We start from the raw sequence: 72,089 nt of genomic DNA, 5'->3' as shown, positions 1-72,089 counted from the left end.
GATGTACATGTTTGTACTGATGCATTTTAAAACTAAATACTGACCTCTGCTGGTGTAACCTGTTTAATGTTTCTCTCTGTTCTTGCACATATAGATCTCCCAGGCACAGTGTAATGGTAATGGTAAGTCACCGCTTATTGCTAAAAGTCACTGTTATTCATTTAGAAAATTCTCCCTTAATATCTGTCCTCTTTCGGAGTTACAGGGTCGTCATGCAATAGCAATGTGCTACTCAACACAACAACTACAACAATAAGTGCAGAAAACTGTAACCTGTCAGCCCCAGGGTTCGCCAATGTCAGCAGCTCGATATCCGGCCTGCAGCCAGGCACAGTCTACATTGTTAACGTCCACTGCTTTAACTGTTGTCTTCAAGCTACAACAAGTAAGTTCAATATATTCATTTGGCTTTAAGTCAGAGATGAGCTTGATTCAAAGGTGCATTATGCAGTACTGGGCTAACGTATTACTAAAGTAACGAGTTACAGAAATATATATAATTTTTTTCAGTTTCTGAGGAATTTCACATATTACTGAAAACAAAATACAGTAATATACTAGTTGTTACTATTAAAGTAACCGGAGTTACAAGTGCATTAAATGGTTTGCATCGAAATGCTAAACTCCGAAAAATAAAATGCAGCACAAATGAAGTTGGACGCTGGTGTGTAAGATCTGCAGCTGCGTGTTGCAAATGTCGACAAAACAAAACACCAGAGAATGGGGATAACAAAGAAAAAGGAAATCTTTGACTGTACTTTTGCTCAGCATTATTACTGTTTTGTTTATGTTTTGCCAAAACAATAGTATATAATACAAACATATTACCTTTTTAAAGCTGTAACTTCTAATATAGAATATTTTATAATTTTTAAAGTAACTTGTCCAACACTGGCATTATTGAACTTTTTATGTGAAAAAACAAAACTTTTTATTATTGCTTATTGACCTTTTCGGGACCCAGCTGTTACTTGAGTGGTGAGCCTGGTGCCTTTTCTTCCCATCACAGTGGCTCTTGGATAAATTGTTTTCAGTAGGTGCTGCTGACAGACCCTCTCTCAGAAAACCTACGAAACAATTAATCATGGAGCGTTGCAGAAGCCACAGTGATCGAGAGTAAAGGTGTCATGCAAAATTCCCATTCAGCCATTGGGTCACAAAAAGGTTGATTACGCATAAAGATCTGCATATAGAGTTCCATAATGCACCTTTAATTACACGTTGCTTTTGCTATGAACATGTTGTACACAATTTGCAAACATTTCAATGAATATAGTTATGTATATGAAATGATCTTGACTTCCTAACACAAGTGTCTTCAAGACATAAGTAGCTCTCTTCTGTTTTTGTTATGTTAATTAGTTCTAAACAATTGGAGGGCCCTGGTGCATGTCTTATGAGAAATTCGAATGAGAATTTCTAGAATAGAAAGATAATGAAAATTGAAAAAAATCTTAAAATGTCGCTTGTGTTCTTAACAGAGCCGGAAAATGTAGCCAACCTCACAGCTCAGAGCACAACAACATCTCTAGGCCTAAAGTGGACAAAACCACATGGAAATGTGCACAGCTACAATGTAAAGTGGACTGGAGGTGGACGGAGTGGCAACATGACAACTTTGCAACAATCAGCAGACGTCCATAACCTGACCTCTGGGGTGGAGTATACGGTATCTGTCGCAGCAGTGGCAGGGGATGGAAAGACTGAAGGAGCGGAAGTCACAATATCTCAGTTTACAAGTAAGTATGAAAAGTCGTATTGCATAACTCTTGGAATCTGTGAGTTCAACCTTGCACATTTGAAAAAAAGGCAACACATTTTGTGTCTAGCTGGGGTTTCATGCAGCCGTCTATTTCCATATTTAATTTGTTCTACTGCTATTATAAACAGAAAACAACATTTCACATTGGTTTAAGTATTCAGACAAGGCCACTGGTTATAATTGTGCTGCATTTTGACCTAATACATAACAGACCATGAATAAATGTACAGTAGGTGTACATATTAATTTGTAATTAACCGCATATTAAAATCAGTTGTAATTTATTTAAGATTTCTCAATATAAGACTCATCTAATGTGTTTGAACTGTAGTGAGACGGAATGACCACATGATGACAGTGACTTCATAAGTGATCATGGACTTTACAATAGTGTTTAACTGCTTTAATCAACAGAGCCTCAAGTCATTCAGAATCTCACTGTTGCTGATGTCACAACATCATCCATGAATGTGACCTGGACTGAGCCAGAGGGGCACAGCTCCTTCTACATTGTGCAGTGGATTGATAAAGGCACATCCAAGAACATGAACAGTACAGTGACTGACAAAGTCATTACTGACCTGACCGCTGGTGTGGAGTATACGGTCACTGTCACTGCAGTGGCAGGAGATGGTAAAACTACAGGAAGTGGCACCAGTAAATCATGGTACACAAGTAAGCATAAATGTTATGTTTCATAATTTCCACAAGCCCATAAAAGTCGGATGACACTAAAGTTGCTATACCTACTACAAAGGGTAGAGGTGTATTTCTGTACTGACATGCAGGCAGAAAAGATCTGCAGTGGACCAGTGTTGTCCTTTTGTGGATGTTGTTTTATTTGAGTCCAATGAATTGGGCTGATCTGATCTGTTTGAACTGTGGTGAGATGGAATGACCACATGGCACAGTGACACCACAAAAACTTGTGTAATGTGGTCTTTTAAACCTGATCACTTTGAATCATAGATTTTCAATGAGCATATTACTGCTTTAATCAACAGAGCCTCAAACCATCCAGAATCTCACTGTTGTTAATGTCACAACATCGTCCATGACTGTGACCTGGACTGAGCCAGAGGGGCACAGCTCCTCCTACATAGTGCAGTGGATTGATAAAAGCACCTCCATGAACACGAGCAGGACAGTGACTGAGACATCCACAGTCATTACTGACCTGACTGCTGGTGTGGAGTATAGTGTCACTGTCACTGCAGTGGCAGGAGATAACAAGACTATTGGAGCTGGCACTAATGTGACTCGTTACACACGTAAGTAACTCTGTAGTTTGTCATTTGACTTGAATGAAGATCCTTCTGCTTCAGCTTTTTTCATACACAGTTGTGCCATGGTATGTCTGGACTGCTTCAAGAATGATTAAAATAATTTGTTGGGTGTGTGGATTGTGACATGGAAAAAGTTGTTGTTTTGTTTTAATCCAGAGCCTCAAGTGGTAAAAAACCCCAATGTGGTTAATGTCACAACATCGTCCATGACTGTGACCTGGACTGAGCCAGAGGGGCACAGCTCCTCCTACATAGTGCAGTGGATTGATAAAAGCACCTCCATGAACACGAGCAGGACAGTGACTGAGACATCCACAGTCATTACTGACCTGACTGCTGGTGTGGAGTATAGTGTCACTGTCACTGCAGTGGCAGGAGATAACAAGACTATTGGAGCTGGCACTAATGTGACTCGTTACACACGTAAGTTACAATGGTAGTTCAAGGTTTAGGTATATTTATATAACAGAGTACTGCCCCAAAGGGCTTTCCATATTCAGTACAAAAATACTGAATATGTGCCTTTTCTTCCCACTGTGATGGGAAGAAAAGGCATCAAGCTTGTCTCGTCTCTTCGACCATGATCCTCTGGTTTAGTTTTTTGTTTTTCAATGACTGTTTCAGGTGATACTCAGCCTTTGAGACAGTTTATTTTAATTTATTTATCTTTTTTGTCATGTTTTGGGGATTGGTCCTTGTGAGATACTTCAATTCTGATATAGACCAGTGGTTCTCAACATGTGGCACATGCTTCTTCAGGCTCTTCTCACTTCTTCCTGGTTTAGACATGGTTTACACCCAGTTTAAGCATAGCCTGTGTGTAAACCAGTGTATGGTTTTACACCAGAGGTGGGCAAACTGTGGCCTTGGGCCAGATCCGGCTCCCCAAGCAATTTTGTCCATAATATAGTTATACATTTTTTTGTATCTCCCAAGCCGAATTGTGTAGCGGTGTTTTCGAACTATAGTGAGATGGAATGACCACATGATGACAGTGACTTCATAAGTGATCATGGACTTTACAATAGTGTTTAACTGCTTTAATCAACAGAGCCTCAAGTCATTCAAAATCTCACTGTTGTTGATGTCACAACATCATCCATGAATGTGACCTGGACTGAGCCAGAGGGGCACAGCTCCTCCTACATAGTGCAGTGGATTGATAAAAGCACCTACATGAACACGAGCAGGACAGTGACTGAGACATCCACAGTCATTACTGACCTGACTGCTGGTGTGGAGTATAGTGTCACTGTCACTGCAGTGGCAGGAGATAACAAGACTATTGGAGCTGGCACTAATGTGACTCGTTACACACGTAAGTTACAATGGTAGTTCAATGTTTAGGTTTATTTATATAACACATTTTAAAAACAGAGTACTGCCCTAAAGTGCTTTCCATATTCAGTACAAAAATACAGTTCGTCTCGTCTCTTCGACCATGATCCTCTGGTTTGGCGTTTGTTTTCCACTGACTGTTTCTTTGAGACAGTTGTATTTGTATTTATCTTTTTTGTCATCGTTTGGGGGTTGGTCCTTGTGAGATACTTCAGTTATGATTTAGACCAGTGGTTCTCAACATGTGGTACATGCTTCTTCAGGTTCTTCTCAGGGTCATCAGCAGTTTCAGACTTTATTAATCCTCATTCATGCAAGTCAAGTACTTTTCTTCCTGGTTTAGACATGGATCCGGCTCCCCAAGCAATTTTGTCCATAATTTCGTTATATGTTTTTTTGTATCTCCCAAGCCGAATTGTGTAGCGGTGTGTTCAAACTGTCGTGAGACGGAATGACCACATGATGACAGTGACTTCATATGTGATCATGGACTTTACAATAGTGTTTAACTGCTTTAATCAACAGAGCCTCAAGTCATTCAGAATCTCACTGTTGTTGATGTCACAACATCATCCATGAATGTGACCTGGACTGAGCCAGAGGGGCACAGCTCCTTCTATATAGTGCAGTGGATTGATAAAAGCACATCCAAGAACATCACATTTAACGTGACTGACAAATCCACAGTTATTACTAACCTGACTGCTGGTGTGGAGTATAGTGCCACTGTCACTGCAGTGGCAGGAGATGGTAAAACTACAGGAAGTGGCACCAGTAAATCATGGTACACAAGTAAGCATAAATGTTACGTTTCATAATTTCCACCAGCCCATAAAAGTCGGATGACACTTAAAGTTGCTATACCTACTACAAAGGGTAGAGGTGTATTTCTGTACTGACATGCAGGCAGAAAAGATCTGCAGTGGACCAGTGTTGTCCTTTAGTGGATGTTGTTTTATTTGATTCCAATGAATTGGGCTGATCTGATCTGTTTTAACTGTGGTGAGATTGAATGACCACATGACACAGTGACACCACTTAAACTTGTGTAATATGGTCTTTTAAACCTGATCACTTTGAATCATAGATTTTCAATTAGCGTATTACTGCTTTAATCAACAGAGCCTCAAACCATCCAGAATCTCACTGTTGTTAATGTCACAACATCGTCCATGACTGTGACCTGGACTGAGCCAGAGGGGCACAGCTCCTCCTACATAGTGCAGTGGATTGATAAAAGCACCTCCATGAACACGAGCAGGACAGTGACTGAGACATCCACAGTCATTACTGACCTGACTGCTGGTGTGGAGTATAGTGTCACTGTCACTGCAGTAGCAGGAGATAACAAGACTATTGGAGCTGGCACTAATGTGACTCGTTACACACGTAAGTTACAATGGTAGTTCAATGTTTAGGTTTATTTATATAACACATTTTAAAAACAGAGTACTGCCCTAAAGTGCTTTCCATATTCAGTACAAAAATACAGTTCGTCTCGTCTCTTCGCCATGATCCTCTGGTTTGGCGTTTGTTTTCCACTGACTGTTTCTTTGAGACAGTTGTATTTGTATTTATCTTTTTTGTCATCTTTTGGGGGTTGGTCCTTGTGAGATACTTCAGTTATGATTTAGACCAGTGGTTCTCAACATGTGGTACATGCTTCTTCAGGTTCTTCTCAGGGTCATCAGCAGTTTCAGACTTTATTAATCCTCATTCATGCAAGTCAAGTACTTTTCTTCCTGGTTTAGACATGGATCCGGCTCCCCAAGCAATTTTGTCCATAATATAGTTATACATTTTTTTGTATTTCCCAAGCCGAATTGTGTAGCGGTGTTTTTGAACTATAGTGAGACGGAATGACCACATGATGACAGTGACTTCATAAGTGATCATGGACTTTACAATAGTGTTTAACTGCTTTAATCAACAGAGCCTCAAGTCATTCAAAATCTCACTGTTGTTAATGTCACAACATCGTCCATGACTGTGACCTGGACTGAGCCAGAGGGGCACAGCTCCTCCTACATAGTGCAGTGGATTGATAAAAGCACATCCATGAACACGAGCAGGACAGTGACTGAGACATCCACAGTCATTACTGACCTGACTGCTGGTGTGGAGTATAGTGCCACTGTCACTGCAGTGGCAGGAGATAACAAGACTATTGGAGCTGTCACTAATGTGACTCGTTACACACGTAAGTTACAATGGTAGTTCAAGGGTTAGGTATATTTATATAACAGAGTACTGCCCCAAAGTGCTTTCCATATTCAGTACAAAAATACTGAATATGTGCCTTTTCTTCCCACTGTGATGGGAAGAAAAGGCATCAAGCTTGTCTCGTCTCTTCGACCATGATCCTCTGGTTTAGTTTTTTGTTTTTCAATGACTGTTTCAGGTGATACTCAGCCTTTGAGACAGTTTATTTTAATTTATTTATCTTTTTTGTCATGTTTTGGGGATTGGTCCTTGTGAGATACTTCAATTCTGATATAGACCAGTGGTTCTCAACATGTGGCACATGCTTCTTCAGGCTCTTCTCACTTCTTCCTGGTTTAGACATGGTTTACACCCAGTTTAAGCATAGCCTGTGTGTAAACCAGTGTATGGTTTTACACCAGAGGTGGGCAAACTGTGGCCTTGGGCCAGATCCGGCTCCCCAAGCAATTTTGTCCATAATATAGTTATACTTTTTTTTTAATCTCCCAAGCCGAATTGTGTAGCGGTGTTTTCGAACTATAGTGAGATGGAATGACCACATGATGACAGTGACTTCATAAGTGATCATGGACTTTACAATAGTGTTTAACTGCTTTACTCAACAGAGCCTCAAGTCATTCAGAATCTCACTGTTGTTGATGTCACAACATCATCCATGAATGTGACCTGGACTGAGCCAGAGGGGCACAGCTCCTCCTACATAGTGCAGTGGATTGATAAAAGAACCTCCATGAACACGAGCAGGACAGTGACTGAGACATCCACAGTCATTACTGACCTGACTGCTGGTGTGGAGTATAGTGTCACTGTCACTGCAGTGGCAGGAGATAACAAGACTATTGGAGCTGGCACTAATGTGACTCGTTACACACGTAAGTTACAATGGTAGTTCAATGTTTAGGTTTATTTATATAACACATTTTAAAAACAGAGTACTGCCCTAAAGTGCTTTCCATATTCAGTACAAAAATACAGTTCGTCTCGTCTCTTCGACCATGATCCTCTGGTTTGGCGTTTGTTTTCCACTGACTGTTTCTTTGAGACAGTTGTATTTGTATTTATCTTTTTTGTCATCGTTTGGGGGTTGGTCCTTGTGAGATACTTCAGTTATGATTTAGACCAGTGGTTCTCAACATGTGGTACATGCTTCTTCAGGTTCTTCTCTGGGTCATCAGCAGTTTCAGACTTTATTAATCCTCATTCATGCAAGTCAAGTACTTTTCTTCCTGGTTTAGACATGGATCCGGCTCCCCAAGCAATTTTGTCCATAATTTCGTTATATGTTTTTTTGTATCTCCCAAGCCGAATTGTGTAGCGGTGTGTTCAAACTGTCGTGAGACGGAATGACCACATGATGACAGTGACTTCATATGTGATCATGGACTTTACAATAGTGTTTAACTGCTTTAATCAACAGAGCCTCAAGTCATTCAGAATCTCACTGTTGTTGATGTCACAACATCATCCATGAATGTGACCTGGACTGAGCCAGAGGGGCACAGCTCCTTCTACATAGTGCAGTGGATTGATAAAAGCACATCCAAGAACATCACATTTAACGTGACTGACAAATCCACAGTTATTACTAACCTGACTGCTGGTGTGGAGTATAGTGCCACTGTCACTGCAGTGGCAGGAGATGGTAAAACTACAGGAAGTGGCACCAGTAAATCATGGTACACAAGTAAGCATAAATGTTACGTTTCATAATTTCCACCAGCCCATAAAAGTCGGATGACACTTAAAGTTGCTATACCTACTACAAAGGGTAGAGGTGTATTTCTGTACTGACATGCTGGCAGAAAAGATCTGCAGTGGACCAGTGTTGTCCTTTAGTGGATGTTGTTTTATTTGATTCCAATGAATTGGGCTGATCTGATCTGTTTTAACTGTGGTGAGATTGAATGACCACATGGCACAGTGACACCACAAAAACTTGTGTAATGTGGTCTTTTAAACCTGATCACTTTGAATCATAGATTTTCAATTAGCGTATTACTGCTTTAATCAACAGAGCCTCAAACCATCCAGAATCTCACTGTTGTTAATGTCACAACATCGTCCATGACTGTGACCTGGACTGAGCCAGAGGGGCACAGCTCCTCCTACATAGTGCAGTGGATTGATAAAAGCACCTCCATGAACACGAGCAGGACAGTGACTGAGACATCCACAGTCATTACTGACCTGACTGCTGGTGTGGAGTATAGTGTCACTGTCACTGCAGTAGCAGGAGATAACAAGACTATTGGAGCTGGCACTAATGTGACTCGTTACACACGTAAGTTACAATGGTAGTTCAATGTTTAGGTTTATTTATATAACACATTTTAAAAACAGAGTACTGCCCTAAAGTGCTTTCCATATTCAGTACAAAAATACAGTTCGTCTCGTCTCTTCGCCATGATCCTCTGGTTTGGCGTTTGTTTTCCACTGACTGTTTCTTTGAGACAGTTGTATTTGTATTTATCTTTTTTGTCATCTTTTGGGGGTTGGTCCTTGTGAGATACTTCAGTTATGATTTAGACCAGTGGTTCTCAACATGTGGTACATGCTTCTTCAGGTTCTTCTCAGGGTCATCAGCAGTTTCAGACTTTATTAATCCTCATTCATGCAAGTCAAGTACTTTTCTTCCTGGTTTAGACATGGATCCGGCTCCCCAAGCAATTTTGTCCATAATATAGTTATACATTTTTTTGTATTTCCCAAGCCGAATTGTGTAGCGGTGTTTTCGAACTATAGTGAGACGGAATGACCACATGATGACAGTGACTTCATAAGTGATCATGGACTTTACAATAGTGTTTAACTGCTTTAATCAACAGAGCCTCAAGTCATTCAAAATCTCACTGTTGTTAATGTCACAACATCGTCCATGACTGTGACCTGGACTGAGCCAGAGGGGCACAGCTCCTCCTACATAGTGCAGTGGATTGATAAAAGCACATCCATGAACACGAGCAGGACAGTGACTGAGACATCCACAGTCATTACTGACCTGACTGCTGGTGTGGAGTATAGTGTCACTGTCACTGCAGTAGCAGGAGATAACAAGACTATTGGAGCTGTCACTAATGTGACTCGTTACACACGTAAGTTACAATGGTAGTTCAAGGGTTAGGTATATTTATATAACAGAGTACTGCCCCAAAGTGCTTTCCATATTCAGTACAAAAATACTGAATATGTGCCTTTTCTTCCCACTGTGATGGGAAGAAAAGGCATCAAGCTTGTCTCGTCTCTTCGACCATGATCCTCTGGTTTAGTTTTTTGTTTTTCAATGACTGTTTCAGGTGATACTCAGCCTTTGAGACAGTTTATTTTAATTTATTTATCTTTTTTGTCATGTTTTGGGGATTGGTCCTTGTGAGATACTTCAATTCTGATATAGACCAGTGGTTCTCAACATGTGGCACATGCTTCTTCAGGCTCTTCTCACTTCTTCCTGGTTTAGACATGGTTTACACCCAGTTTAAGCATAGCCTGTGTGTAAACCAGTGTATGGTTTTACACCAGAGGTGGGCAAACTGTGGCCTTGGGCCAGATCCGGCTCCCCAAGCAATTTTGTCCATAATATAGTTATACATTTTTTTGTATCTCCCAAGCCGAATTGTGTAGTGGTGTTTTCGAACTATAGTGAGATGGAATGACCACATGATGACAGTGACTTCATAAGTGATCATGGACTTTACAATAGTGTTTAACTGCTTTAATCAACAGAGCCTCAAGTCATTCAGAATCTCACTGTTGTTGATGTCACAACATCATCCATGAATGTGACCTGGACTGAGCCAGAGGGGCACAGCTCCTCCTACATAGTGCAGTGGATTGATAAAAGAACCTCCATGAACACGAGCAGGACAGTGACTGAGACATCCACAGTCATTACTGACCTGACTGCTGGTGTGGAGTATAGTGTCACTGTCACTGCAGTGGCAGGAGATAACAAGACTATTGGAGCTGGCACTAATGTGACTCGTTACACACGTAAGTTACAATGGTAGTTCAATGTTTAGGTTTATTTATATAACACATTTTAAAAACAGAGTACTGCCCTAAAGTGCTTTCCATATTCAGTACAAAAATACAGTTCGTCTCGTCTCTTCGACCATGATCCTCTGGTTTGGCGTTTGTTTTCCACTGACTGTTTCTTTGAGACAGTTGTATTTGTATTTATCTTTTTTGTCATCTTTTGGGGGTTGGTCCTTGTGAGATACTTCAGTTATGATTTAGACCAGTGGTTCTCAACATGTGGTACATGCTTCTTCAGGTTCTTCTCAGGGTCATCAGCAGTTTCAGACTTTATTAATCCTCATTCATGCAAGTCAAGTACTTTTCTTCCTGGTTTAGACATGGATCCGGCTCCCCAAGCAATTTTGTCCATAATATAGTTATACATTTTTTTGTATTTCCCAAGCCGAATTGTGTAGCGGTGTTTTCGAACGATAGTGAGATGGAATGACCACATGATGACAGTGACTTCATAAGTGATCATGGACTTTACAATAGTGTTTAACTGCTTTAATCAACAGAGCCTCAAGTCATTCAAAATCTCACTGTTGTTGATGTCACAACATCATCCATGAATGTGACCTGGACTGAGCCAGAGGGGCACAGCTCCTCCTACATAGTGCAGTGGATTGATAAAAGCACATCCATGAAAACGAGCAGGACAGTGACTGAGACATCCACAGTCATTACTGAACTGACTGCTGGTGTGGAGTATAGTGCCACTGTCATTGCAGTGGCAGGAGATGGTAAAACTACAGGAAGTGGCACCAGTAAATCATGGTACACAAGTAAGCATAAATGTTACGTTTCATAATTTCCACAAGCCCATAAAAGTCGGATGACACTTAAAGTTGCTATACCTACTACAAAGGGTAGAGGTGTATTTCTGTACTGACATGCAGGCAGAAAAGATCTGCAGTGGACCAGTGTTGTCCTTTAGTGGATGTTGTTTTATTTGATTCCAATGAATTGGGCTGATCTGATCTGTTTTAACTGTGGTGAGATTGAATGACCACATGGCACAGTGACACCACAAAAACTTGTGTAATGTGGTCTTTTAAACCTGATCACTTTGAATCATAGATTTTCAATTAGCGTATTACTGCTTTAATCAACAGAGCCTCAAACCATCCAGAATCTCACTGTTGTTAATGTCACAACATCGTCCATGAATGTGACCTGGACTGAGCCAGAGGGGCACAGCTCCTCCTACATAGTGCAGTGGATTGATAAAAGCACCTCCATGAACACGAGCAGGACAGTGACTGAGACATCCACAGTCATTACTGACCTGACTGCTGGTGTGGAGTATAGTGTCACTGTCACTGCAGTGGCAGGAGATAACAAGACTATTGGAGCTGGCACTAATGTGACTCGTTACACACGTAAGTTACAATGGTAGTTCAAGGTTTAGGTATATTTATATAACAGAGTACTGCCCCAAAGTGCTTTCCATATTCAGTACAAAAATACTGAATATGTGCCTTTTCTTCCCACTGTGATGGGAAGAAAAGGCATCAAGCTTGTCTCTTCTCTTCGACCATGATCCTCTGGTTTAGTTTTTTGTTTTTCAATGACTGTTTCAGGTGATACTCAGCCTTTGAGACAGTTTATTTTAATTTGTTTATCTTTTTTGTCATGTTTTGGGGATTGGTCCTTGTGAGATACTTCAATTCTGATATAGACCAGTGGTTCTCAACATGTGGCACATGCTTCTTCAGGCTCTTCTCACTTCTTCCTGGTTTAGACATGGTTTACACCCAGTTTAAGCATAGCCTGTGTGTAAACCAGTGTATGGTTTTACACCAGAGGTGGGCAAACTGTGGTCTTGGGCCAGATCCGGCTCCCCAAGCAATTTTGTCCATAATATAGTTATACATTTTTTTGTATCTCCCAAGCTGAATTGTGTAGCGGTGTTTTCGAACTATAGTGAGATGGAATGACCACATGATGACAGTGACTTCATATGTGATCGTGGACTTTACAATAGTGTTTAACTGCTTTAATCAACAGAGCCTCAAGTCATTCAAAATCTCACTGTTGTTGATGTCACAACATCATCCATGAATGTGACCTGGACTGAGCCAGAGGGGCACAGCTCCTCCTACATAGTGCAGTGGATTGATAAAAGAACCTCCATGAACACGAGCAGGACAGTGACTGAGACATCCACAGTCATTACTGACCTGACTGCTGGTGTGGAGTATAGTGTCACTGTCACTGCAGTGGCAGGAGATAACAAGACTATTGGAGCTGGCACTAATGTGACTCGTTACACACGTAAGTTACAATGGTAGTTCAATGTTTTTGTTTATTTATATAACACATTTTAAAAACAGAGTACTGCCCTAAAGTGCTTTCCATATTCAGTACAAAAATACAGTTCGTCTCGTCTCTTAGACCATGATCCTCTGGTTTGGCGTTTGTTTTCCACTGACTGTTTCTTTGAGACAGTTGTATTTGTATTTATCTTTTTTGTCATCTTTTGGGGGTTGGTCCTTGTGAGATACTTCAGTTATGATTTAGACCAGTGGTTCTCAACATGTGGTACATGCTTCTTCAGGTTCTTCTCAGGGTCATCAGCAGTTTCAGACTTTATTAATCCTCATTCATGCAAGTCAAGTACTTTTCTTCCTGGTTTAGACATGGATCCGTCTCCCCAAGCAATTTTGTCAATAATTTCGTTATATGTTTTTTTGTATCTCCCAAGCCGAATTGTGTAGCGGTGTGTTCAAACTGTCGTGAGACGGAATGACCACATGATGACAGTGACTTCATATGTGATCATGGACTTTACAATAGTGTTTAACTGCTTTAATCAACAGAGCCTCAAGTCATTCAGAATCTCACTGTTGTTGATGTCACAACATCATCCATGAATGTGACCTGGACTGAGCCAGAGGGGCACAGCTCCTCCTACATAGTGCAGTGGATTGATAAAAGCACATCCAAGAACATCACATTTAACGTGACTGACAAATCCACAGTTATTACTAACCTGACTGCTGGTGTGGAGTATAGTGTCTCTGTCACTGCAGTGGCAGGAGATGGTAAAACTACAGGAAGTGGCACCAGTAAATCATGGTACACAAGTAAGCATAAATGTTACGTTTCATAATTTCCACAAGCCCATAAAAGTCGGATGACACTTAAAGTTGCTATACCTACTACAAAGGGTAGAGGTGTATTTCTGTACTGACATGCAGGCAGAAAAGATCTGCAGTGGACCAGTGTTGTCCTTTTGTGGATGTTGTTTTATTTGAGTCCAATGAATTGGGCTGATCTGATCTGTTTGAACTGTGGTGAGATGGAATGACCACATGGCACAGTGACACCACAAAAACTTGTGTAATGTGATCTTTTAAACCTGATCACTTTGAATCATAGATTTTCAATTAGCGTATTACTGCTTTAATCAACAGAGCCTCAAACCATCCAGAATCTCACTGTTGTTAATGTCACAACATCGTCCATGACTGTGACCTGGACTGAGCCAGAGGGGCACAGCTCCTCCTACATAGTGCAGTGGATTGATAAAAGCACCTCCAAGAACACGAGCAGGACAGTGACTGAGACATCCACAGTCATTACTGACCTGACTGCTGGTGTGGAGTATAGTGTCACTGTCACTGCAGTGGCAGGAGATAACAAGACTATTGGAACTGGCACTAATGTGACTCTTTACACACGTAAGTAACTCTGTAGTTTGTCATTTGACTTGAATGAAGATCCTTCTGCTTCAGCTTTTTTCATACACAGTTGTGCCATGGTATGTCTGGACTGCTTCAAGACAGATTAAAATAATTTGTTGGGTGTGTGGATTGTGACATGGAAAAAGTTGTTGTTTTGTTTTAATCCAGAGCCTCAAGTGGTAAAAAACCCCAATGTGGTTAATGTCACAACATCGTCCATGACTGTGACCTGGACTGAGCCAGAGGGGCACAGCTCCTCCTACATAGTGCAGTGGATTGATAAAAGCACCTCCATGAACACGAGCAGGACAGTGACTGAGACATCCACAGTCATTACTGACCTGACTGCTGGTGTGGAGTATAGTGTCACTGTCACTGCAGTGGCAGGAGATAACAAGACTATTGGAGCTGGCACTAATGTGACTCGTTACACACGTAAGTTACAATGGTAGTTCAAGGTTTAGGTATATTTATATAACAGAGTACTTCCCCAAAGTGCTTTCCATATTCAGTACAAAAATACTGAATATGTTCCTTTTCTTCCCACTGTGATGGGAAGAAAAGGCATCAAGCTTGTCTCATCTCTTCGACCATGATCTTCTGGTTTAGTTTTTTGTTTTTCAATGACTTTTTCAGGTGATACTCAGCCTTTGAGACAGTTTATTTTAATTTATTTATCTTTTTTTGTCATGTTTTGGGGGTTGGTCCTTGTGAGATACTTCAATTCTGATATAGACTAGTGGTTCTCAACATGTGGCACATGCTTCTTCAGGCTCTTCTCACTTCTTCCTGGTTTAGACATGGTTTACACCCAGTTTAAGCATAGCCTGTGTGTAAACCAGTGTATGGTTTTACACCAGAGGTGGGCAAACTGTGGCCTTGGGCCAGATCCGGCTCCCCAAGCAATTTTGTCCATAATATAGTTATACATTTTTTTGTATCTCCCAAGCTGAATTGTGTAGCGGTGTTTTCGAACTATAGTGAGATGGAATGACCACATGATGACAGTGACTTCATAAGTGATCATGGACTTTACAATAGTGTTTAACTGCTTTACTCAACAGAGCCTCAAGTCATTCAGAATCTCACTGTTGTTGATGTCACAACATCATCCATGAATGTGACCTGGACTGAGCCAGAGGGGCACAGCTCCTCCTACATAGTGCAGTGGATTGATAAAAGCACCTCCATGAACACGAGCAGGACAGTGACTGAGACATCCACAGTCATTACTGACCTGACTGCTGGTGTGGAGTATAGTGTCACTGTCACTGCAGTGGCAGGAGATAACAAGACTATTGGAGCTGGCACTAATGTGACTCGTTACACACGTAAGTTACAATGGTAGTTCAATGTTTAGGTTTATTTATATAACACATTTTAAAAACAGAGTACTGCCCTAAAGTGCTTTCCATATTCAGTACAAAAATACAGTTCGTCTCGTCTCTTCGACCATGATCCTCTGGTTTGGCGTTTGTTTTCCACTGACTGTTTCTTTGAGACAGTTGTATTTGTATTTATCTTTTTTGTCATCTTTTGGGGGTTGGTCCTTGTGAGATACTTCAGTTATGATTTAGACCAGTGGTTCTCAACATGTGGTACATGCTTCTTCAGGTTCTTCTCAGGGTCATCAGCAGTTTCAGACTTTATTAATCCTCATTCATGCAAGTCAAGTACTTTTCTTCCTGGTTTAGACATGGATCCGGCTCCCCAAGCAATTTTGTCCATAATTTCGTTATATATTTTTTTGTATCTCCCAAGCCGAATTGTGTAGCGGTGTGTTCAAACTGTCGTGAGACGGAATGACCACATGATGACAGTGACTTCATATGTGATCATGGACTTTACAATAGTGTTTAACTGCTTTAATCAACAGAGCCTCAAGTCATTCAGAATCTCACTGTTGCTGATGTCACAACATCATCCATGAATGTGACCTGGACTGAGCCAGAGGGGCACAGCTCCTCCTACATAGTGCAGTGGATTGATAAAAGCACATCCAAGAACATCACATTTAATGTGACTGATAAATACACAGTCATTACTGACCTGACTGCTGGTGTGGAGTATAGTGTCTCTGTCACTGCAGTGGCAGGAGATGGTAAAACTACAGGAAGTGACATCAGTAAATCATGGTACACAAGTAAGTAAGGGAAGAGAACACACAGTGACATTATAATGAATATGTTCACACTATTAGCTGCTTTTTCTCCTCCATGTGACACTCTTTAATAGGACCTGGTAAAATTGAGAAGCTGAGTGTATCTCCAGCTCTTAATGAGCTTAGTTTTCACTGGGATAAACCTGATGGACATGTGTTCATATTTAAGTCACTGCTTAATCACAGTGATGGAAATTCCAAAACATTATATTCTGAGGCTGCCAATATTTCATTTGACCAACTTACCCCTGGCACACGTTACACAATAGCACTGACTGCTGTAGCTGGGGATAATAAAACTGAGGGAGAGAGTTACATGTTAACCACAGTCACACGTAAGACAATCTAACAATCTTTATATGTACAATGAACTTTACACATTACAAGATGAAATGATCTATCTCTGTTTTAGTACCTGCTAAGCCTGTGAACATCACTCTCAACCAAAGAGAGTCCCATAGCCTGAACATTAGCTGGACTTTGCCGGAAGGGAATGCGGATCACTATGTTGTGCAGCTTGACCAGAAGGAAAACCAAACACATGCTTCGTCACTGCGCTTCACTGGCTTATCCCCTGGACAACTGCATACAGTCTCTGTAACCGCTGTGGCTGGACATTTAAACAACACTTCTGAACCCTCCACATTTGCCACTTGTAAGCTTTGTTTTAACTTTTCTATTTTATAAATCACTCACACAGCTGCACTTACTCCTCTTTATCATTTAGATCCGCTGCCTCCTGGATCAATCAGCGTTATTCAAAGAACCAACTCTTCACTTAATCTGACTTGGGACGTTGATCCAGAAATGTTGGGCGCTCCTAACATCAACTATAGTGTTGCCTATGAGGGAGGAGAGTCAGATCTGAAGGCCGTCATGGTCAGTCATGTAGTTCTGACTGAACTTAACTCTGGAACAGAGTATGCAATAACAGTCACAACAATAGGACCTGAGAATCTTCGCCGCAGTGGTGTCAAGTTTGTTGCCTGTACCAGTAAGTATGATATGAACATAAATGTGAGGTCTACTGTGTAGTATCATTCTTAATATCCATATATTTCAGAGAAAGACTTAAAAAACATTTTAAATGTTATTTTTCCTTTAGACCCTAATGCAGTTTTAGACCTAACAGCCTACCCTGAATCCAACACATCAGTCAAAGTGAAGTGGTCCTACCCTCAAGATTATGAGACAAAAAATTACTCATACTCAATTTTAACGTACGATGCCAAGGGAAACAACAACAGCCAGTCCGTTGAAAGAAACTACACCTTTGTAACTGGCCTTGTCCCAGGCACCAGATACAATATAACAGTCACCACACTTTTAACAACAGAATGCAAATCTACAGAAGAAGAGGTCTCCAGCTACACAAGTAAGATGTCAAACCAGACTTTTCAAAGGTTATTGATAATCTTGAAGATAATTTGTCTTCTTTTTTTTTGCAGAGCCCAATCCTGTATCAAACCTCCAAGTCCAGTTTGTGAACACTTCCACCATTACATTGACCTGGGTCAGCTCTATTGACTATGAGCCAACGAGCAGTTACTTTGTGCAAGCGCATCAGGGCCCTAATGTGGTTCGCACTGAGTCGACAGCCACACAGAGCTACACCTTCAAGGGGCTGACACCCGGAGAGCTGTATACCTTCACTGTCTCTACAGAGGTAGCAGGAGTCCGTTCTGACGATGAAACAATTACAGAACAAATGAGTAAGTGTGTTCTAAATGTGTGTGTCAGAAATAGCTACAAGGCTTATGCACACACTCAATATGCAGAGACATGCACTGAGTCGACCTCTTTTGCACAGTTTTTTTGCTGCACACATGATTATCACTGTATAAAACTATTTCTGTAACCATGTAACAATGATTTTGTTATATTTTCAGGGCCTGCAGTTGTCACTATCTCAGAAGTCACTGGGAGTACAACCCGTTTAACAGTGAGCTGGAGTGAGGCAGAAGGAAAAGTGGATACCTACACAGTGCTCCTTTACAATGACACTCACCTCGTTCAATCAAAGGAAGGTCTTAGCAACAGCACACTGGACACATCTTTCTCTGATCTAACACCAGGAGTCCAGTACTGTGCTGAGATCGTCACCAAAAGTGGAGATCTGATGAATAACAGTTCAAGAGTTTGCAACTCAACTTGTACGTAACAACCAACACAATGTACTCAACGTTAAAATAAAAAAAATGTTTAATTCTTTAAAATACTGTTGCTTTTGTCTTCAGGGCCTGCAGTTGTGACTATCACAGAAATCATCCCTGGGAGTACAACTCATTTAACAGTGAGCTGGAGTGAGGCAGAAGGAAAAGTGGACACCTACACAGTGCTCCTTTACAATGACACTCACCTAGTTCAATCAAAGCAAGGTCTTAGCAACAGCACATTGGACACATCTTTCTCTGATCTAACACCAGGAGTCCAGTACTGTGCTGAGGTCGTCACCAAAAGTGGAAATCTGATGAATAACAGTTCAAGAGTTTGCAACTCAACTTGTAAGTAACAACCAACACAATGTACTCAACAACAAAAAAATGCAATGAGTAATCTCTTTAAATCAATACCACTGCCTGTGTGTAGTGTAGATTTTCTTCAAAACTAATGTTCTTTGTGAATCGCTTTTGCCTTCAGGGCCTGCAGTTGTGACTATCACAGACCTCACTGGGAGCACAACCTATTTAACAGTGAGCTGGAGTGAGGCAGAAGGGAAAGTGGACACCTACACAGTGTTTCTTTACATTGACTCTCAACTGGTTAATAAATCGAAAGATCTCAGCAGCGACACATTTGCCACGTCTTTCACTGATCTGAAACCAGGGGTGCTGTACTGTGCTGCGGTTGTCACCAAAAGCGGACCATTGGAAAACAAAAGCTCTGACTTATGCAATGCAACTTGTAAGCAAACAATTCCCCATCATAACAAGCAAGTCCTGTTTTCTATTACTTGTATTACTATTTTCACTTTACAGTTCCAAATCCACCAAGAAACATCCGTGTGACGTCTCGGACTGAGCAATCTCTAACTTTTATGTGGGACACTCCCGAGGACATGCAGCCCGATCAGTACAACTTCAGTGTCACCACTTACACCGGACCTAAAGAGACCGAAAACTCTTCCCTAACACTGAATCAGCTTGAGTCTGGAAGCCCCTATAATATCACCATTGTTACCGTCGGAGTCAATAACTACGAGAGCCAGGAGGTTAGAGAACAGGCCTACACAAGTAAGTTCTGTTTTGCTGCATTGACAAATGTTATATTATATTTAACTAGTTTTCCCTGGTTTAACATCTTTTGTTTGTTAATACTGGTGTAAAACTATGATTAATACTTACCACAGGAATTATCTCTTCAAACTAAGCAATAATAAAAAGGAAAAAGCGTTGAAATGCACTTTAACTTTATCTACTGTCTCTTCTATCCACAGAGCCATATTCTGTCACTGACCTGCGACAGACTGAGATCACCCCATATTCTGTCAAGCTGGTGTGGAATCAGACTGCACACAAATCAGATTATACATATTTCATTGAAGTGTCTGGGGGTGTGAATTCAACAACTTTTACCAACTTCACACATGAAGTGGTAGGACTGATTTCTGGCACCAACTACAGCTTCACCGTCACTACACGAGCAGCAGATGGCACTCCAGCCACTCCGGAGACTGTGTCCTACTTCACAAGTGAGTGCTCGAATCTTTTACCTGATTACATTTCATTGGCGACTGTAACTATTGATGATACACAGGGAAAAAGAAGGAAATGGTTATTTGATTTTTATTAATTTGTGTTTAAATTTCTGGACTATATTCGAGACTATAGCATAGAAAGCAAATAGCAGGGAGAGGCATGTAGCCAATTGTCGGAAATAAATCTCACAACACAGTGTGTAGTATGTGCTGCAGGATAAACCCCTAAACCAGCCATCCATCATAGAACCTCTGGCCCTAAAGATGATTTTTAGGAATATTATTTGAAAAATACTGTCAAATCCTGTAAAGTTTCTTAGCAGAACACCCATTTAGACCATATAAGATGTACAACTGGCATTTGTAGAAAGTGATGCTTTACTTCGGTTTAAAAGTGGAGGGCCCTTGGTCTCTTGATGATGAAGAAAATCGGCTCTCCACCAAGAAAACTTTGTACTCACCCAACTGAGGATGTGTGTTTTTACCAGAGTCATGAAAGTTATAGCCATTTTTGCACACTTAAGATGGAATTTATGGGTAATAAGATTTTAGACAACATCTTTTATGCATCTGGTATTCCTCACCTTATACAACAAAAGTTATACAACAAAAGAGTTAGTTAAGTACATAATTATTATTTACAGATTTACATAAAGAACCAAAATCGGTCCATTTGTACTAAAATTCTACATTCTAGGGCAGGGGTCTCCAACAGATGATTCAATCCGGTCCCACTAGTGCACAAATTCCTTAGTATGTCAAAAAAAAGAGAGCAAGTCTCTAGCCCATTCCTTTGCAGAGCTATGGTTATTTAAAGAAATAGCCAGAATGCTCACTCCAGCCACTAGGGGGCAGCTTAAATAAAGAAAGGAAAAAATTCCACACGTGTCCAGCAGAGGGCACTGACATAATTAGAGATGACGATACAAACAACACATTATAGCCACGTGGTAAATGGACAGTCTGCCCTAGGGATACAGTCTGGCACATTATTATTCCTTTATTAAAATTTTTTTTCCTCAATAGCATTTTCCCAATCAAAACATGATTTACTGGAGCTTTTGTTCATGAACCCCGGCAATACATTCCTGATATATTTTGGCGCCCAGGAAAATTTACTTGGAGACCCCTGTTCTAGGGCATAGCATGAGAATTTGTAATGTGTGAGCAAAAGGTTACCCAAAACCTACCTCTCAAACTGGCTTTTCCTTAAATTTCTTCTGTTATTTTTATGTATTATTGTCAAAACTGCAAGAATTCTCCTACTACTGTGTAAAGTAACATGAACCTGACATTTTTGCAGGGCCTTACGGTATTAACGACTTGGTAGCTGACACCATAAATACCACCTCAATTAATGTCACGTGGGAACAACCAGTCGAGTACAAGGCAGAGTATGAATATTTGGTGGAGACATCTGGTTGCAGCGATCCTGAAAACCTTACAACATCAAATGAATCCGTGGAAATTCCAGGTCTCACCCCAGGGACAAACTGCAGCTTCTGTGTTACTGTCAGGGCAGCAAATGGGATTAAAGGAGAATCTAACTGCACTTATCAGTATACCAGTAAGAATTTTAGTGTCATTTATTGGAAATATGGGAGACTTTGAATAAGTGAAGCAATAATAATTTCTTTTTTATTTCTACAGAGCCTGAAAAAGCACAACCTCGCGTCTCCAACCAGGGCTCCAACAGTTCCCTGCTCGTGTCATGGGCAAAACCTCCGGGGAATGTTGAGCTATATACCGTTTATCTAAATGGCACAGAAACAAACTTGACAACGGCGACGCTTAACTCCAGTGGTCGATTTCACACCTTTGAGGGCTTATCGGCTGGGAGACTGTACACAGTCGTAGTGGAGACACAAAGTGGGAACTTTGCGTCTCCCTCGGAGTCCATCACTAATGCCACATGTAAGTACTGAAAGGGATTTCATTGTTATTTTATGCACTATTGGGACAGCTGTAGCTCCGGTGGACTGTGTACGAATGTGAGTGTGAATGGGTGAGTGAACCATGTTGGTGGAAAAGTGCTATTTAAATTGAGACTCTACTAAAATCATTCTCTTTGAAGCACTCTAAGCAGCATGCCACTAGTATAATCCTGGGGTACCCAAAATGTGGACCAATTTTTGGTGGCCCTCAGGGCTTCTTGCTGAATCGGCACACATCACATTGGTCCTTTTTCCCCCCAAGTTTACTCATTCTACACAAGTCTAACCTCAAAAACTAATATTTTTCTGTGAGATAAAACCGACATTAAAGCATAAAGTGGAGCACAGTTTAAACCTCTGCTAAATACACCCAGTCGAAGGTTTCACAGCACTGACAACCGATCAGTGATTCTTCATCCCATGTACGCTTCAATATGCAGCCCCTCCATAGAAAAAGTCTGGAAACCCCCTGCTAAATACCAGATCTGTTAGTGATAGGATTTTTACGAGTTAAACGTTGGTGAGATTAGTATTTGAATGTTTGAAGGTCTTTGAAGGTTTGATAAGTTATACAAGTACATTTTACCCTGTACGCTGTTAGTATGTTTAATCATTCCAATGCTCGTGTTTCACTCTCATTTGCATTTTCCATGGGGTAGACATTTGCATAATTTCACATCAGACAGAGCGCCTAATTTAGATAAACAAATCATCCATGTGGATCATGTGCATGTTGAATAAACACATACAGGCACAATTTAAACCGGGACCAACAGGGGAATAAATGCACAGATTACGTGCTCATAACATGCCCTTGTAATGGGGGAAGATGTCTGTAATGTTATGCTTGATCTGATTTGTCATGTTTTATAGGTTTATTACCACAATACCCTTATACAATCCTGCTACACAAAAATATATAATCATATTTTTTCTTAGATCCCAACCCTCCTGGAGCCATTACCATTCTAAATAAGACAACAAACTCAATCCACATTAGCTGGGAGGAAGCCCCTCTGATGACTGGTGTGCAGTTCTATTATCGCTTGGAAATCCCATCTGAACAAGTAAAAAACACCACTGCCACAAATGACACATTTGCTCAACTGAAGTCTGGAACTCCCTACAATGTCTCGGTAGCGACTGTCGCTGCCATGGGATTTGAAAGTGAGGCCACGCGGCACAACATGGTCACCACAAGTAAGGACACTACTGCTGCACATGTGACTCGCTGAATTATGTGTTACTAATCTGATGCTTGTTTTTAATAGGACCGTTCAGTGTCAAAAATCTACAGGCAGATCCAAGCGAGGAGAGTGTCACGTTGCAGTGGCGCAAACCTGAGGATTATAAGGGCACTTACAGATTCAGGGTGACCTTGGGGAATTCCAGTGAAAATTTTAACACCACGTTAACACCACATTTCAAACAGCCTTTCGATCAACTAGATCCGGGCAGTTCCTATAGGTTCACTGTCACAACAGAGACCTCAGATGGTACCCCGGGGGCGCCAGAGGAGATTTCCGAATGCACAAGTATGAAATGTTTTAGGTTCTAAAACACTTTTTTGTGTGTGTGGGGGGGGGGGCATAGCTACTGTTTACTGCAAAATGTATCGCTCCTGATAATCCCTAGTTACCAACTTTGGCACTGGTGGAGTGATTTGCTTAAAGGTGCATTATTAGGTGTTTTATGTGGGGGAAAAAAGTTGATATTTGTGCGTATTTGACCTTGTAGTGATCCAGCGGCTGTGTGAGTGGTCAGCATGGCGCCTTTACTTTTGATCACAGTGGTCGCTACAACGCTCCAGGATCAATTGTTTTGTTAGTTTTCTGGTAAGAGTCAGCAGTGAAAACCCTCCAAACAATTGTTCCTGGAGCGTCCTAGAGACCACTGTGATGGAAAGTAAAGGCGCCCTGCTGACCATGCAGCAGCTGAGTCACTACAAGGTCAAATATGCAAAAAAAAAACAAAAAAAAAAAACAATCCTCATATAAAATTGCATAATGCACCTTTAACCATGAAACATTAGTCATTTGTGTCAAGAATTGTCCAGCTGTCTCACTTTAATGGGACTTTGTTCATTTACCTGCCTGGATGCCTGAGAGCATGCCTGCGTAATTAACAATGTGTTTGTCAATGTTTGCAGATGCCAGTGCAGTGGAATTCTTGGAATGCTCAGCCCCAAACGTGCGAAATGCAACTATCACATGGTCTTGGGAAAAACCGAGAGGTCTTTTCTCCAATTTCACTGTGAAATTTGAAAATTTGTCAGAAGTTCACAAAGGTTTTAAATTTGAAAAATCAAAACTTCATCATCATACCAATTACACAGTGGGAGTGACAACCCAGAGCTGCGGAAACGCCAGCATCACCGTGACAAAGACCTGCCAGAGTGGGATCACAAGTAAGACAAATGACTTTATTAATACAGTGCTTTAATGTGTAAATCCACATACATTTGAATGTGTTATACCTGCAGTGATAAAAGATGACTGTCATATCAAGCGGTTTAGCGGTTCAGTGAAACACGCACACAACTTCAACTGAAATGTTGCGTGCAAAATAAAATAAAGAAGGGTTTTTTGAGGTCAATATGGCCAAAATATTCTCCACTTTGTAACAAAATTTTGTTTGGATCCCCTGTACTGAGTCTCTGTCTTATTTGCCCAGATCCTCCGATACAAAAGAACTACATCATCCCGTCATCAAACATTGACACGAAACCCAAAATGTTCACAATAAAGGTGGATCGTAGTCTGCTGGACCAAATCAATGGGCCAATTAAATATGCGGGAGTGTTAGTGACACAAAATACAGACGGTAAGTTCTTGGATTTTTATATTATACTTAATGATAATAGCAATTCTTAATTGAGACACACTGTTAAGCGTTTGTTAAGTATTTCCACATGTACTACATTTGTCATTCATAAAACATTTACAAATCATTCTTCATAATTTCTTCATCACTGATTTTGCCTAAATAGACACACGCATCTATTTAGGTGTTTGTGAATGATTTCCTAATGCTTTACAAATGCTAAATACTAGTGTAATTATCATCAAACTGCCTGTTTTTGTACATCCAGTTGTCGAACCCTTACCACAATACTTGGAGACTACCTATGATCAGTGGAAAAAGGAAAAGAACGGGGCATATTTGGCAACAGTCATCGACATAACAGACTCAGATGTAAAGGTCAAGACGCGCAGCACTCCAGACCCTCTTACAATACACATTGGAGATGAAAACCCATGGCATGGTTATGAGAATGGTATACTGAACCCCACTGAAAAATACATGTAAGAAAATGTTCACTTAGATAGAATAAGTTCAAACTATTTCAGATTGATATAAATACGTTAATTAACTTTTGTCTGTTTATAATCACACAGAATTGCTATTGTGCTGTTCACCGATCTCAAAATCAAGAAAGGACTCATAAATGGCTCAGAGTCTCTGTATTCAGTCACAGATTTCAACACTTCTGTAAAACTTCCACAAAGCGAACGTAGTGCATTTATATATCATGCAAAATGTACCTTATAAATGTACATGTGTGTTTACCTTTTTTTTTTTTTTTACCATGTCTCCACTGTAGTTGTCATTGGCCTGGCAGTGGGATTGACACTATCTATTTTCTTTATACTTTTGATTCTTCTTATTGGATTCATCATATACTGGAAAAGGTTGGAATCAGACAGCCCAGCATAAAATAAACGTTGACACTTTGAAAAGAGTAAATATCTGATTTCTTTTCTGGTAGGTTGGCAAACAAAAAATCATCTGATGTCCAAATAAAATCCAAGAGGTGGGTTATAATTTTACTTTAGGTAAAAAACATAATGAAAAAATACATTTAAATGCAGTGATTGTCTTCATTATTTCTTGTTTTAGAGCCTCGGTGCGAGTACAATTCCTTAATGCTATTGGAAAACAAACATTTCTGTTTAGTTTGCCTACCCTTTTGTGCTCTATTCCATAGGAGTGCCCCTGTGAGAGTTGAAGACTACGAGGTGTACTACAAAAAGCAAAAAGCAGACTCCAACTGTGGCTTTGCTGCCGAGTATGAGGTAAATGACAGTAAACAGAGTATTGTGTGAATATTATTTCTAAATACACTTGTAAATCCTATGATATACAGTAGGTGTGTGTTTTCAATAGTTTCATTCTGTGCTCACAAGATTACGTTAAATTTGTACGTTTCAACAAAACAATGTTTGACCTAATTTCTGATGTCTATAGGACCTCAAAGTTGTTGGTAATGGTCTGGCCAAAACAAATGCGACAAATCCAGAGATCAAGTCTAAGAATCGCTACAACAATGTGCTTCCTTGTGAGTGACCTCTTCATTCTGGAACTAGTTCACAATCATAACTAATCAAACTCAAGCCATGGTTTTAACATTTACTTCACCGCTGTCACTAATCTTCTAGATGACTCATCTAGAGTAAAGCTTTCCATTATCAATGGGAATCCTCTTGATGACTACATCAATGCTAACTACATACCGGTGCGTACTGACAGAAAAACAGCTTTTGTCACTTCATTTCTCAAAAACAAACATTGTTCCTTTATATTTTATATTTATAGTTTTGTTTCATTTATCGCAAAGTCACTAAGTCATCAGAACTTTTACTTTTGTCATATTGCAGGGGTACAACTCCAGGAAGGAGTTTATTGCAGCTCAGGGCCCGTTGCCGACAACAGTCAATGACTTCTGGAGGATGATCTGGGAGAAGAACGTGCACGCCATTGTTATGCTGACCCGCTGCAATGAGCAGGGACGAGTGAGTACAGAAAAATACATATTACTGACTGATTTATATGGCCACTCTGAGGATCATAGTTTTAAATGAGTTACAACAGAGGGTTAGTGCTCACCTTTTGTCTTTGGCCTAGAAAAGCTGTGCCCACATCTGGAATAGAGGTCAACACATACATAATAGATTATTTTGGATTTGTTATTCAGTGACAGTGCATTTTTCACACCAACTAAATGTCTAAGACTCGATGTTCTACAGCTCACACGTCAGCTCTGACCTAATGACGATTCTTTTACTTTATGTACATATAGGGGGAAAGACATGCATTATTTTGTGAAAAGGGTGAACTCATTAGTGTTCTGAACTTATCTGTTTCAGGTAAAATGTGAGCAGTACTGGACTCCTGGCACCAAGCACTTTGGGAACATCACTGTGACCACAACATCTGAAATACCACTGGACGACTGGACCATCAGGGACTTTGACGTCAAAAATGTAAAGTTTAAATGAAAAACTGAACTTTGCCCACCTGAAACAGATTTGCCTAGCATTTGATGTGCTTATTAGGTTAAAACGGCAGAGACCCGCTCAGTGCGGCAATTCCACTTCACAGCCTGGCCAGATCACGGTGTACCCGAGACCACCGAGCTCCTGATCAGCTTCAGACACCTGGTTCGCGAGCACATGGACCAGTACAGGCACTCTCCCACTGTGGTGCACTGCAGGTTTGGCACATACACAGCATTCATCACCTCCACTCCAGCCTCCCCCAGTTTCTTACCTGCCTGCCCTTTGTTCTCAGCGCTGGCGTGGGACGCACAGGAACCTTCATAGCCATCGATCGCCTCATTTTCCAGATTGAAAGGGAAAACGTGGTGGATATCTATAGTATTGTTTATGATATGCGCCTGCACCGAGTGCTGATGGTGCAAACAGAGGTAAATGTGGTACTTACAGTAGGTTAGACAGCATACCAATATCTTTGAATCCTATTTGAAGTATGTCCCATTAGGCATTCTATATTTCTACATAAGATTGATGAGGCATATTTCATAATAGATGTATTGTCTTTTGTATGGTAATTCATGTATTTAAATATGATAGAATATGATATGAAAGTAATAAAAGGTTTGAGGTCCAGCATGTCTCTGATACCATTAACTTACCATTCCTTTTACCCACAGGACCAGTATGTCTTCCTCAACCAGTGTGCTCTGGACATTATCAGGTCAAGAACGGGAACCAACGTGGATCTCATTTACCAAAACATAACTGCTGTCTCCATTTATGAGAACATAGAACTCCAAAAAAGAGAATCTTAAAAAAGTCAAACAAACTTGAAAAATCATTTGGGAACAGATTTGGATATTTTATTTTTCAAGCGCAGTCCTGCTCTGGGTCATTCTTAAGTTTTTATAATATTTTGAATAAATAGGTGTGAAATTTACTGGACCAAAACATGTTTATATATTATATTTTTGTTGCTTATTTTTTCTCAGGTATCATATGCTGTGTGGACATTGGCAAAAATAAAGGACAAATGTAAAATTGTAAAAAGATGAAATCTTACTCAGCTTTATTGTTTAAAGCTTAACTTAAGTTGTGTTTTATATTTTATCTATTATGCTTTACATCTATTTTTACTGTGCAATTGCTAACTGAATTCTCTTGTCTGTATGCACTGTAATGCACTGGCTGCATTTATGTTTATTGTATGTTATAATAATGTGATAAAAATATGTCCTTAGGTAAAGGATGCTTAGATAAACTGGAATGTTTTTATTGTAAGTAAGGCATGACTCTCTCACATCTGCTCAGGAATTTGTGATGTCCTGTGTACATTCCCTTTTGAGCTAATGGTGTGTCACTTCCTGCAGCCTATCTAGTCTATCTATGGACATTTCCGGTAGATATGGTCACAAAGAGCATGATTTTTGGCTTTAAAAGGGCAAAATGTTCCATGAGGAAGGTACTATTTCTGTTATTTCCTTTCACAAACAATGTTTGGCAGTTACATTTGAAGTCACTGTTTTGTGTCATTTTTACTTCAGAAAAGCACTTATGATTCACAGTCACAATGTGTAGAGTGTAATGACACAAATACAGTTGTACATTGCTTTGCTGGTACAATGCAAATAAATAAAGATGTGTTATTAGTAACAATTAGTTTGTATTTTAATAGCACAATGATACCTGTGAGGCTTTCATTTCTTTTACAAAATCTATTTCAACCAAATTATGCTATTGTATAACCAAGAGTTTAAATTAAAACTCAATAGTGACACTTTAACTTCAGCTGTTTATAAAACACATCATGTTTTATTACATAAAAAGTTAGGAAAAAGACAGCTGTGTGCGTCGGATGTAGAAAAGCAAGTTGTCTCACGCCTGCATTATTAAAGCATCTTTGACTTTGCCGGTTGCATGCTTCCGAAAGAAAGAAATTAATTATAGCAATTCTGTTTTTGTCTCATGAGACAAAAGGGCTTTTCACAGACATGGCAAGAAACTAGCTTTTAGCAGCTTGCCGACTCACTGTGAAAATCGTGCAGGGGAGGCTGTGACTCAGGCTCTAGAAGAGTGCATTAACCTGAAGGTTAGCGGTTCATGCTTCCCTTGTGTCTTCGGGCAAGACTCCACCTTACACCATGTCTTTGTTCACCAGTTTATCCAATTTCTGTCTTGACTTTGGAGTTCAGAAATACACAGCAATGCTGGTAGTCTAAACTTCTCAATACAGCAAGTAGCAGTAGATGAATTTAGGCTGTAGTATTCCTGCAGTAAATTCTACTGAGGAAGTGTAACAGGTGCCATACCTCGCTGTGCGCGCAGAGGGCGCCACAGTCTCCTGTAGCTGCAGAGGCTGGAGCAGGGCTGGACCGCAGCAGGGGAACTGTCTGTGCCACTCCATGCTCTCCATGTTGAAACGAAGCAACTTCTGCAGACTCCAGTCGTGCGCCACAGCCCTCCGCTGCTCTCTCCAGCTCCACACAGCTCCGCAGCCTCACAGTCCTCTGCTATGAGGCCAAATGGGAATATAAACACGAAAACAAAAGTCTGAGTCTGACGATCGTCGACGCAGGGTAAGTTCACATGTAATTGCACTCTTACTACGCCGCACTGACACGTCGCGATGAGATAACTTACCATTTCGGCTTTCACAATTACTTTTGTTTTAGAGGGCTAACAATGGTTTCTTGCGCATGTCGATTATACTTGACTGTACTGGTGCATCAGAAGTGATATTTTTCAGACCTCAGTGTGAAAATACCTACGACATCGCTGCATTTTTGGAGGACTTCGGCCAGTGGTGGTATAGAACAATATCTTCGCCTCCCTGGGCAGTGGCTAGCACTAGCGCTAGCACCATTATAGTAAGTAAACCATCTCGTCTCCACGTTAGCGAGTCTGCTGCTCGGATGACATACGAGCTATTGCCTACCATGATTGTAACCGGTGTCTAGGATGGATATGGCGATGATGGGCAAGTACATGACAAAAAAAATGACAAATGCACATCATACGTGTGTGTCATCTCGTATTTATTGGTCACGCGGGGATGAGTGTAGCGGTGGACGGGACCATCACGGCGGTATTGGGGATTAAAATAAATATCATTACGGTTATAGGATTGTAAGTGGCTCGAGCGTGTTTATAAGTCATTTCTCAGTCGCACAGTAATATTGTGAAAACGTCATCAACAACCTTCACCAGACCGTATAACGTTGCGACTAATGTATAACGGTAGACATAACGGAATACAGCCAAGTAACGTTAATGTTGTGTTGCCTCTCAGTGAAGCAGGCCTACATTTTCCCTGGGACAGATTGTACTACTTCATGAGATTTTATTACAAGCCAATAATACTCGGTCTCTTCAATTTCCCCGGTGAAACAGTGTGTGTAAGTGGCTGTTGTCTTTTTCCATTTGCAAAAAAAAAAAAAATCCCATCTGAAGGGTTGCATAATGTACCCTCTCCCTCTCTTGTCTCCCTCTGCCTGCCCTGAATGTGGGTTATGTGCAAAATTAGACGAACCCAAAACGACATGAATCATTGAAGACTCTTAAATATAGACCTGATGCTCAATGCCTGAAGATGAACTGCCTGCAGCCTCATGAAGGTCACATCCACTTTACAAAATGACAGCCCACAGTTTAGACTTTGATGAGGTAGTGAAGAGGCCAATAATGTGTTATCCGTCATCCCTATCGCTTGATCTTTATTAGGGTTTACTTGAGCATGGATGTTAAAGGGGTGTTTTCATTTGCCACTCGCCGGTTGAAAAATGTCTGTCATTTACAGCCCACACAAGAAGGAAATGTTTACTGTAACGCCGATAGTGAATGTGCAAGGTGTTTATCTGACGGCTGCAAAAAACGGCTGAGTGGACTTGAGATAGGCCTAGCTCAGGTTGTTTGGATTTACGTGGCTTTAATTCTCCGCTCACTCTCTTAAAGTTTACCCCTCACTAATCAGGTGGAGGTTTTTTTAAATGGTCTTTCGCCCGTAAGCCTATCAACTGGATCTGTGGTTGTTGTTTGTTGTGGGTTTTTGTAGTAGCCATCTAGTTTAATCTTGAGTTGTGCAACAGGGGGTGTGCTTTTGAATGAACTTCTGCATCAGTGTAAAGAGTTATAATATGGCAGTCGTGTTTTCCACTTTTTGCCTCTGTGCCATTTGCCATTTTAAAGGCAGCATTGGAGTTTTTCGCATTGACAATGAGAAGCTATGACCGGACAGTACTTAGTCATTATAGCTGAGAGAGTCTACCCAGTCTGTATTGTGCCAAACTTTATCAAAAACAAATAATGCATACTTAGAATGATCAATATTGTGAACCATGAGTGTTATTTGTCTGAAACAGAGCGTTAGTGAGTAAATAGTCGGCATCACTTTGAGGGGAGAGTATCTAGGCTAATGCTTCTCTGATCTCAATGTGCCTCTTTGCCTCCGGAGAGAAAATACGCTTTTAGAGAGGCCTCTGCTGTCCCTATGTTGCTCCCAGCCTTGTGTAAAAACAGATTTTTTTTTATTTTTTTTTACTTTACACACAATTCCCTAAAACTAAAAAAAACTTCGTCTGATATATTTGGAAGACATTAATGTAGCAGCTCTTAGATAAATTGACAATAATATAAAATCATGCATATGTCCTATATAGCCATTTCAGAGTTTGTTTGTAGAGTAATAGTTAATGATATACATACAAAGCTATGCCACACTGATCGAAAAGAACATTTTAAAGCATCACATTTAGATTCACCAGACGTGGCTACATAGACTTAGCTGCAGTGTGTGGGAAACACCACAACATTTGAATGATGAGTGAATGCTGCTGTAAAGCTATTGTGCTGCTTTTATACTGCGGAACATCAGTTTTATTTCTATCCCAGCATTGCCTTGTTTAGCTTTAGCCACATTTTGACCCTTGACGCCCGTTCCTGCCCGGCTGCAGAGGTAGCAGCAGCAGCAGCAGTAGTGTATTTTTAGACTTAGAACCTCCATAAAAGTCCTCACTGCTTCACACAATCCAAAGAGCTCCTGTTGTTGACACTTCTTCAATCATTCGATCTGCCTCATCTCATCCGTCTTTGTTCGAAGGTGGAGCTGCTTTTAAAGGCAGTGGAACAAGAATTGCTTGCGTAGATTTATATCATGAAATATCCTGCCTCCATCTGGTAGCCTTTAGTTTAGACCTCTTTAAAGTTGTTCAAACATGCGTGTGATTCTTTAGATTTTACAGTTTTTATTTCAGTCTTCTCCCAATTGTTAAATGTTCCCGGACATGTTAGAAATGTGCACAGTGAATTGAATGTTGATTATGGATTTTAAATCATATATATTTTTAAATCTAAACACTACGTGGCCTGCCAGAAAAATTACAATACACAAAATTGTGCAGCCCTAGTTATGCATTATTTATTACTGTCGGCTTTTGTTGGTCTGAGCAAAGATCATGCAGAATATGACCGTTCCTTTCATATTATTTTTTATGATACGGTTACAACCAGCGTGCACTGTAGTAGATGTCAGGTGACAGGAGAAAGGGCCACTGTGTGGATTTACACTAAAAGGAAGCTTGTGACACTGGCTGTCTCTGCCAGCTGAAGCCTCCCTGACCATAAGCCAAAGTGCATCAACCTTTCTCCTGTTTCACAACATGGAAGCTTCATGTGCCCTGACGTCCGCTACTTTGCCCTTCACATTGTATTCCTATTTCTGTAACAGAATGTTATTTTTATCAATGATTTTTCTGACTGGCCTCCTACCAGAGCTTGTGGTGTGCAACAGCTTCTTTATCTGTGCGCAGAGATAAAACAAATATGTTATCTTTTTTTGTAGGGTTTGTTTTTGTTTTGTTTTTCATATTGTAAGTCATTGTTCTGAGCTGTTATTGTGAAGTAGTATTAGTAATCCGAAATAACTGTGATTCCATTCAGAAGTTTTATTTGAAATGGAGGAAAAAACAACCGTATCTAGCACCTCCTAAAATATTTTTTTTTTCCGAAGGAGCTCTGTGTCTGCCTGTGCAGGGTTGAACACAGGTCAGTCTCTCCAGAGTGGGTAATGCCTGTTGCATAAAGAGGCCACTGACATTCACTGGATGAAGATAATTAGTGACTTGATTTGGTTGTTTGCACTTTGGCTGGCTTTGGTAATGTTATTCATAGGAATGTTGAGAAAATACTGAAAATGATGTGGCTTTTTTCATACAGGGAACAACAATTAGGCCTCACAGCTAAAGGGTTGCAGGTTCGATTCCCTGTCCTGGCGGGCTCATAGAGTGTGGAGTTGGCATGATCCTCATATGTCTGCATAGATTTCCTCTGGGGTCCTATTGTCCCTGGGGCCAGGACTCTCCTGATAAAGAGATTCTGAATATCAGTGGGAATTTCCTTAAAGGTCAAATAAACTGGCATGCTACTAAAGAAACATTGTTCATAACAATTTCAAATGTTTTATAGGATTTAAAGTTTAAACCTGCATTTATTTACCAGATAATTGCCCATCACAGGGTAAATGAATCCATCTAGTTAGAACCGCATGTTCTCCGGTCAGGCACAAGCTTCTATCCTGAGGTCATTATCGCACCTCTTCTATTGTTGCTCTAATTGAGCCTGTGACACAACTGTAAATGAGTCCTGGCTTTCACCCTTCATATGGTCTGGGAAACAAGCCAAGTCTACCAGACTTCTGTTGGGTATGTGAGTTGACTGTTTGCTTTCGTAACGGCCTTCAGAGCTATGAACATACAGTGCACTCATGTTAATATTTATGACCTGCTCCCTACGTTTTCTAGCTGTGGTCTGAGACAGCGCCGGCCCGGCCCCCACGCCTTGTTCCCGTTAGCGCTGTCAGCTCACGGAATCTCTCTCAGTTCAGTTCTTATTTAGGTTAGATCTCAAGTGTTATGGCCTGTTCTGTTGCTCTGAAAGAAAAGGCCGGGCTTAAAGGCACACGTTCTGCGTCCACATGTTGCTTTAGCAGAAATATGTACCAAAAATTGTGTTTCTGTTTTTGTGATTAAAATCCCAAATTCTTTGTTACATTTTTAAAGAAATGCTACAACTGCTGTGTTTATTGAGAAGTCATTTTTGATACTGTAGTTTGCTTAACACAGTGTTTATTAGATTGGGTCAGTTTAGCGTGGGCAAAGAGCAGGAAGAGACATTTAGCATTCTGTCAAACCGACGACGCAATAAAAGCGTGTGTGAGCGGTGCAACATAACCCTTTGGCTGATTTCACACTTATTAAATCTCATCCACAGGTAGTAACATGGGCTCGTACTCGCAGCAGCCATACTCACATTCGTTTCTGGTTGTGTATTTGTCTGAGGGCTTCTGTCTGCAGACTGACTCGACTCATTATATTCCATAAGAACATACCGTAGTAAACTGGTTGACCCATTTTCAGTGCTTTGTATTGGTGAATGAAGTCCTGTGGCTGTAATGAGTCTATATTAAGTCAATAACATGGTTGACAGTGCTGTGTTTTCAGGAGGCAAACAGACGGCTCGTTTTGCCTGGAGACGTGTTCACAGTTCTCCCAGGATTGACAGGCTCCACCCTCAGTGACTGTGGTGTGACCAGGAGGAGCAGAGCAGGGAGCAGTTTGTGTGGACCTTGTTAAAGTGAAACCTCACTCTGTATTGTCTTTGCAGGTGAGACAGCTGCTCCCACTAAGGCCCCTGGATGTGGAGTCTGCTGCAGCTCAGGTGAAAGGTAAGCTCCTGGCTCTGGACTGGTTCACTCTCATGGATGCAGTCAATGAGAATGAGTGTTTACTTTGTTTGGGATGTGGCATGTGCGGCTCGTGCCACAGTGGCACTGCATTAGTGGATATGTCTCTCAGATTCGGTCAGGTAAAAACAGCATTTTAGAGATCAGCAAAAGGGGAGGAAATCCTGCTTTTATCCTTAGCACAGTGTGCTTTTAACTGTGATGGGCTTTTAAATGTCTGTTTGTGTAGATGAAACATTAGCATGAGGCTCCCGAGGAAGAGAAACAGTTTTACAGAAGTTGGGGGTGTTTCACATTTAGGTCAGAAGGAAGAAAATGTTTGGGCTACACAAGGACAGTTGGCAACAAAATTACACCTCAGAAACATCCTCAAAGCCTCAGCCGGCCGTGTGCCCAGGGCACATGTTGATCTTTTTTCAGCTCGAGTCTTTCCCTAATGACTAGGCTCTGTTTTTACCCCGCTGCTTTGGTACAGTCTGTGTTTGGTGCTATCTGATGGATAAGGCAGGTCTAATGTTGTGTTCTGTCTTCAGAGACCTTGAGGTAAATGTTCTTGTAGCAGAACATACTGTGTTGTTCTCACAGTGTGAGTATTCTGTGAGAAAATTCTTTTTAAACCAGTTTTTCTAGGCAGCAGATGGAGATGAATGTTTGATTGATCAAATTAATTTGCAAATTACAGATAAACTATGCAGTCAGTGATAGAATAGATTTCATTATCGTATTTTCACTTATGCTCCATAATTGAAAATATAAGGTAAGTTTTAAGTAATGCACCGTGCCACAATGCACCGTAGTGCTAAAATCGGACAGTCTGCATCGCACTAAAGTGACGGTGCAAGTTCTAGTATATATTTTTACATTTATGAGCCCCACGGGGCATGTCATGTGTGTATAATACGTGCAATAGATTTCATGTGTGTCATCATCACTTACCTCTAAACTGAAGGCTGCAGACCTGGCCATGTCATGGATGAACTAGGTCTTTAAATGGCTGAAAATGGAAGCAGGCTACAAGAGCAAGTGATTTACAGCTGGTGTCTCTGTATAATTTATGTAGTGTATTGAGATTACTGTCTAATTTTCTGTCCTCAGTATTAATAGGTGTGATTTGTTGCTTACTTTTTTCTATTATGGCTTTTGAACCATTTTTCAGGACAGTGCATGTTAATGAACACATATGGGTCATGCATGTAAACATGCCACGCTGGATTGTAGCCTTGGGCTTATTTCCATCCGTTGTCCCACCCTCGCACTCTCAGTCATCCTGGCCTATTGTACATGTTTTTAGTGGTAGGAAACCGGAGTACCCAGAGGAAACCTACGCAGACACGGGGAGAACATGCAAACTCCACACAGGAAGGCCCCGTCCAGGTGGGAATCGAACCCGCGACTTTCTTGCTGTGAAGTACGAGCGCTAACCGCACAAATCCCCCAAGTCTTGTTGACTGTGTATCTTTGCCATGGCTGAGTTTTGTATTTTGCCTCAGAGTTGCATTGACAATTAATGGTTTGTTTTTTGTGTGCAAGTGTGCACATGTTCTGTTTCCCAAGCAGCTTCATTTTCAATGTTTTATTTGGGTTTCTCTTTGCTGTCAGTACTTTCACATAGAATGTCATTGACAGTCACAGCATCGTCTGGTCATTGGCTTTTCCACTGACGTCTGTTTGTCATGCACTGAGTGTTCGCGCACTTGTGCATTTGAAACTAAATGCCACACACTTGGCCCCTCTGCAAAGCCCACTTCTATCAGCTCAGCTCTGCTTGAGGCTAAGTTCTCTCTCACAGCCACATCTGGCCCATGTCCAACCACAAAGGCAGCCAGCTGGCTCTCTCTGGTGAACAGGTCAGACATGGTAGCAATGTGGCTCAGGACATGTCCTCCAATACAATGACCTCCACAATACAGAATACAGTGCCCTTACTTATGTTTGTAGATGATATGTGGTTCAAATGATCGTTTCTCCTGATATTACAATACAGGGATTAAACAGGTTCCTACCACTCCAGAAAAGGATTTATTCAACACTCATTATAATTACGGTTTTGTAGATAGCTGACTAAACAGAGCTAACATGCTTATTTTTGTGTGAGTAAATACAAGGCTACAGGGCAGTTTGCTCAGAAAAAGCGTCACCTCTGAAAAGGCCCAAAATAGAACAACTTCACCACACTGCCTCCCCCGGTGTGTCATAAAACCTCCTAGCTCTCCCATTTTTAACTGTAAAACTGAGCCTTTTCCTGCCTCTCTGTGCTATCTTTATGTAGTATACACTCTGCAGACCGCTCAACATTTATAACCGCTAACGTATGCTGTAGTGTGGAGAGAGTCAACCCCAAGCCTTCAGTTGTGTGTTTCACTATGACTTGTGGCAGAGCACACAGTGTCTGCCTGTGCTGCATGTTGTTTGCATATATAGGTCATATGGGCATCTATTATTGCTGGTTGGTTAACGTGGTGGGGGGTCTCTCTTGCTCCTAATCTATGCCATCATTGGAACAGCTGCCTCGTAACAGTGCCAAAGCGCTCACCATATAAAGCCATCTTGCAACTGTTTTTCCAGCATTATGGGGATTTGTCTTGTCTTGTAAACAAATAGCTTGGTCAGTAATTCACGGTGCTATGATCATCACTACCTCCACACTGATCCGTGCTGTTAGCCCATCTGTGGAAGATAGTGATCCTTGACCCATTTTTCATATGATTATGATATGGAGAGAGGTTAGTTTACTTTAAGCTTTCTATTTATAAAGCCTTTCAGTGCAAAGTAGGGCCAGTCCTGTAAAAATGATACTGCATCAAACTTGTATAGCACTTTTTTGGACACTCAAAGACACTTAAAAAATGTATACCGATACTTTAAGGGTACTTGGTTTACCGGTACCTGAGCAATTTTTATTTCAGTACCTGGTAGGCGCATTGAGTTGCCTTGTGTACGAAATGCGCGGTATAAATAAAGTTGCCTTGCCTTGCCTTGCCTTACCTGCTTTCCATACTTTCCACACTTTTTCCACTCTATTCACCTTATTCCAGAAGTTCGCATGGGCGCCGCCAATCAGTTAACATAGGACTGGAGAAGTCAAGATAAAATCAGTTACTACACAAAAACAAAGCCGTTTTTAGGCCGTGCAGAAGAACAGCGCAGTGTTGACATGTCGGTGCAAATGAACATTGGACATTTTACACAAATCAATCGAGAGACAAGGCAAAAAGAGGCAAAAGTGGGCGGGGCGGAATAAGGTGAATACCATTTTGAGGTGGTGTATAGGTCAGATGCTGTTTGAAACGATTGCTTAGACAAAACTGATTTGTTCAACGCAAGAAATGACCAACAACATACGTATAGCAGATCTGATTGTGGCTAATGACCGTCCCAGAACAGAACAGCAATTTGACCTTCAGCTTCGGAAGCAAATCTAATGGCATTTAGAGCAGTCAATATGTGGATAGAGAAGGTCAGTGGAAGCACGCACGTCAATAGAGCATGGATGCATGATTTTTAGAAAAAAAACATTTAAATACGATATTTCTCAGCAATACTGTGATTCCGATTAGATTTGCAGTGCATGTTTTAGGAACAATAATTACTCCACAGTCACATGTATAACAGGTGCATTTGTAAAAGTCTAAACTACAGAGTTTGCAGGCTTTAAACCTAATAAGTCGGATAATTGGTGGTTTGGTGAAGATATTATGATCTAAATGATTGCAGTCTGATAATAGCTTCCATAAAATGGCCGATTAGATTTTATTGTGATTCATTACGCAGCTACAGAGCACACTTGGTTTTGAGATTTTAAGCCTACTTTGAACATTGTTAAAATGACATGGCAGATTATGAATAATAAACCTCACACGCCCGAATACAACGAGGTGTTTGTTCCATTCGGTGACAGTTGCCCTCACAGAGAGAGTCCCCGGGGGAGACTTCAACTTCATTAAATCAGCCAAGCATATTGAACAGATACAGGTTGGAACATGCCATTGTGTGCTTTTGCAGGGCCCTCCCTCCTCGGCCGGCCCCCCCACCAGCACCACTCTGTCTAATGATTGTTGGATTTGAGTGTGTCCTGCGCACTCACCTCAATAAGGTAACGGCAGGTCATGAGCGTCGCTGTTTTATCTGTCCTTCCAACTCAAGGTTAATGTGTAGTTCCGAAATTTCAGTTGCCTGGCTCACTGCTGCTAACAAACTCTTATCGATATGCACACGATGTTTATAAACCTGAGCAAATATTAGCCGAGCCACTGTATAGGTTGACTCAGTTGTGTGAAGTCCGTGTTAGCTTAGCCCCGCTGTACTTTTAAGGCATTTCTCTGTTTACAAACAATGAAAGAGGGAGCAAGAGGGAGTTTTTTAGTAGATATTTGTGTGGTCCAAACTTGTTCAGCGCATTTGTAACATCCCAATTCTTCATGAGTTTATCAACACGTTTCACAACTTTCAGGGAGCAATAGTGCACGGTTGAAGTAATGTTTTGCTAAACCAGGAACCTTTTGGTTGCGACATGTAAAACTTCTACTTTGTAAAACTTCTACTCTCTTACATTAGCCTAGCATTATGTTACCTACATTATATTATTATTATGTGCTTCAGTCTTTTACAGAATGTATTGATAACTAAATGTGCTCTTTACTCTGTCATGCAGTAAGTACTGAACAGCAGGTTAATTAAAGCTTACCGGCCATGTTACATTATGCATTCTGACCGCAGTAGTTAGTTTTCCTGTAACTCACTCTCTGAAGCTCGTCTTTGGTGAAAGAGAGCATTGGTTTTCTCCTTTGGCGCTGCATCATGTGCATTTGTAATCCTGGCCTCATTCTGCATTGAGACAACAGTGATGTCACAGTGCGCATCACTTTGCACGTACACAGTTAAAAGCTGCTGTGGGCTTCAGTAATACCATGTGGACGGTGTGTTCTCTGCTGCATACATTAACGAACATGTGCGAGAGCCACGCCTCTGCTTCCATGTCTAGACCATGTTACCGGCTAATGCACATCCCCAGCCTGCAGATCAGAGTCTGCCAGTGCATCTGGCTTTGCTTAAAGCCTTTTTATCTCGGTGCTTTTAACTGTCCATTGTATTGCGTAAATGTGCAGCTTGTTCTAGCATTCAGCATTGTAGCTCACGTACAAATTCACTGCAGCAAGGAAAGGCTATTTATAGATCTGGCCCACAAGTGCAGACAATGCTGGGATTTGTGCAGGGAAAATACTACAAAATGTGCTCCATAAGTGTATATTTGAGGCAGAGAAGAGCTGATGAGACAAAAGAGACCGAATGTTTTCTTTTCCTGTGGCACTGGAGACAGTATATATATTACATGTTAGAAACCAAGCAGAGCGTAGCCATGCCTGAGTATTACACCTACATTATGTGGGAAGACTAAAGACCATTGAAAAAAATCTATGAATGACTTTTACATAACGCTGTAAGAGTTGGTGGATGTTATAATTGAAGACTTGTGGGTGAGACTGCTGTGTGGGATGGGAGTCAGAAGGTCTGGTCTGTTGCCTGAATTGAGCTCTGGGAGAATTAGATTTTACAGATCTGTACAGCAGAGCAGAGCACTGTCCGACAGACCCAGGTGGTAACTGCCATGCTCCATTACCCACTGAGTTTACAGACACCAGCTGACCAGCATTTCAACAAGTACAACATACTGTATGTCTGGAAGCTACAGTGAGATACTGTTAGGGTGACCATCTGACCAGACGTCACAAGAAATGCGTGACATGTCCAGATTCAAGGCCTTTACCCCGTGTCCCTATTCCTGGATCGACTGGTTAACACACACAATGAAAATCATGAAAGACTTGTAAACTGTATAATCACGTGTTGTCTTTTCCGATATCCCTAATAAATCCTGGTTTGTGGATCTCATCTAGGACTGTAATGATATTATTTAATATTACCTAAGGTCGAGCTCATCACAGCAGAACAGTTCTGTGGATATGTGTCATGTGTGCTAAATGTTTGTTATTTTTAAATCATATTTTGATAGTTTTGTTTGGTTGTTATGCAGTAGAATATCCCAGAGTTCATTTCTCACCAACAACAGCTGTTTTTTCATTAAGAAAACCCATTTGCTAACAGGAACATCCAATACAAAGGCAACCTTCTTTTCTAGGAGCAAAGTAATGACCACGTGTAGTTATGGTGCCACCAAAGATGGCGTCTATAATCCTTACTAGTCTGTAACATCATGGTCTAAACCAAAAGCTTTATGTGGGTATACTTTGAGGGAGCTAGTGATTTTTTTGTTTTACAGCACTCGCACTGTGTGCTGTGTGCTGGGGACTGGACTGTCACTGCTTGGTGCCTTTATGTGGGCACACTGACATGTCTCCATACAGTGACTCTTTGTTACTGTGACAGACAGTGCTTCAGAGAGCCTAGCAGACAAATAGGAGTGTGTTTGTGGTCTACATTTCACATTTTCACCATGCGTCTCTTCTCATGTTTCTCCAGAGGAGCAGCTTGGCAGAATGAAGGAGGAGAATTTGTTCCAGAGGAGGCTTTCTCTGTGCCCCAGCGCCGTCTCTCCTCCAAAAATTGATCCACACGTCCTGACCCGGAACCTGTCCTATTCAGGAGACAATGACCTCTACAACATTAGCACAGGTACAAGCATCACACCCAAATGTTTACTAAGATGGTAGTGTCTTTGTCAGTTCCTGTCCTGTTTACTGTTCACGCTGTAATTTCTACACCTCGACAGAGCTGCTTGTTAGCTGCTTTGAAGCCTGTCATGCTTTACAGTCTGTCGGCAGGTTGTTGACCAGGTTCATTTGTATGTGACTGTGTGATGTGGGTTCCCACCAGGCAGTGAGGCAGACACGAACGGTCTCTCCATGATGAGTAATGAACTTAGTCCTGCCCAATCTCCAAGCAGCAAGGTAAGGACACCACCCCTGATTGGGCAGATTATTTTTGTTATTTTAATTTCTACATTTAAATGTTACAATTTCCCTAATGTGTAATTAAAAACACTGGTGGGAACTGTCTTTAGTAACTTGCTTTCCATGCTATGCTGTGTTGTTCCAACTGTTTGCTCACTCTCCTATGAAATCTATTAAATGTGGTTAATGTGTCATCCAGTCTGCTCTCCCTTGTGTTCCTTCGCTCTGCTCACTCCTCTCACTAATTTTTAATCATACTATCCAATTGTTTACGTTTCCCTTTTTAATGTCTGTCTTTATGGTTTTCTTTTGCTTTGGTAATGCAATGAAATTTTAATATTTTATTTATAGGATCATTCTGTTTCAAGACGTTTCAAGATTTTATATGGGTTAATCCATATGCTCTTTTCTGCCAGTCTGACTCCAGGATGTTTAATGGTGTGGAGAAAGAGTGCCCCTCCCCTACAGAGAAGTTGGCCCGCAAGGAATCTCTCAAGGTACACAGTGTATGCCTTTGAAAATAATTAAATAATAAATGACTTGACCATTCATTTTGTTTCACTGTGTATATGGTATCATTTATATTTTTAATACTCTGTATTGTTACCATAGTTAGCCTCTGCTACCACCTAGTGTTTGCATGAAGAACAACAGTTCACCTAATAATATCTATTACGAATTGTTATTGTATTGAATTCTAGGTGCAAAAGCAAAACTATCGACAGGAAAAGAAACGAGCAGCTAAGGAGCTTTCTACTGCACTAAAGGACCCAAGTGTTGTCGTCATGTCCAATTGGCTGAAGGTAATAGAGCAATTATAATTACAATCATGACAATATTAAAATGTTCACATTGTTTACGTTTTTTGTTGAAACAGATACGAGGGTCTTTAAAAAGTTGGACTAAGCTATGGTGTGCCCTGAGGCCTGGAGTTTTGTTGATCTATAAGACTCCAAAGACAGATCATTGGGTAGGGACCATTCTGCTGAGCGCATGCAAGCTCATAGAGAGACCATCGAAGAAGGATGGCTTCTGCTTCAAGCTCTACCATCCACTGGAGAAGTCCATCTGGGCTGTCAAGGTCTGCTATTTGTTTTACTTTCTTCTCTTTGTGGGTGCACTTCAATAAAACACTTTAGTAACTATGTTTTTAAACATTTTTCTGTGTAACCAGGGTCCAAAAGGAGAGAATGTTGGCTCCATCACACAACCTTTGCCCAGTAACTACCTAATTTTCAGAGCTGCCTCTGAGTCTGATGGTGAGTCCTGCAGTAGGGCACTTTGATTTGATAGAAACTGTATTATTCTACAAATTCAGAGTATGAACATTGTGTGTGCAGGCCGGTGCTGGATGGATGCCCTGGAGTTGGCTCTCAGCTGCTCAAGCCTTTACAAACTGACGGCCAAAGCAGGGAAAGAAGGCGAAATTAGCACTTCCTCTGAGTCCTCCCATATATTCCATCTGCTGCAGTCGACTGCGCTGAGTGACACCGAGCTACTACAGTGCGTGTTTACATTTTTAACTGCGCATTATGTGCTTTTTTAAATTAGTGGCGCAGTGGTGCGTCACAGTTAGAAGGTCCCGGGTTCGATTCCCAGCTGGGACGTGGCCTGTGTGGAGTTTGCATGTTCTTCCCGTGTGTATGTATTTCCTCCGGGTACTCCAGTTTCCCCTACCTCTTAAAATATGTACACTAGGTTCCCCTCTGGGGCCAGGAGATTCTTAATCTCAGTGGGACTTCCCCGGTTAAGTAAAGGTCAAATAAAAAAACTAAAGGTTAACTGCAAGCAACAGGATTTACATAATATCAGTGTTAGTCGTGCAATAAGGCAGTGCCATTTTGACTGCACTTTAAGGCCACGTGGGGAAGGTGCAATGTTAAAAGCCTTAGGACGTTTTCACACATGTTGTCGCGCCTTGTTGGTTGACCTGAGACCGCCCTACGTTCAACTGTATTTACTTTGCTGAACTTATTCCCATGACAACGGGCATCAGCCTGTCAATGCAGACACATACGCATGTGTGCACTTACCTGATGTGACACTGTGGTCATTTCTCTCTCTCGTGGTTAAATACATTGAGACTGATACGTGAGGCGAAAAGAAATGCACTTACCGGTAATCGGCACATGGAGAGGAAAGCTTTACTGTGCAGCAGGAAGGGAATGAGGCGCAGAAGTGAGACATACCTTGAAGAGATAAAGTTGATTCATTCTGCCTCCTCAGAGTGGTTAATCCAAATGTCCTGTCACGCAGCATGTATTCATTGAAAATTTGTTCCCTCTTCGCTTGAAAAAGAGGAATGCTGTATCATTTTGATGTAATGTTTGTGATTGTTGTCTTACTGCCCTTGGTGCTCAAAGTGGATCAGAAGATAGATAGATGATTGATTGATCCTGTTTTGTAGACAATAAAATGTAATGGAATATACGTAGTAGTAAATAGTGAGAGTGTTTTAAAGATAAAATGAAAATTAGGTAAGTGTTTTGATAGAAGCAGGAAGTTTCTGCTGAAGTACATTCATAGTATTTGCATGTGCTTATTGAAAGTAATTTCCATGGAGCCACAGCCGTTCCTAAACCCTCCCCCTGAACACCAGCTCAAGAACGCCCTTTTCTCTCAGCCAATCACACAAGCCTAAAATATCACATGCTGTAGCAGGAAGATGATCCACGAGTCTGCAGCCACAAACACTGCAGAAGCCGTGAGTCGGTGGAAGAATGTACAAGCGTGTACCTTTTTGTTTCAAGTAAATTTGACCCAATAGTGACAGGGCCTATTTTGGATTGGAGCTGTTTTTAAATCGCAAGGGATTTATAGATCTGTCTTTGTGGTAAGAACTTAACACCTGCTGGGCGTGTTTAAGTCAATAACCTGCCACTTGCTCTGTGAGTGGGAATGTTACATTTCCGGTTTGTCGAGCCCTCTGGCAAGATATGTTGTGTCTTTGTCAGTGTTGTTCATAGAATTTCTTGTCCTTTGCAATGCGGTTTTTGCAGATTAGGTTTTATGTTATAATTGTATTTTCTGTGTATTTGTTGTAACATGATCTAAGCTCTTTTGTTGCTGTACTTTTCAGCAAATGAACCTGTTGCTGTTTTATCTCTTAGCAAACATATTATTTATTGTGTGAATATGTCACTTGATCAAAAGAAGTTATGGGGCTTGATCATCCACAACATCAAATAAGTGTTGCTAAATAAACCTCTGGAGGGAGACAAATTGCTCCCCATGGATAAGAACTTATTGTTTCTCTTTGTTATGTATCTTTTCTGTCATGGGACAGTCATCTTTCATGCTTATTTCAAACTCATCCATTCTATCCGAATGGAATATCCCTGGCCTGGGGAGGATTTTCTTTGTTGTACAAAGGTGGCGCTTCATGCTCCCTTGATATATTCTAACCTTGTTTTCTTCTTTCCTAGGTTGAACGACAGTGTGCTACTGGGAAATCACAACATGGAGCACGATGGCTTCTCTGACAAATCCGAACGCGAGGGGCATGACGACTGGGACACAACAGCCAATGAAAATGGTGGAAGGCTCACAGAGGAAAGTGACATCGACCAATCAGATGAACTGCTCCCGGGGCCACAGGCCACAGCTTACACTGAGCAAAGCACAGAGGAGATGGGCGAGGTAAGGCAAAGGATGCTGAAACACTTTAATATCTGGATCATAAGAAGTGATGAGTTATTGAATGTGTCACTGTAGGCCGGGGAGGCGTCACAGGTGGAGACTGTTTCAGAGGAGAACAAGGGATTGATCTGGGGTTTGATTAAGCAGTTACGACCAGGCATGGACCTTTCAAAGGTCGTGCTTCCCACATTTATTCTGGAGCCTCGCTCCTTTCTGGACAAACTGTCAGATTATTACTATCATGCTGACCTGCTCTCTCAGTAAGTCTATGATAAACTTAACTGCTGGATGTAATTCTATGTTTTTAATGTTTTGTTTATTCCGTTTTGTCACTTCAGAGCTGCACTAGAGGAGAGTGCCTATGATCGAATAAAGCAGGTGTTGAGATGGTACTTGTCTGGCTTCTATAAGAAGCCCAAGGTAAGATGTGGAACAAGATTACTGTGTATTATAATGTAATGATTAGAATAAGGTTATAGTGGCTAATTTATTACACACCGATAAATACTGTTTGCTTAATGTTTTTAGGGTCTTAAGAAGCCTTACAATCCAATTCTTGGTGAAACGTTTCGCTGCTGCTGGCTACATCCTCAGACTGACAGCTGCACCTTCTATATTGCAGAACAGGTTAAAACATATTGTTAATTCTGAAAAAGTGAATTTCGCACCTGTGTGAAACATTTCAGCATATAGACACCTACTACAAGTGTTAAATGACTTGTTCTCACAAGGGAGCTGACACCATTTTCCTTTCTTTGCTCAAACAACAGGTGTCTCATCACCCGCCCATCTCTGCCTTTTATATCTGCAACAGGAAAGATGGTTTTTCTATTAGTGGAAGCATCCTAGCCAAGTCCAAGTTCTACGGTAAAACTTCTTTATAAAACTTAAAATATTAATCGACGTATACAGTATTAGCAGTAATATCACTGTATCACTTACTATGAATAGATTTGCTCCTTTCTGATTATCCTTTGTTTTATTATTTCAGGGAACTCTTTATCTGCCATTCTCGATGGCAAAGCCCGACTGCTTTTCCTAAGCAGGGAGGAAGAGTATGTCATCACTATGCCCTACGCTCACTGTAAAGGTAATAAGAAAATGAGTTAAAAACAGTGGAGATTACTACAGAGATTACTTCCTTATAGATCGTATGAAATATCTTTAAATGTTTGAAAATAATCTCTGGAATTTTGTATTTGTTTGTTGTAGGCATCCTCTATGGCACTATGACACTAGAGTTAGGTGGGAAAGTCACTATCGAGTGTGAGAAAACCAAATGTGTTGCAGAGCTGGAATTCAAACTGAAGGTCTATTTTTATTTTTTTTAACGAAATGTATAACAGTACTTACACAACACTGACACTGTTTTCCATTGAACTGGATTGAAGCTGGTGCTTAATACTGTACTTGACATTTTTCTTGAACAGCCTTTTCTTGGAGGCGCAGGCTCCGTAAACCAGATTAGCGGGAAGATACATGTTGGAGATGAGCTAGCAGCCACTGTTGATGGACATTGGGTAAGGACTGTATAGATCACAACTCACACATTGAATGTGAATGCATCTGAAGGTTGACTCTGCTTTGTGAACAGGACAATGAAGTGTTCATTCATGAAAAACGCTCAGGCCAGCAGGCGATGCTGTGGAATCCAAGCTCAGACATCCGCAGCAGTCGGCTCAAACGACAAGTGGTCCTGATGGATGAGCAGGGGCCATTTGAATCTGAAAAGTAAACAAAAACAAAAACAATTGCCTTCATTTGATCTTATCTGACTGAACCAGCGCTCATTTACTTTGTGCAACATGTTTGTGTTTCTAACAGGTTGTGGCAGCATGTGACCAGTGCCATTCTTGATCGGGACCAGATCAGGGCCACTCAGGAGAAGTTTGTCCTGGAGGAGGCTCAGCGTAAAGAGGCCAAAGAGCGCGGAGACAAGCCCTGGGCCTCGCAGCTGTTCCAGCAAGACCCTGTCACATCTGAGTGGACGTACAAGCACACTGAGTATGAACACTGGAAAATATCATCCAACTTTTAACTAGCTAAATATTTAATGATACCTTTTGTTGTACGTTGAAGCATAACACCATGGGACAATGAGTGCTGCCTTGTACAGTTTGAAAAAGATGGAATCATTCAAACACAGGAAAAGAGGCAATACAATGGCCACTCCTACAGCCACAGCTGGGGTTTGAGGCGCAAGGCGAGTTGCAATGTGCCATTTCATTTTATGATATGGAATACTGTATTTTAACACATCATTTCTGTGCTGTTGTAGGCAGAGAATGGGAAGCGCAGGAAAGCCAGCAGCCAGCCGTCCAGCTGCAGTCAGAACACTGAGAGCAGCAGCACCACTCCAGAGCCCACACACGAGTCCTCGGATAACGAAGGTGCCGTACCCACACAGTATTTACATAAGCTCAGTACGAGAGTGGCCACATTAACATTACTAGCCTTGTTTTTGTAGGGTTCTCAAATCAGTGTGCACGGTGCAATAAAGAGGCGAAGGACATTGCTCTAATAGAGGCCTCCATCTCGTCTATAAAGAATACACAGCAGGACATACAGAGGTGAGAACTACCTTCTACTGGCTCTGTTTATGTGATGTGAACGTTTTTGATCGTGCCCCATCTGTATTGACAGGAACTTGGTGGCTCTGAGTCGTCAGCTGATAAGTCAGCAAGCGGCCAATGACTCGATGACGCTAACAGGCCGTCACTGCCTGATCCTGTGTGTTCTGCTGCTTTCTCAGCTCCTCTTCAACTGCATGTTCACCTGAGCCCACTGGGGGCAGAGTTTCCCTCTGACGCTGGTCTTCTGACTTCAGATCAGCCCAGAGCGCAGCACTGTCCTTTATGTACTTGTCTTAAAGGGGGCAGGACCAGAGACTTAAAAGCAATAAACACAGCCACAGCCGCGCCTGTCAGTCACCTCTGCAGAGAGAAATGACACCCCAACTGTAGCCAGACTGAAACAGCAATGGCACCCACGCACTTTGGACACTGACGAGGAACAAAAACAAGAACGGCCTAAAGACTATTAATAAACACCTGTAATGTTTTGAAATATGAAGAATGATTTAGTTCCATGACAGAGCGGATGTTTCACCATTCCTGAGTGTCTTTTTATTGCCCTGCAATACTGTTTATCTGTGTGTTTGTGCCTGTCTAGCTCCTTCATACTTTAGGCCCTATGGGCGCAGGCTGATGATCACCTCTTAATGTTTCCCACACCACATTATGGGCCTTAATGCTGAAGCCAAAAGAAGAGAAAAACATGAGTGAAGAGTGTATCTCTCTTCCAACAGTGCAATTGTGTGTTTTATATTGATGTATGCTCACATCCACTTTGTCTTGTCTTTTAATGATGATTTTACCAAAACAGTATTTATATTGTGAAAGGACAAAGAGTACTTGTTTACAGGGATACTGTGTGTTGGCTGATACATGGAGGAAGGACAATAAGGAAGTGGCAAAGAGCCAAACAGACTGTATTTGTGCCTGGAGAGTGGAACCGAGTGGATACTAGCATAGCACTGCTCTTGTCTAGAGTAGACCATGACACTAGTGTGTACAATCAGTTAAAACAGCAGCATACAGAGGGAATTTGAAGTAACTGTAGATCTACCTTGGCTTGGTTCACATCAAGGCTAGCTCAAAAGACAGTTCAGTAATAAGTTTAGTAATACATAGTTTTTCATTTAATCAATTTGTACAGAGTATATTTGTTCACTGATGGTTTGTGTGTCCAAAAGAAATTTCAGAATGTATTTATTGGGTGATTAACCTTGGCTTTCCTAATCTAATGTATTTGGAGGATGGAGAACGGGGTGACAATCGCTCTCCCAGGGTAGTGCATACTTTCATGTGTGTATGTGTGCTAATGTGAGCGAACGTGTGCCAGTAAGCCATTTACCCGTGCTGAACAGAGCCACTTGTTATCCTGCTTTGTGACCTTACATTTCAACTGGACACGAGACTCTGCCTCAGGTGGTCCATCATTGCCATTACAATGTACCCAATGGGAGAGCAGCTGAGAGCACAACACTCTGAATGCTTTTATTTACACTTAACTTGCTGGAACACTTTTGTTTCTGTTTTCTACTCTACTGCCATGTTGTGGGGATTTTTCATGCCACATGTTTTTGTTCTATAAGAGCTTCACTTGATAAAGCCCAATGTTTTTATTCATACCCATTGCATACTGTAGCACTACAGTAAAGTTTTTTTTTAACCCCATCTCAGTCTGTGTTGTATTATTTATGCCTAAATGACAGGATTGTCCGAAAGTACTTAAAAAACGTGCAAGAAAATACAATCCCAAAATTTTTAATGCACATCAAAAATTAAAACATAAATATATAAATGAATATGACTTTGAAACGTGGTAAGAAAATGATTAACTGCACATCCACAACTTAAACAAATGGATGTGTCTAGTCTGACCTAAAACGTCGAAATGTATATTTTTTTTCCAGAGGCATGGCATAATATGCACACGTCACATCCACCAGAGGGAGCCATTCATTTGTGAATGATCTGGCCGATAGTATAAGCATAGTGTTTTCAAACCTGTGTCCAGGTTTACAATTTAAAACAGCTAACAATGTACGCAAATTTACACAAATCCCAAAGCCCATGACTGTCACACTGGGTGGGCAGACGGTGCTCCTGAGAAGGTGAAAAGCCTTTGGCAGGCACCACACAGATCAAGACCTTGCCACACACAAAGACTTAAACCCCAATGAAGCGCCTGGATTCCTCACATTGTAGGGGCCCATCCATCCCTGAGAAGGACCTGAATCCAATTCACAATTACACATGAAAACCATGCTAACAACATTATTGACTTATTATATGTATGCTTATTGGAGCTGCTTTAATAATAGTAATAATAATTTAAAAAGTGGATGTTGGGTCATATACCATGTGGAAGTCTGGGGTCAGTGTTCTAAGCATAGATCTAAATAACAGTCAAGGTATTTGTGCTTTAGTGCAGGCAGTAAAAATAGCACATCAACTACCGCTTCTGTTTGCCTGCTTATTCTAATCCACACCAACCTTTGAAGTTAGTGCAGAATACCTGTCATATCAGTGTCTACCCAAACAGATTCATTACAAAGTCTTCCCTGGTTATATACACAGCCACAGTCTTAAAGATAAGCTTAATGTAGTTACCTCCAGGCTTATAATAATAACCCAGCGGAAACTAGTTTGACCCCCGGCCTCTGCCAGTTTAACCGGGTCAATCATGAGGTTATTGTCAGTCATTGCAGCTTTAAATGTCAATCACAAATATCATTGTAAACCACAAGTCGGGTGATCAAAGTGGAGCTGCTGTCACAGCAGAAGCAAAGCAGCATAGAGTAACATATTACTTTTGTGATTGGCTATCCTTAATAAAAGCATTTTAGCATGTGGTATGGCAAAGGTCCTGAAAAGGAAAACTCCTGGATGACTGAAAACTTTACTAACCAGATTTTGTTTTTTCAATAACATGTAGTGTATCACATGGCGTGTCCAATCTTCAGTTAGTACTGGCTCCAATAGCAGTGATAAATGTAGGAAAACAGCCTTTGTGACTGACTGGTAAAGTTAGAGGGAATGATCCACACATGTATTTCAATGTTCTCTCAGAAAATGTGTTGTATGCCTGATGTGTGCACAGGAAGTACTCATATCCCACTATTGTTATTGTGTTGAAGTCTGACAATGAAAAAGCTCCAATTATTATTGTGTATTTATAAAAAAAAAAGAAAAAGGGTATCATTTAAAGGCAATAAATGCACTTAATTCATATGTACTGTATGAATGTTCAATAACAGCACAATGATGCAGTGTCACTGCCTGACACATTTTTTTTGGTCATGTATTTTTTCCCCAAAATAACTTTTGCGTTAGTTTCTGTATTATTGAGGGGAAGCCGCCGCATATTTTTATATAGAATAAATTGATAAAATTGTAATAACAATACATAACATTGCATAATTAAAATAGGTCTGAAAACATTCAGATTCCACTGAAGTTGGATTAGAAGAAAATTGTTATTCTATCAAGGCAGTACTGTAAATTTTAGTCCTATAGCTCAAATATTCCCAACCTTTTTTGGGCCCATGTACCTGTATCTTTTATAGTCTTTCATTTATACTCTGGCTCTGGCTCTGGCTCTGGCTCTGGCTCTGGCTCTGGCTCTGGCTCTGGCTCTGGCTCTGGCTCTGGCTCTGGCTCTGGCTCTGGCTCTGGCTCTGGCTCTGGCTCTGGCTCTGGCTCTGGCTCTGGCTCTGGCTCTGGCTCTGGCTCTGGCTCTGGCTCTGGCTCTGGCTCTGGTTGAGGTGAGTAAACACTGAAGACATGCCTGGGCTTGTCTTGAGCCGTGAGCGCCACAGTCAGACTGTCTGAGCCCGTGGGAGGTTTACAGGCGGGATCCATGATATCAGGTGTCAGGATCAGGAGGTTTTATTGAGTGCTGACTCGAATGATAAATAACTGCTTTAGACCCGGGAACAGTCAACAGCTGCCTGGGTCTTCCATGTGAGATTACAGGAGCTCTTAAGTCTTGTTTTGAAAACATTTATACTAATCCAAACCCATCTGACACACCCAAGATCAATAAGAGCCTTTATCGAGCTGATACAATTTCATTGGTGCCGTACGGACATCACATGAATAAGACATTGTAAGGATCATTTTATAATGATTTTGAGAAACATACTTACTTTTTGTCACATAGTTGCAATAGATTCACAGCAGGAAATGTTAGTAAAATGACGTCAGTCATTCTCTCACAGAGTTCTGTTGATTCAATCACTAAATAGACGATCAAAACAAAAAGCCTCTTTCTGTTTAATCATTTAAGTTAGGTGTTTTTCCAGGACAGCCATGGTTCACACCCAGTTTACACATAATCTAATGGAAGCTCTATTTTAGACCCTTTGTCAGTGTAGTCCTGATATGATTGGTGTAGGCCTTGTACTGGAAAGTTACATACTATTGGAGTTGGTAGCCCTTCTTTTAATGTATAAAGTAATTCAAGGGTGCCCAAAGTGTGGCTCGGGACCAAATATGGTCCTAAGATCACCACGCCATGGTGGGGAACAGTTTAAACCACTCTTAACTATACTCAGTTGATTGTTTGACTGCACTGCCCTTTGTGCTGTATACACTTCAATATGTGGCCCTCGATGAAAAAAGTTTGGACGCCCCAAATTCATTTAATAATCAGAGAAGGAAAACGACACTTCCTCTGACTTCAGGTCAGTTCTACTAATCATTCTACGCCCTCTTGAGTCCAAACCTCCGGATTAACATGTCTGATAAACTTGTTTCTGTTTCCTAACCCTGTGTGATCACCATAAGAAACTCAACAAACTGATTGTTTATTGGCCCATAGCTGATCACCTCAACGAAACTGATTTATGTGTAAGTGTTAAATTCTTGTGCAAACAGGCCCATAACTAGTCTCACAAATGCAAGTGATAATGACCCTTAACCGCTCGCAGTGGCAGTGTTAGATTTCCCTTTACTGCTCTTGTCAAGTCTTGTTCAAAACTCCTCTCTGCCATAAAAATGTGCTGCTCATAGCATAAGCTTAAGACCATTATGCACCACATTATAGGTCCACTACAGTTTCACAAAGGGGTGACCACTGACCTTTACAGCATGCAGACAATTCAGCAGCAGTAAATATAGCAGGACATGTATGTGGTCAGTGTGTAGCCGTATGTTTGATCCCAGTCCACTGGGTCAGCGTCAGAGTGTTATTTTAAATCACTGTAACGAGTAAGGCCTGTTTATCTTTGGCACCTCCATGTTTGTTTTAATTATCCTAGCCGCCAGATAGGGAACTGCACCAGCAGTCTTTTGTTGTTGTTATACTGTATCATATACAGGCATCAATTTGGGGGTCACCAATAAAAGTTAAGTTAAGGGTACAGACACACCCAGAGGGAAGACAAAAACATTTTCAAGCAGGAATAAAAGTGTGTCAGCATGTCACATGCATGTGCAGTGATTGTTAACTCAGCTCAACAAAACAAAATATAAATTCATCTTGTTCTCATCAGTATTATACTAATAAATGTGTTGGGACAGTGCATGTTAATGAACATACTTACATGAGACATTGCAGCCGTGCGAGTGTGGGACAATTTGAATCCGTTGTCCCACGCTCGCACTCTCAAACAGACTCACAATCATCCTGGCCTATTGTACATGTTTTTAGTGGTAACCTACACAGACACGGGGAGAACATGCTAACTCCACACAGAAAAGCCACGAATGTGGGAATCAAACCCGGGACCTTCTAGCTGCGAAGCACACCCACTAACCGCTGTGCCACCGTGCCGCTGTGCCACCGTGCCGCTGAATTGTGCTGAATGTGTCATGCAGGCTAAACAAAGCAAGAAGCACACAAAGGCCTGATATGTAGATAAGCTTGTGCTTGTTTTGTTGTTATCCCACTTCCTCTCCCGGCTGCCTCTTGCTTCCTTCAGGGTTGCCGTCAGTTGCTCCTGATCTAATAAACAGTGAAGGGAAAGCTGTGACATGAGGTCACAGCTGCCGTGAGCGTGTGTGAAACCCTATCCACACGTCACTGTGCTCCGGATCACTGCGGGCATTAAAACAGAGATGTGACACAGCGGCCGCAGGTCGTTGGTTTTTAGAGCAAACACACTCCCCTCTGAGCGTGCCATGTGAAAACATGTGGCCGAGGGGAAGGACACTTTATAAATAAGGGGTAACAAGATTGAATAGTAAAAATTACTTCATATACTAACACTTACAGACATCATTTTCTTCAGCTGTAAGTGTTCATTAGACTATTACAAAAAGTCAAATTCTCTATATTGCACCAGGCTGTATTTACGCTAACATATATTGGATATCTATGAATCTTGGCTGTTGACTTCATTAGTTCAAAAAGCCATTAGGTTGATGCATGAATGTGTGCTCAAAAACTTGGGAAATCTTGTTTTGTAGATTGATTAATGTTTCTCCATAGTTTTGAAACCTTCAGTTGTTTAAATGTTACTGTCATGTACCTGATTATGATAAAGCTATAACTATATTGAAACAAACCATAATGGACAGTGCTGTACTCACACCACACTCTCACATGTGCACACTGTACTTGTGGCCTTTATGCATTGGACAGTTAGAGCCATTGTCCAAAAGGCCGAGGCCTCTGTGCCCGAGACCCTGACCCTCTCACAGACCACAGCACTGTCCAAGTCCCCTCCTGCTCCGCATGTATCCTGCCCACTCAGCTTCTCCCAGGCACGGATTCCACCGGACCTCCCTGTTTGGGTATTTCGGGTTTGGTCGGCTTTTGAAGGAGGCTTTAGTGACTCATTACCCAACAATCCAGGCCGCCTTTAAGTCCTCCGCTGCCCTCCCCCTCCCCAGACTTCTACACCCGTGCCCCCAGCAGACATCCGCCAACCCGGGCAAGAAAAGGGAGCTCTGTTTGGCTCCTGACACAACTTGTTGAAAGACAATTCAGTGTTTGTGCCCACTAGTGTTTGCAATTCATCATGTATGTACACTGTGTTGTTTATTGCGATTGAATGTGCTTTTCACAGGCAGAACTGAACCTGAAATAGTACAAATCTGCTGCTAAAACCATTCCTACACATATGGGTGAACCGACACCACCCAGTGCGGTTCCCACAATTCACAGGCGTAACCTTAGCACACATGCACAGTGCTCCGCCGGGACAGGAGCGTAAACGTAGGCTTATGTTTCGGCTCCAGAGTTGTGCATGGTTTTAACATCTATATAATGTGGTGAGTACAGATGTGGTCCAGCGGAGATTACATCATCCTCATTTGGACTTCCTGTCTGCTTCAGAGGAAGTGAAGCGACATCTGCTAATAGACGTGTCATTAGGGTTTATAGGATGTTTAATGGACTGGTATTTAGGGGCAAATGAGACATGAAAGAGTGAAAAGCACTCAAAGAATTGTGTGTTATTTATTTAGGCAAATTAATTCATGTCTGAGCAATAGTTTAGTAACAGAGGTCAAGGTTTAGATAGTCTTTGGATAATGTTTGATAGTACCCCCTAAAATGACGGAGGACTGTAGTAAAGTGGAATTTATAACATTTGATCCCAAACTCTATACCGGTTCCTTATTTTAGTCTAAAGATTTATGTGTAAAAGTTTAAGTTTAAGTTTAGTTTGAAGGAATATTTCAGGATTTTTGACACAGGGCCTCATTTCCTAGTTATCCAGAGTGTTGTTGTTGGAGATTTGTTTTGTTTTTATTCATGCAGTCCTTATATTTGAAGAGCTTAGTGGCGCTAGGCTAGTGCTAGGCTAGTGCATGTCTATGGTAACTAGTAGCCTGCATTAAAAACAGTCTGCCACCTGAATCAAATGTCTTGTAACACCAGACTACCGATATCAATGTCTGAATCATTTTTGAAATATAACCATTTTGCATTTAAAAAAAGTTACGCAGCGCAGCGGCGGAGTGATCTGCTAGGTTACCGGATACAGTAGTTTATTTACCTGCGGCCGCATTACTACACGTGGAATTCACAAAGGAGCTTTCTGCAAATCAGATATGGCAACGCTTGAAGGACTACCCGATGATTTTGAAGGTTTTTTATACAGGCTACTAGTTACCATAGACATGCGCTAGCCTAGTACCACTAAACTCTTTAAATATAAGGCCTGCATGATTTAAAAACAAATAATAAAAAATCTCCAGAAATCAACAACACTCTGTTTAACTAGGAAATTAGGCCCTATGTCAAAAATCCTGAAATATCCCTTTAAGTGCTGAGAGTAGTTGTTGATGGGCTGCCATTGAAATGAGTGAATCGCTGATGCAATTACTATCATCCAACTCAAGACAAACACTTAAAAAAATGTGTCATACATAAATAATCATGAAAAAAAAAAGTGCAGGTCGTGGTGCAGATCGGCCGAGTGAATGAATAAGTCAATATTACTGCACCGATGTACATAATACTGCTATAAAGCTGCTCCTTGCTCTGTCTTTCTGCACTGACACATATCCAGAGGTTAACTGGGTCCCAGCCCCAGCTCGCCGCGTGTGAGGACACAGAGGGGCTTTGTGAGATGTGTGGCGCTCTGGAAAAACCCTTGAGCTAAACAACAGGATTTCCACTTATTTCATGCTGCGGTCATGCTATTAACATCCTCTATTGGACTTGATACAGCAGTCATCCAGAGCTCTTTGGAAGCGTATAAATTCAGCATGAGATGGGTCCCACATACATTTTGACAGATCTATTCAAATGTAAATACAAAAGCTCACACAGTAAATTCAGTGTGCAGCAAAGTGCCACACTTATTTCGATTTTCTATTCCAATCAGTGGTTCTCTTTTCACACCAGGAACCATCTCAGAAAATAGTTCCCTCCCAAATAACAGCGGGACTAAATAAATATTTTCATCATTGAAAAATACCTCATAAATGTACAACCAAACATGTGCTTTTGCTGTGAGCGGCTCAGCTCTCCTAGGACATGACTGGAACTTTACCGGGAGTGGGTACGTCTCCAGCTCGTCTCCATGGAGAGGTGACTAAAGTTAGCTGAATTTGAGATTTAAACAGGTTATGGTTGTCCTCATCCAAATCCATTTTTTGACTACCCACTGCAGTAATAGCATTTTCTGTGTTGACATTGGGAGCATGGTTTGTACTGAGGGCAATAGTACAGTCCAAAATGTTACACAGTGTGCCTTTAAATGCATTAATGAAACATCATTGAACAGTTAGTTGGACTCTGTTATAATTAAAATACTGTATTTTCCCTCAGATTAATTTTGATTTAAGCATTAAATAAACGTATTAAGCTGAAAACATGACTAAAACAGATTTGTGGGGTGTTTTCACACTATTTCTGTATAAACATTGACAGAAAGGTTCCCTGGAATAGGCTTGCACCCACTAAAAATGGTTCCCTGACCCACCAGTTGAGAGTCACTGGTATAAAGGACCTTTTTGTTGACATTTATAATGAGTTTACTTTCCATCAGTGCATTAAAAACATTTGAAGAGTTCAGTTGCCATTGAAAAAACTCAACATGTGCCTGCAAATTTCTCCTCACAGGTGCCCTATGGGCCAGATCTTGTGGCGGCGCACGGGGCGGCGCAGGCTCTTGGCGAATTATTTTCCGAGTGGCGGAGCTATCTGTGCCATTCGCCTTCGCCACCTGTGAGGGGGCGTCACAAGAGGAGGTGACTGCACTGATGGAAACACGGCTGACATTCACTTCCTCGTTTACATTGCGCTGGCTTGCGTTCTTTCTTAAGCCTTAGGCTCTCACAGGTCAAACTAAAAACTTTATTTACCCCATCGTGAGCTAAACGATGTTCACGTCTCGAGAGAAAAAGAGCTACAGCGTCCGCTGTGGCGCGGATCGGCTCGCGCTTGGCGTGAACGCGAAGCAAAACAAAAGCACATGTTCACCCCCCACTCCCACACAACCACTCTCCTGGACGCGGAGTCGATCTGGTTGGAGGAAAATGTGTGTGTCTCAACCCACTTAAATGCGCCAAGTCTGGAGTGGCAAGATCACAAAGTGCGCCCCGACTGAGCGCAAAATGTCACGCTATCGTCTCCGTTTTGATGCACAAGATCGGGCCCATAGTGTTTTTCATTACCAGGTCTGTCCAGTGCCATGAACATATAAAGTCACTGGTTCTGAAAATAAATAAATGAATCAAAACGGAGACATCTGCTTATTCAAATAAACTTAATTTCTATATTAACAGGATGGGTTGGTATGTTGCCTCCATTGTCCAGGAGCGTCTCACTCATCATCAATGCATACGACCGCCCAAAACTGCTACATCTGTCAAAGCTGTTTTAAAATTGCATTTCATTTTCCATTCATTCTTCACTCTGGCGGTTAGTTGTCTTGAGGCTAATTTGCACCGAAGGCCTTCTCCGACCACCTCCGCTCACACCACATTCTTAAAGACAAGAGAGAAGTATTTAACCCATGAACAAAACATGACAGTAAGAGTACGAAGCTTAGACACAATCATTTTCTCTCATTACAAAACTGGTGTCAGAAATAGACACAGACACTCCCAGGTCAGTCTCTCCTCATCTTCCTGTGTGTTCTCTCCGCCCCTGTGTCTGTCCCTCCGCAGTGTAACCCACAGAGGCGCCCGCTCCCCCGCTCCCAGGCCACACACCCCTCCAGCAGAGCTCAGCCTCAGCGCAGGCACGCACAGTCGGAAACACAAGCCTAAGCCCTGATCATTGGCGATTACACACCTCCAGCCCTGCCTTTGAACAATACACCTCAGTGCGGGTGTGTGTGAGTGATGGACACATGTGCTTTAGGGCTGATCGGGGGAACACAGCCAGATACTGAAGCAATATGAAGCACTGGGGAAGGTGGTGGGGAATGCACTGCACAGGGACCGGTGCGCTGATAAAGGGACTTCCCAGCTTCCTGTTCTTGACCTGAGAGCAGCTAAAACAGACCCACATTTACAGACAAAACACACTCCTCCCTGCAGCGCCGCTCACTGTCAAGCAAGATATACGGCCTTTCCCACGCAGCTCCTGCAGCCAGGGAGAGGCCGCACAAGCAATCCCGTTTTATTGCGCTCGTGAAGAGAACATTTGTTTTACCTCCGTCTGTCTCTCGCTATCAAGCGTTAAAACGTCAAAGCGTGTTTAGATTACATATGCTTTTGTTGCTTTTCTAACAGATTAAGAAAACTCAGACTGTGAAATTGTGAATTAACAGCCCGGTTTGCAGACGTCTGGCTCTGTAAAGCAAGGTCTTGTAAAAGTATTGATGATTTGATGCAGTTTTATAGGGTTTTATGCAGTTCCCCATCATGGCAGCACCGATAAATCACAGCGCATCAGAAGGTACTTCCTGGTGCCCAATCGACAGAAATGGTAGGGGAGACTGGGGCTATTTGTCACTTTTTGTTGTTGTTGCAGAGTTCACTGCTCATCAACAGAAAATCCCACAAGAGTCAGACCTACATTCAATGAAAGCTTGAACCCTCGACTTAAAGTAGACCTCGCCTTCTTTTTTATATCATATTGAGATAAATAGTTATTAACCGTCAAACTCAATAAAATCGACTGTGACAATGTGCCCCATATGCAGGGCAAGTTGTCACAATGTGTGGGGTTGGTTGGTGTGTAAAATGTACACATTCACTAAAATGACCCAAACATCAGCCTCGATAAAAGCTAGTGCTAAAATAAAGTGATCAGAAAAACCATTTAAGGCACAAAAGAAAAAAAGCTCCCACCATTTATCCCCATGTGAAAAATAACCCCTCAGTTTTTTGTGACAGTGACAAATAACCCCAGAGTGTCCACTTCATGAAAAATGTAAGCTAGCTAAAAATGGCTTTTGCATGTTAGCTCTAAAATGGCTCAAAACAAAGCTAACATCTCTGTCTTTCAGATCGGTGTCTTTTGTTCGTGACACTAACAAAAGGAAAGCTCTCACTAAAAAAATAACCCAGATATTAAAGCTTGGGAAAAGCCATACAGTCAATTCAAATGTGTGTTTTATGCTCATGTCTTCAGTTATTAATGGAAGAGATGAAGAATACTAATGCACATGTTATATAGCAGTACCAGCATACAGCGCCCTCTAGTGTGGCTATAAAACGCAATGTGACAATTTACCCCATATGACAAATAGCCCCGGTCTCCCCTACGTACAGTGATTTAAATGAAGAAAACATGCAAGTTACTATTTTTGCAATATACCCTAGGGAGAAAACAGCATCTTACTCACAAGAAATAAATCAAAATAAAAAATTGGTACAGGGCCTTTAAGGCTTATGTCAGTCGGGATCAGTTTTTAAATTATGTTTAGTCAACTTGGGCATTCTGAGGTCATTCTAAGCTTCTATTTATACTGCTGGATTTTGATGTAGGATGAAAATATTATCAACCAAATTTCGTTGATAAATAATTAATGTCACTTTTCAATTCCCACATTACTGTTGTGAAAAGACTTATTGAAGCATGTCCGACACAATGCATTCTTTATACTCAAGTGTGTGTGTAAGGAGCAGCGTGTGGCGATTACAGTATTACGTTGGACAAACAATGGGGAATTCCTCTGTTCATTTGTCACTGGTAATATTCTTTGTGCCCGGAGTTACCCTGCCTTCACTCATGCCCTCGTTTGTCTTTCTCTTTCGCTTCACTGCGGCTGTTCTGGCGTGAACTCATTTCCCTTCAGCCGATAACAGGTTTTTGGAGAAGACCCCCCAGTCATCATTAAATGTTATGAAAGCCATTTGTTTCATTTAGATTCAAAGCCCAAACTTCTTTAAACAAAGACTGATTTGTTTTTAGTGCAACACAACTAACACTGATGTAACACTGGTGTCATTGGAGTTATCGTCCATGGAAATCCCATGACTTTCACACAGTGGTGGAAAGTAATGAGGGAAAGGTAGAAGTGCTTCAGTGTTAAAAAAAAAAAAAAAAACGTTTTAGAGACAGCACTTTCTCACTTTCTACCCCACATATTTTGATCCAAATTAAAAGTAAGTATTTGAGTTTAAATGTTTTTATTTTTCGCCCTCATTAAAGTCATGCAGTATAAAGCTGCAGTTAAAGAAGAACTAACTAGCTTGTTTACCATAATAAATCCTTTCCGTGGTGTTAATGGGATGATTGGGGGGGTCTTTCATCTTCCCCTGGTGTCTCTGGCCAGAAAACCACAATTCCAACTTTGTTGCCTCTGGGTCGGAGTCACCAATACACACTAATGGAATCACGAAGAAGAAGCTAACAGGCTAACGAGCGAAGCTAACTGCGGGCTAGCGCCACTTGAAACAGTATTTACAGCCAAGTTTGTGTGAAATTGGTTGTACAATATCCCTCTCTCCCTTTGCTTTTCTGTCAGCGAAGTATTTACTCTCACGGACAATTAATAAATAAAAAAACGCAACAAGCTACAACACCTGCAGTGGCTCTTATGGCCTCTAGGGACATGAGTTACTTAGTTCTGCTTTAAATAGCAGTCACAGAAACATCAGGTTTAATAAAAAGAGCACAGTTCTTCTTCAAGATAATGTGCATGTAAAGGAGCTGTATCTGTTTTTGATCCTACTATATCATTCTACAGGGAATGATATCAGATTTACCAGGTGGCAGTAAATGATCAATGGCCACATTGATATAGAGCTTTTGCAGCTACATCAGGCACTTAAAGCACTTTACATCAAGGAACCACTCACCCATTCACACTTTCATTCATCCACCAGTGTCAGACAGGTGGATGAATGAGTGGGCGAAGTGTCTTGCCCATGAACACAATGGCAGTGTGCACCTTGGAGAATCAAACCGCCGACCCTCTCGCCACAAGACGACCCGCTCTACTCTCTGCACCAGTCGCCCAAAGTGTGAAAAAAGAGACAGCTGTGTGGTCTCTTAAGTATTTCATGAATAATTGAACTGATGCTAAATACAATTAGTTTGCCCTGGTGGAGGCTAATAATTTAACCGCTATAGAAAAAGAAGAAGGGGATTTATTTGTATAGTGCCGTTCACAGACATAATCACAAATCGCTTCACGAGGAACGATTATTCATTCACTTCATACACATTGGTGGCAAGCTTTGTATGCAGCCACAGGTATCATTGGCTGCAGACCACAACTAACAATTTTGAGAGTGGTTCTGTAACACTTTAATTTCCTGTTGCATGTTCTCAAAATGACAACCTTCTGATTGACTGCACCAGGCCTTTCTATAATGACAGAACAGATGCATTGAAAAGTTGAAAACTTTGTCTAACATGGGACGTCCAGACTGGGGAACGTTGTTATCGTTAAGTGTTCTCCGAGCGCTCTTCACACACCCACACAGCCAGGTGTTGAAATCAGACGCCCCCGCAGGATTCTTTTCAGATACAGACATTACCTTTACTGCTCTGTTTAAATAAATGACTGAAAGTACAGTATCAAGTATCCATTGTCCTGGTTTTTGTATTGTGGGCCTGCATGGACATCTGTTTTGAATAAAGGATGTAAATTTGATCAAGCCAGGCGACTCACTCGTGTTATGTTTCATAATAAGGATAATAGTGTCAAATTTGGTGTTTTTATGAAAGATTTAAAAAAAAAAAAGGAATATATGTATAATCATTTAATAATTGTGAATACATTTTATTTAGATAAATGTAGATTCCTGAGTGTAAACCCCTCTTTTGTTCCTTTTTAAAATGAATTTATGTCCTCGTGTAAGTCTTCTAGTGTAAAGGTGCCTTTAAAACATATGCAGTATATGAGCTGATGCCCTGTTGTTATTGTTATTACACTATATGTTTTGGTTTAATCGTTTTTTATGTTTTGTGCTGCTTAGGCTTTCATTCTCCTTTGAATTGCCTTTTTGATTCAAACGTTGCTATTGAAAAAAAAAAAGTTCTGGCAAAATCCGCCATTTCGTTTGTAACTAGCAAACAACGTTTACATGTAGTGTAGTGGAACGACTTTGTTTGCTTCCAGGTCACTACTGTTAAATAACTAACACTTTTAGAGTCTTGACCTGGTGCAGCATCATCCACCAGGCGGTCTGAAAGCTGAACTCTCCCCCTTCCCTTCCTCTGCTGCTCCCATTAAATACTGTATATTTTTTTTGTATTGTTCTGTTTGACAGTTTTGACTGTAACGCCATTTTGATTCTTTGTATGTGCTTTGTGGTAAAACAAACAATAAAGAACTTAAAGCAGAACTAAGTAGCTCATGCCCCTACCGGCCATATTGCGTTTTTTTTACTCAATTGTGCGTGAGAGTAAATAAATACTACGCTGACAGAAAAGACAAAGGGAGAGAGGAATATTGCACATCCAATTACACAATAAACATCTTTTTTTTTTCACACAAACTTGTCTGTAAATACTGTTTAAGTGGTGCTAGCCCGCAGCTAGCTTTGCCCGTTAGCCTGTTAGCTTCTTCTTCATGATTCCGTTAGTGTGTATCGGTGGCTCCGACCCGGTGGCAGGAAAGTTGCAATTGTGGTTTTCTGGCCAGAGACACCAGGGGGAGATGAAAGACCACCAGAGGGACTACAGAAAGTATTTATTAAGGTAAACAAGTTACTTTGTGCTGCTTTAACAACTGCACTTAAAATATACTGTTTATGAAATGATTTAACGCTGACAAACTGAACATTTTGGGCAATGACACAATCCTGATCTTCATGAGCTTTTTCCTTCCAAATCTTTGCAGTGTGCACACATACACAAACATACAGTTACAGACACAAAGCGGGTGGTGTATAAGAACACAATGATAGTATCAGAGCTTTTTCACATCAAAACAAAACTCAACTCCAAAACAATCCAAGTGCAAAACATGCCTGTGGTTAAAACTGTGATTCCCCTGAAATAGAAAGCTTATCTGTCTTTAGGTCTGTTTGAAAGGAGAATCTTGTAAATGTAGCACCTCTGGCCTGGGAGACGTGAGTGAGTATGGGCGGCGGGTCGGGGCGGATCGAGTTGCTTCGGGCCCAGCTGTCCTCAGAGAAGCCCCCGGACACAGAGAGGAGACACTGGGAGGAATGTCTCCAAGCAGCCAGGGCGGACGCTCCACAGACACACAAGACAGGACAGCGCTACACACAAGGAGACACGAGTATGCGCCCGGGGTTAGGAGGGGGTTTAGACTTCCAACGAGCAAATCCCTAACATCAAGACCAGCGATTCACAAAACTGATTAATGAGAATGCGATATCCATTAATAGCTTTGAAGTGAAGGAATTTCTGAAGGTTGAAGAATGATACCCCTTTGTATTTCTTACACACAGCTAATCCTTCAGAGATACAGACCAGGAACCTGTAGCTCAAGAGGGCACTGTCCCAACCAAATAAACAAATAGATAAATAAAGAGACATGGATCCCTGGGCGCTGCTGTTGCCTTTTGTTCCGTACAGATTGTCCCAGGATCACAGTATTGAAGATGGATCAAAAGGACAAGTAAAAGCCATTAACCTTATATAACTTATGAGACCAAAAAATAACTATATTACTACCATATTATTAAGTCAGTAGCCCGTGTAAAATCTAGACGGTCACAAGCCAGACAATGTGAAGTATTTGTTTAGATAACAAGCAATAATAAGTATAAATGGTGGCTGTGCAATTCTCTACTATGCTATAAAAAGGCCACAATGGGCTACAAAAAGATTACACTTGGTTCAATTTGTATATTTGTTGATACTGATCATTAACAGTGAGGCCAAGTTGTTGCTGGTGCTTATTGAGTTTGGGATGTAATGTTATAATTTAAACAGTGGAACAACCCTGTTAGCTGAAGGCCCGGGAAATATGTTATGACACATTTTGTCCAAATGCTTTGAACAATGACTCCAGTATTTAACATTTTAAAAACTCCTCTGGCTTATGAATATTATGAGAATACAACATGAATCGCAGACATCTTCTCTGTTTTGACGACACCTTCTCAAGAAAATATATCAGTAACATTGGGGTATACACTTTCACATTGTTGATACATGTCTCCACCAGTACAAGGCGCACAGCACATGAATAGACTGCACTCCTGCCCAGGCTTGCGTCGTCGTAGGCCTATATTTCTATGCAGATGGAGTTGCTGGGACTCTTCCTGTGACTCAGCTTCTTGTAATCGGCGCCAGTCCATAACAAAACTCCGTTACCATGACAATCAGGCATCACGAGAGTGACGCCTTTGTGAATGAGGCACGAATGCGCTGGTTTTCAGGGGAACAGGATCAGCTCAGTTTGAAGGAATGGGGTGAGCTGAATACAATGCGTTATCTATGATCTACTTCCTTCAGTAAAATGACATTCCTTAATACCTGGACTATGATCTCAGGGTGTGTGCTATGTGTCGAAGTGCGCAGGTATGCTCTCACCGGAGCTCATAAGTCAAATTCCTCTGCACTATCTAGTAAAACTTGTATGAAGAGTTGACGTCACTTGTTGCAACCATTTCCATCATACATGTGAGCGAGAGTGGTTTAAAGTGGGAATCATTTTTACTCAAGTGTATTTTTGGTGAACATATCTAATATAATTTCCTATAGTGTAGTAAAAGTGATGGTGATATTTGAATAAGAACAAGTGTTAAGCAAGTAGTAGTCGTCTAGTACTTTATCATTACAAGTTAGCTCTTAATATTAGTCCGAATACTGTTAGTAAAAGAAGGAAATCCAGTTATAATAGTGAAATATACCTTTTTAAAAAGTAGACGTATATTAATACAATAAGAAGACATTTAATAGTGTGTTATGTTTAGGCTACATGTTGTACAAATGACCTCCTAATGATCCGATACTGTAGGCAGTGGATTATCACAATAAAACACTTAAAAGAGAGGACCTAATGTGTTTAAAGCTCGTGTTTAGCAAGAAGGCACCACTCACAGAGAAGATACAACATGTTTCCTCCAATAAAGGCACCTCAAATGAATGCTGTGTGGCTTTAAATAACTAATTCTCACACATGAACTCTCCACAACTATTTATAGATTAAATTGTCACCATAACTTCCTGATTTGCCCATCACTGTGGTGGTCTAGTCTGTTTAGCTCTCAGTACTATTAGTTTACAGTCAAACTCAAGTGTTGTGAGTGCCGCTGGCGTCACGTTCAGGTCTGATGGGAAATAGAGGGCGCCAGTGGAGGGAAGTGACACAAGGCCTCCATCTGAAACCAAAACGCTGAGATTTACAGGAAGAGCATCCCGTGCCAACCCGCAGTAACCTCCCCAGTATCTCCCGTGGCTTTTGTGCCAAGTTGTCAAGTTGTGGCTCATTCAGTTTTTTACAATGGACCACACCTTTCAGATAACTCGATCCAAAGCCTGCCGCTACAGATCACGGATACCACTGAGGCCGTGTGAGTGGGAGGTGCAAAGAATCTCGGTTTGACAGTGTTACTAATATGTTTACGGTAAAGTGCTGTGAATCACCGTTTTGGATAAATACAAGGAATACAAACACTAGAACAAAACTGCAAACTCCCCATAGTGTGACTGGACTGGTTTACGTTGTCTACGATTATCGAAATGACACTGGTTTACGCCACTTGCAGTTAGTTACTAGTTTGCTTTTTACTGCAGTAACAGGTGAGCGTTACATCATTGAGGTGTAACTTAACAGTCTGTGAAAATGCAGGCACAAGTGTAATCATTTGGTGACATTAAGCTGCTTAATGGGTCACATTTTACTTCAGGGAACAGTAATAACGCGGTAATATGATGAAAAAAGCGGGGGCTGATGCACTTAACAACTCCACAGTGTTATCAACAAGAAAATACAAGCCGTGTTTGTTTCCTAGTAACTAAAAGTCTTGCCATTGGGTTACAGAGTAAGGGTTATTGTCGTATTGTTAGTCTTGTCACATGACCAAAAAGAGTGGGTTATTTTATTACACTTTTAAGTACCATGGCTGTTTATTACTGGGTCATCATTACTGTGCTATACAGTAAAGTGATACTCATATTAAGTACACATTTATAACTTCTTTTTATAATGGGAGGTATGATAAAAAGTAAACCACTAAGATATTACATTGGTAACATTTCAATTAATACTTTCAATAAACCAAATGTATCTCACGACCACTTAATAGAAAACAGTTTTGAAGGAACTGCACTTATTAGAGTAGTTAACACATTCAGAACTTTTTTGCTTCTACTTCAATATTGTAGCAAAGTATCTTTACTCTTACTTGAGCAAAAAACAGTGTTAATTTAGTTTTAGTCTTTTGATGAAAATGTAGTCGACTAAAATTAAGACTAATTTAATCGACTTTGCATTTATAGTATTTATTATGATTGTTTTTAATCAAGGTCCTCCTCCCACATGAGCAAAGCTCAGAGCTGTTCCTTTGGCAGAGGATTTAAATTATATGAGGCTCTTTCAAATTATGATTTTAGTCACTTCTTTTCTTTTTTCTTTTTTTCTTTTCTGGACATTAGTCACAGTTTTAGTCTTAGTTTAGTTTTAGTCCAATTTTAGTCGACTAAATATTTTAGTCAACGAAATAAACACTGGTAAAAAATAGCTTCTTGTGCCACTGTTGGTAAATGTTAAAGTTGCAAAAGATTCATGTCGACCTAAAATAAATAAAGTTTGTGTGTCTTATCCCCTTTTCTTCAGAAATACATATATTTAATGCATTTTTATGGTATTTTCTTTGGAAATATTGGGAATATTACAAGTTGTGTTGCTTATAATTTACAATGAGACGGTTACTCAGTACTCAGTACTCATAGTGCTCAGGTAACATTTTCTCCCAGTTTTTTACTTTTAATCATCATAATAATAATAATAATAATAATAATAATAATAATAATAATAATAATAATAATAAGAATAATAAGAATAATAAGAATATATTGCATGTGTCGGCGCCTTTCAAAACACCCAAAGTCACCTTACATGAGATAGATACAGTGATGAAATCACAACAGGACATAATAAAAGCACATCAAAGTGAGTAGGTGAGTTTAAATAAGTGGGTTTTGAGGTGAGATTTAAAAAGGGGCCGAGAGGTCATTTGACAGAGTTCAGTTGTACTTGAATATTCATTTGGATTACCTCTTTTTACTTGTACACGTCTGCGAGGAATACAGTCCAAGGAACAATGTCAGAGTGGAAAATGATTGATGTCAGTGGCCGAAAAGTTGCTTCAAAGATGAAATTAAGTTCATATTTATGAGGGATAATCCTGTCTTTGTGTCGGACTTAGACTATGATCCCATCCATTTGATCTAATGAGGTTCTTATGAGGCCCATAAACAGTCATCTCAATGTAGTGGGCTTCCACTTAATGACCAACATACTGTATATGAGGTTTACACAGCCCTATGTCGCTACAATAGGGTCAGGCCTGCCCTATACAACCCTACCTCACCCCCAAACCACCACAGCATCCCGCCCCGCTGTCTCTCTTTAGCTAAGGGGCCTGTGTGCCGCGTGTGTCATCTGCTCAAGATTAAAGCGGTGCCAATTTGCGAAAGCTTGCGTGTATTTTTAGTGTGAGGGGGGCTAATGCGGCTCAGATCAGGCGCACCCTTTGATGCGTTTATTGTGGGCTCATCCCACTTCAAAGGGGTGCCCCAGTGATGAGACAGGACGAGGAGAGGTGTCACCTTACGATACACTTCATTCAGCGCACTTCTCCGATTCAACTTACAAGCGCCTCTGACCCCCGGCATCTGTGCTCATATACTGACTTCCACTTCTTAAACCTCTGAGGGCTCACTATTATATGAGGGGGGATTTGTGGGAGGGATAATAATACAAAATATCTACTCAGACCCATTTCCAATGCTTTATGTTATACTTAACTTCCGCCACAGCTTCACAGTGTTCTGTACTACTGCTGCTGATGGCACACTGTATAAATAAACTACCATGTCTTCAGGAAATAGACAAGCTTTGTTCTAAATGAGGCAAAAAAGTATAGGCCTATTATTTTTGAACATCTTAAAACTACAACATTTTAGACATCGCCAAATAAATGCAGATCTATTTGACTTCTTTTTATCCTCATTCCTCAAAGCACAGCATTATCTTATACCAAACTCTAAGAGGAAAATGCACTTAGGCCTAATTGAATTAGAACTTTGGACTGAAACTTTCAGACCATTAGTCACAGTGTCACATGTTTCCGCCCACACTGAACATTTCATCCCATTCATCCAATTTTACAAGCTTAATTACTGAGTTCTTATTGCACTGAATAGGCTTTATCTAATCTGATGTGACCAAAAGTAAGATAAAACTATATCCCTTTATGGTGTCACAAAGGCTTGGCATGAGAGCCACTGCTGTGAAACTACCACTCCTCTCCTTAAGGTGTGTTCTGGCGGCGTGCTTCAAGTGAGTTCTTATCTGCACTGCACTGACTCACGCCGGTCACAAAAGAGGCACATTCCACCTGACCAGGGACTTTCCGGTCTCCACTCCCTCCACCCAGCACGCATGGCATCTACCAAGAAATACTTAAGTGTTCCTCACAGGCTGAGACCCGGCTGTGTTTCAAGTGTAAGATCAGTGTCAATGAGAGCACAGACTCACAGATTGTACAAATGTCTGCATATTTATTCATAAATACAAAGTAAATAGGCTACAAATAATTTAAAGCTGATTGCCATGTAACAACACAACATGAAACAAATAAATTAACAACATGGGTTTAGGAGGAAGCTCCTGAAGGATAAACTTGAAATCATGACATCTCAAAAAGTTTCATTCAGTCCTCTCTTGAGTGTCGGCGCAGCTCTGTCTCAGGTCAGTGTAGTCAGAGCTCAGTCCCGAACTATCCTTCATGTTTGGACCGGACGACCTCGTCTTCCATTTGGTCCTAGATTTGTCTGTGTGGTCCAACTGTGACGCTGGAATCACAAGCACACAAGACATTAGTCTCATTCAGTGCGTAATGAACATGTGCGAGCTGTGAGCAGTGTATGGCTCACCATATTTGGAGTTCAGTTCAGTTCAGTGCGCCATGCGCGCGTCAGGGCGCCCTGGCCATGCGCCGCTCCTGCTGACCGGGAGACGCGCTCTCATTGTCCTGCCGCGTTTTAAAGTCCTGGATGGCTTTTCTGTTCTGGTAATCAATTAAAGCCATGGTAATCACCGCGTTCCAACAGTTCTCCTCTCCCGAGCACCGGAAGTCGATTTCCTTATTGTCTGTGGTCACAATGGTGAAGTAGACGAACTTGCCCGTGCGCTCCACGCAATCCACTTTCTTGATGGACTGCAGTTTGAGCTCCTTGGCTTTGCTGCGCTTCTGTGTGTCGGGGTAAATGTTGAGGCTGTCCGCTGTCAGGACACATGTCTTCCTCTTCCAAAACTGGAGCAGGTTATCGCTCCTCTTTTCCAGCTCTCCCTCTTTGAGGATCTCTGCCGCCGACATTTTCATCGTTAGGCTGCCCCTCTTCTCGCTGTAGTTATCCGCGTGTGGCTGTGAATGAACCGGCGCATACCCGGCTATTTATAGTGCGCCGTGGTTCGGTCCGTCCCTCCTGACGTCAGCCGCTGTGGAGAATGCCGTGAGCAGTTGCCGCTGGAGTATTCAGGCTGATGTGTGTGTGTGCGCGTGTGTGCGTGTGGGTGTGGGTGTGTGCGTGCGTGCGTGTGTGTGCGCGTGTGTGCGTGTGTGTGGGCGGAAGCGCACAGGGCAAAGGAAGTGCTGTGGTGGGGCTCATTAGAGCGCACTCTGGTTAATTAGTAATCTTCAGTCACCGTGGAGTGAGCCAAATATTTACTCACTGGGCACTCAAGGGTCTCACTGAGCTATCAGGGATCTTCATTATGCAGCTATTATCTCAGTTTATCATGATGCCACAACAGATGACCAAATTAAATGAAACGGTGGTGTCTGTGAATGTTTTGTCCAGAGAATGTTTTGCCCTCAATATATCGTATCGGCAAAATCGTTACAGTATGTGACAACATGCGTATCGTATTGAAGCACCTGTATGATTTCTCTACAGAGATTAATACAGTATAACTTATCGTGATGTGCAAATGTTTGTTAATCCATAGTCTTAATTCACAGTGTATCACCACATGCACTCTAACTACTCCAATAAAAGGCTTCAATTACAGGCTGAGCTTATTCAGCATAATAAAAACCTTCATTTTATACACTTTTTCCTTCAAATTCTGAAAATATCTTATATAAACTCGGAAAATTTGAATATCGTGAAAAAGTGCATTCATTTCTGTTATTCAACTTAAACTGTGAAACTAATAAATGATAGACTCAATATATGCAAAGTGAGATATGTATAGCCTTTATTTGTTATCATTTGGATTTTTATGGCTCAGCTTGTAAAAAACCCATATTAAAAATCGATATATAATAAGATTAGCATATTTTGAAAATGGACCGTAAGCCATAATCATCATATTAAAACAAATAAAGGCCTGACATATGTCACTTTGCTCTTGTAATGAGTCTATATCAAGTAGTTTCACATTTTAAGTTGAATGACAGAAGTAACTGAACTTTTGAACAATATTCTAATTTTCCGGGTTTCACCTGAATTTTGTGAAGGTGTCGGCAATACCCAGCCCTACCTAACAATGTGTTAAATTATAGCCTTGAAAGTTTGAGAATTATAAACGTTTCTGGTGTTTACCTTGATGCTCAGAAAAATTCAAGATTCAAGACAAAAAAAAAAAAAAAGCCAAAAACCTGAGACAGCAAAGCTAAGAGAATGTGTGTGAGAAAGATGTTGGTGACTACATGTACAAGCCTTTTGCACTAAATCTTCACTGACCACTGCTCTCTGGAAATTTGTTGAGCTAAAATAAGCTCTCCCTCAGCCACACACATTGATCAGGCTCGTTCAGCAAATTTTTAGCCTGTTTCATTTGAGGTCTTTCGAAATAGCTGTTTTGTGATTTAAACAGTATTTCCGAATGACATAAAGTCAAAA

General features: G+C 41.1%; 3 protein-coding genes across 5 annotated transcripts; 2 read left to right on the top strand and 1 right to left on the bottom strand.

The window, feature by feature from the left end:
- Positions 1-15,118: 15,118 nt before the first annotated feature.
- LOC306972014 (receptor-type tyrosine-protein phosphatase eta-like) lies at positions 15,119-28,991 on the top strand. The gene is made up of 29 exons (XM_079568457.1): positions 15,119-15,249; positions 16,074-16,455; positions 16,548-16,808; positions 16,886-17,128; positions 17,201-17,467; positions 17,579-17,848; positions 17,922-18,185; positions 18,363-18,581; positions 19,114-19,377; positions 19,452-19,706; positions 19,910-20,164; positions 21,474-21,737; positions 21,821-22,084; positions 23,044-23,304; positions 23,376-23,639; positions 24,254-24,511; positions 24,778-24,927; positions 25,196-25,409; positions 25,503-25,618; positions 25,709-25,796; positions 25,874-25,918; positions 26,093-26,180; positions 26,353-26,443; positions 26,544-26,620; positions 26,763-26,897; positions 27,252-27,368; positions 27,441-27,598; positions 27,676-27,811; positions 28,058-28,991. The coding sequence occupies exons 2-29, from the start codon at positions 16,239-16,241 to the stop codon at positions 28,193-28,195; spliced, it is 5,379 nt and encodes a 1,792-aa protein (XP_079424583.1). The 5' UTR covers positions 15,119-15,249; positions 16,074-16,238; the 3' UTR covers positions 28,196-28,991.
- An 885-nt stretch (positions 28,992-29,876) lies between these two features.
- On the top strand, positions 29,877-49,903 carry osbpl5 (oxysterol binding protein-like 5). 3 transcript variants are annotated; one of them, XM_079567775.1, is made up of 23 exons: positions 29,877-29,956; positions 35,037-35,097; positions 41,593-41,745; positions 41,947-42,020; positions 42,440-42,520; positions 42,725-42,826; positions 42,901-43,104; positions 43,198-43,282; positions 43,364-43,526; positions 45,449-45,662; positions 45,738-45,922; positions 46,001-46,082; positions 46,191-46,289; positions 46,433-46,529; positions 46,654-46,752; positions 46,875-46,972; positions 47,093-47,182; positions 47,257-47,393; positions 47,487-47,666; positions 47,742-47,865; positions 47,941-48,052; positions 48,130-48,232; positions 48,306-49,902. In XM_079567775.1, the coding sequence occupies exons 3-23, from the start codon at positions 41,610-41,612 to the stop codon at positions 48,439-48,441; spliced, it is 2,601 nt and encodes an 866-aa protein (XP_079423901.1). In that variant the 5' UTR covers positions 29,877-29,956; positions 35,037-35,097; positions 41,593-41,609; the 3' UTR covers positions 48,442-49,902. The 3 variants fall into 3 exon arrangements, with proteins under 3 accessions (XP_079423901.1, XP_079423902.1, XP_079423903.1); XM_079567776.1 differs by lacking the exons at positions 29,877-29,956; positions 41,947-42,020 and adding an exon at positions 30,276-30,357; XM_079567777.1 differs by lacking the exon at positions 29,877-29,956 and having other exon boundaries at positions 35,041-35,097; positions 47,742-47,869; positions 47,945-48,052; positions 48,306-49,903.
- A 19,826-nt stretch (positions 49,904-69,729) lies between these two features.
- phlda2 (pleckstrin homology-like domain, family A, member 2) lies at positions 69,730-70,631 on the bottom strand. Its single transcript, XM_079567874.1, has 2 exons — positions 70,116-70,631; positions 69,730-70,034 (listed from the first exon to the last, which is right to left on the bottom strand). Exon 1 carries the CDS (start codon positions 70,562-70,564, stop codon positions 70,157-70,159), a length of 408 nt encoding a protein of 135 aa, XP_079424000.1. The 5' UTR covers positions 70,565-70,631; the 3' UTR covers positions 69,730-70,034; positions 70,116-70,156.
- Between the last annotated feature and the right edge of the window lie 1,458 nt (positions 70,632-72,089).

This window comes from Gobius niger, assembly GCF_951799975.1.
Source record: "Gobius niger genome assembly, chromosome: 12".
Taxonomy (NCBI): Eukaryota; Metazoa; Chordata; class Actinopteri; order Gobiiformes; family Gobiidae; genus Gobius; species Gobius niger.
This window is presented reverse-complemented; position numbering and strand designations above follow the sequence as displayed.

Excerpts from the sequence above, each read along its gene's own strand:
- LOC306972014 (XM_079568457.1), top strand. The coding sequence starts at position 16,239 with ATGAATGTGACCTGGACTGAGCCAGAGGGGCACAGCTCCTCCTACATA. Across the intron at positions 25,797-25,873 it reads TTCATCATATACTGGAAAAG|GTTGGCAAACAAAAAATCAT; the intron begins GTTGGAATCAGA and ends CTTTTCTGGTAG. Across the intron at positions 26,181-26,352 it reads GCTTTGCTGCCGAGTATGAG|GACCTCAAAGTTGTTGGTAA; the intron begins GTAAATGACAGT and ends TGATGTCTATAG.
- phlda2 (XM_079567874.1), bottom strand. The coding sequence starts at position 70,564 with ATGAAAATGTCGGCGGCAGAGATCCTCAAAGAGGGAGAGCTGGAAAAG.
- osbpl5 (XM_079567777.1), top strand. The coding sequence starts at position 41,610 with ATGAAGGAGGAGAATTTGTTCCAGAGGAGGCTTTCTCTGTGCCCCAGC. Across the intron at positions 43,283-43,363 it reads AGCTGCCTCTGAGTCTGATG|GCCGGTGCTGGATGGATGCC; the intron begins GTGAGTCCTGCA and ends TTGTGTGTGCAG. Across the intron at positions 43,527-45,448 it reads AGTGACACCGAGCTACTACA|GTTGAACGACAGTGTGCTAC; the intron begins GTGCGTGTTTAC and ends CTTCTTTCCTAG.